Genomic DNA, 72,089 nt, shown 5'->3' with positions numbered 1-72,089 from the left:
TTCCCCAACCTAGCAAGGCAGGCCAACATTCAAATTCAGAAAATACAGAGAACACCACAAAGATATTCCTTGAGAAGAGCAATCCCAAGACACATAATTGTCAGATTCACCAAGGTTGAAATGAAGGAAAAAATGGTAAGGGCAGCCAGAGAGAAAGGTTGGGTTACCCACAAAAGGAAGCCCATCAGACTAACAACAGATTTCTCAGCAGAAACTCTACAAGTCAGAAGAGAGTAGGGGGCAATATTGAACATTCTTAAAGATAAGAATTTTCAACCCAGAATTTCATATCCAGCGAAACTAAGCACCATAAGTGAAGGAGAAATAAAATCCTTTACAGACAAGCAAATGCTGTGAGATTTTGTCACCACCAGGCTGGCCTTACAAGAGCTCCTGAAGGAATCACTAAGCATGGAAAGGAACAACTGGTACCAGCTACTGCAAAAACATGCCAAATTCTAAAGACCATCGATGCTATGAAGAAACTGCATCAATTAATGAGCAAAATAACCAGCTAATATAATAATGACAGGATCAAATTCACACATAATAATATTAACCTTAAATGTAAATGGGCTAAATGTCCCATTTAAAAGACACAGACTGGCAAAATGGATAGAGTCAAGACACATCAGTGTGCTGTATTCAAGAGACCCATCTCACATGCAGAGACACACATAGGCTCAAAATAAAGGGATAGAAGAAGATCTACCAAGGAAATGAAAAGCCAAAAAAAAAAAAAAAAAAAAAAAAGCAGGGGTTGCAATCCTAGACTCTGATACAACAAACTTTAAACCAACAAAGATCAAAGGAGACAAAGAAGGCCATTACATAATGGTGAAGGGATCAATTCAACAAGAAGAGCTAACTATCCTAAAGATGTATGTACCCAATACAGGAGCACCCAGATTTATAAAGCAAGTCCTGAGAGACCTACAAAGAGACTTAGACTCCCATAAAGTAATAATGGGAGACTTTAACACTTCACTGTCAATATTACACAGATTAATGAGACAGAAGGTTAACAAAGATATCCAGGACTTGAACACACCACTGAACCAAGCAGACCTAATAGATATCTACAGAACTCTCCATCCAAAATCAACAGAATATACCTTTTTCTCAGCACCACATCACACTTATTCTAAAATGGACCACATAATAGGAGGTAAAGCACTCCTCAGCAAATGTAAAAGAACAGAAATCACAACAAACTGTCTCTCAGATCACAGTGCAATCAAATTAGAATTCAGGATTAAGAAACTCCCTCAAAACTGCACAAATATGGAAACTGAACAACCTGCTCCTGAATGACTACTGGGTAAAAAATAAAATGAAGGCAGAAATAAAGATGTTATTTGAAACCAATGAGAACAAAGACATGACATATCAGAATCTCTGGGACACATTTAGAGCAGTGTGTACAGGGAAATTTATAGCACTAGATACCCACAAAAGAAAGCAGAAAAGATCTGAAATCAACACCCTAACATCACAATTAAAAGAACTGGAGAAGAAAGAGCAAACAAATTCAAAAGCTAGCAGAAGGCAAGAAATAACTAAGATCAGAGCAGAACTGAAGGAGATAGAGACACAAAAATCCCTTCAAAAAATCCATGAATCCAGGAGCTGGTTTTATGAAAAGATCAACAGAATTGAAAGACCACTAGCAAGACTAATAAAGAAAAAGAGAGAGAAGAATCAAATAGACATAATACAAAATGATAAAGGGGATATCACCGCCGATTCCACAGAAATACAAACTAACATCCATGCAAATAAGCTAGAACACCGCTGTGCAAATAAACTAGAAAATCTAGATGAAAAGGATAAATTCCTGGACACATACACCCTCCCAAGACTAAACCAGGAAGAAGTTGAATCGCTGAATACACCAATAACAGACTCTGAAATTGAGGCAATAATTAATAGTCTACCAACCAAAAAAAGTCCAGGACCAGATGGATTCACAGCCGAATTCTACCACAGGTACAAAGAGGAGCTGTTTCCATTCCTTCTGAAACCATTCCAATCAATAGAAAAAGAGGGAATCCTCCCTAACTCATTTTATGAGGCCAGCATCATCCTGATACCAAAGCCTGGCAGAGACAAAGCATTAGAGCAATATCCCTGATGAACATTGATGTGAAAATCCTCAACAAATACTGGCAAACCAAATCCAGCAGCAGCACATCAGAAAACTTATCTGCCACGATCAAGATGACTTCATCCCTGGGATGCAAGGCTGGTTCAACATGTGCAAATTAATAAACATAATTCATCACATAAACAGAACCAATGACAAAACCACAGGATTATCTCAATAGATGCAGAAAAGGCCTTTGACAAAATTCAACAGACTTCATGCTAAAAACTCTCAAAAAACTAAGTATTGTTGGAACATATCTCAAAATAGTAAGAGCTATTTATGACAAATTCACAGCCAATATCGTACTGAATGGGCAAAAAGTGGAAGCATTCTATTTGAAAACCAGCACAAGACATGGATGTCCTCTCTCACCATCCCTATTTAACAAAGTGTTCGAAGTTCTGTCCAGGGAAATCAGGCAAGAGGAATACATAAATGGTATTCAATTAGGAAAAGAGGAAGTCAAACTGTCCCTGTTTGCAGATGACATGATTGTATATTTAGAAAACCTAATCATCTCAGCCCAAAATCTCCTTAAGCTGATAAGCAACTTCAGCAAAGTTGCAGGATTCAAAATCGATGTGCAAAAATAAAAAACATTCTTATAAACCAATAACAGACAAACAGAGAACCAAATCATGAGTGAGCTCCCATTCACAACTGCTATAACTGCTACAAAGAGAGTAAAATACCTAGGAATCCAACTTGCAAGGGATGTAAAGGACCTCTTCAAGGAGAACTACAAACCACCGCTCAGTGAATTAAAAGAGGACACAAACAAATGGAAGAACATACCATGCTCATGGATAGGAAGAATCAATATCATGAAAATGGTCATATTGTCAAAGGTAATTTACAGATTCAATGCCATCCCCATCAAGCTACCAATGACTTTCTTCACAGAATAGGAAATATCTACTTTAAAGTTTATATGGAACCAAAAAAGACCCGCATTGCCAAGACAATCCTAAGCCAAAAGAACAAAGCTGGAGGCATCATGCTACCTGACTTCAAGCTATACCACAAGGCTACAGTAACCAAAACAGCATGGTACTGGTACCAAAACAGAAATATAGACCAATGGAACAGAACAGAGCCCTCAGAAACAATACCACACATCTACAGCCATCTGATCTTTGACAAACCTGACAAAAACAAGAAATGGGGAAAGGATTCCCTATTTAATAAATGGTACTGGGAAAATTGGCTAGCCATAAGTAGAAAGTTGAAACTGGATCCTTTCCTTAATCCTTAAACGAAAATTAATTCAAGATGGATTAGAGACTTAAATGTTAGACCTAAAACCATAAAAACCCTAGACGAAAACCTAGGCAGTACTATTCAGGATATAGGCAAGGGCAAGTACTTCATGACTAAAACACCAAAATCAATGGCAACAAAAGCCAAAATAGACAAGTGGGATCTAATTAAACTAAAGAGCTTCTGCATGTCAAAAGAAACTACCATCAGAGTGAACAGGAAACCTACAGATTGGGAGAAAATCTTTGCAATCTACCCATCTGGCAAAGGGCTAATATCTACAATCTACAAAGAACTTAAACAAATTTACAAGAAAAAAAACAAACAACCCCATCAAAACGTGGGCAAAGGATATGAACAGACACTTCTCAAAAGAAGACATTTATGCAGTCAACAGATAAATGAAAAACAGCTCTTTATCACTGGCCATCAGACAAATGCAAATCAAAACCACAGTGAGATATACCATCTCACACCGGTTAGAATGGTGATCATTAAAAAGTCAGGAAACAACAGATGCTGGAGAGGATGTGGATAAATAGGAATGCTCTAACACTGTTGGTAGGAGTGTAAATTAGTTCAACCATTGTGGAAGACAGTGTGGCAATTCCTCAAGGACCTAGACCTAGAAATACCATTTGACCCAGCCATCCCATTACTGGGTATATAACCAAAGAATTGCAAATCATGCTACTATAAAGACACATGCACACATATGTTTGTTGTGGCACTATTCACAATAGCAAAGACTAGGAACCAACCCAAATATCCATCAATGATAGACTGGATAAAGAAAATGTGGCTCATATACACTATGGAATACTATACAGCCATAAAAAAGATGAGTTCTTGTCCTTTTCAGGGACATGGATGAAACTGGTAGCCATCATTCTCAGCAAACTATCACAAGGACAGAAAACCAAACACTACATTTTCTCACTCATGGGTGGGAATTGAACAATGAGAACACTTGGACACAGGGCAGGGAACATCACACACTGGGGCCTGTTAGGGGGAGGGACAGCATTAGGAGAATGCCTAGTGTAAATGATGAGTTGATGGGTGCAGCAAACCAACACAGCACATGTATACCTATGTAATAAACCTGCATGTTGTGCACATGTATCCAAGAACTTAAAGTATAGCTAAAAAAAAAAAAAAAAGAGAGAAAAAAAAAGGGAAAGAAAGAAAGAGAAAGAAAGAAAGAAAAAGAGAAAGAAAGAGCAAAGACCTGCTTACTCTCGAAGTGAACAATAATAAATTATGTTAAGATGGGGCTTAATACCTGATTATGTGTTAATATGTTTACTTGGGCATGTTAGTTGACTCTTTAATATGCAAATAGGAGAGCTTATTGAAAAGATAGAGTGAAGAGCTTCTAAAAGAGTCATGGAGTAAATTCTACCGGGAAACTCAAAAAGTCTCAGTAACAGGAATTGTTCTTCAATCTCTTGCAGGCATTGATACCAGAGTTTACACACTCTATAAATTCTATTCTTGCCTTGTTCAATTTAATATCAGAGTCCTGGAAGAGAAGATTCAACCAATAAAACTAAGGTTGTTGCCCAACCTCTTGAAAGCACTGACTAAAGAAAACACCTGTGGGGTAGAAGATACCTCCATGATATCTGTTGACTTTTGTAATGGTAACATGAAGCATCTTGATTCACTAAAAAGTAAAGATAAAATTTTCTTAAAATTAAACTGATTTCAGCATATAAAATTAAATGTAGGCCAACCAAAATTCACAAATGCTCATTAAATGTATTGTTACTAGTTATTTGATATTTAAATTAAAATAATAGTTGTAGAAATATAATGCTTTGTCATAATATATTACTCTAAAAGTGTGACAGTAGAAATTACATAAGTCAGTCATTTCCTGATAACTTCATTGTAGGGGTTTTTGACCAGGGTCTCCAAAACTTAGACAAAAAATTCATGAGATGGATATGTTATTGAATCCACAATGATAGCCAAATATTTCAGTGTGTGTTTGCATGTGAAAATTTTTTTCTCATCATAGTTCACATGATTTATTAGATGACCAAAGGAATCTGCTATAATCCAACTCTGAAAGTATAAAACTGTACATATTTTTAAAATATTCAATTAATGATGATTTCTTCCCTCAAGATGTTCATGGTTTCACAGTCTCTTCAAGGAAATAACCACATATAGAAAAACTCCCATAAAGTATAAGAAAATAGATTTTAAAACTCAATTATATAGAAGAAAAGTTTTCCACTTGTGAATGGAAAAATGTAACATATCAAACTAGTATCCTCATCTATAGCAATAAAATAATTGAATAAAATATGAAAATCATCTGTCTGAATACAGTGAACAGGCAACAACATGAACAAGAAGGACTCAGTGGAGAAGGGCCATCAGAGATAAACTTATCCCCCTGAAATTGCTTTTACCCAGGAGACATTTAATAATTTGGCCTACAGGAAGAAGGCCGAAAATACAGGAGTTAGAACTCAAAAGGCCTTTGCTGACAGGTACAGAAATGGTAGAGCTTTGGCAGATATTAGAGACCTGATTTCCATGGTTAATTATCTTCTCAGTATATTTGCTGAAGTCTAGTTTTGTTTGAAGAGTAGGGGACTGATATGATTTGGCTGTGTCCCCACCCAAATCTCAGTTTGAATTTTACTCCCATGATTCCCATGTGTTGTGGGAGGGACACAGTGGGAGATTATTTGAATCATGGAATAGGTTTCCCCCATACTCTTCTCATGGTAGTGAATAAGTGTCATGAGATCTGATGGGTTTATCAGAGGTTTCTGCTTTTGCATCTTCCTCATTTTTCTCTTGCCACTGCCTTGTAAGAAGTGCCTTTCACCTGCTGCCATGATTCTGAGGCCCTCCCTGTCCATGTGGAACTGTAAGTCCAATGAAACCTCCTTTTCTTTCCAGTGTCAGGTATGTCTTTATCAACAGCGTGAAAATGGTCAAATACAGTAAATTGGTACTGGGAGTGGGATGTTGCTGAAAAGATACCTGAAAATGTGGAAGTAACTTTGTAACTGGGTAACAGGCAGAGGTTGGAACAGTTTGGAAGGCTCAGAAGAAGACAGGAAAATGTGGGAAAGTTTGGAACCTCTTAGAGATTTGTTGAATGGATTTGACAAAAATGCTGATAGTGACAAAAACAATAAGGTTCAAGCTAAGGTGGTCTCAGATAGAGATGAGGAACTTGTTGGGAACTGGAGAAAAGGCAACTCTTACTATGTTTTAGCAAAGAGACTTGTGGCATTTTGCCCTTGCCCTGGAGATTTATGGAAATTTGAACTTGAGAGAGATAATTTAGGGTAAAGAGACTGGTGGCATTTTGCCCCTGCCCTAGAGATTTGTGGAACTTTGAACTTGAGAGAGATGATTTAGGATATCTGCAGGAAGAAATTTCTAAGCAGAAAAGCATTCAAGAGGTGATGTGGATGCTGTTAAAAGCATTCTATTTTAAAAGAGAAACAGAGCGTAAAAGTTCAGAAAATTTGCTGCCTCACCATTGAGTAGAAAAGAAAACCCCATGTTTTTGATGAGAAATTCAAGCTAGCTGGAGAAATTTGCATAAGTAATGAGGAGTTAAATGTTAATCCCCAAGACAATGGGGGAAATGTCTCTAGGGCGTGTCAGAGGTCTTCAGGGCAGCCCCTCCCATCGCAGGCCTGGAGGCCCAGGAGAAAATAATTTCATGGGCTGGGTCAAGGGTCCCTGTTCTTTGTGCAGCCTAGGGACTTGGTGCCCTGTGTCCCAGTTGCTCCAGCCGTGACTAAAAGGGACCAAGGTACAGATCAACCTGTTACTTCAGAAGGTGGAAGCCCCAAGCCTTGGCAGCTTCTATGTGGTGTTGGGCCTGAAGTTGCACAGAAGTCAATAATTGGAGTTTGGGAACCTCCACCTAGATTTCAGAAGATGTATGGAAATGCTTGGATGCCCAGGCAAAAGTTTGCTGCAGGGGTGGGGCCCTTTTGAAGAACCTCTGCTAAGGTAATGCAGAAGAGAAATGTGGGGTGGGAACAGCTACACAGAGTCCCTACTGGGGCATTGCCTAGTGGAGCTGTGAGAAGAGGGCCACCGTTCTCCAGACCCCAGAATGATAGATCCAATGACAGCTTGCACTGTGCATCTGGAAAAACTGCAGACACTCAACACCAGCCCATGAAAGCAGCCAGGACTGGGGGGCTATCTATACCTTGCCAAGCCACAGGGGTTGAGTTGATGAAGACCACGGGAACCCACCTCTTGCATCAGCATGACCTGGATATGACCTGGAGTCAAAGGAGATCATTTTGGAGCTTTAAGATTTGACTGCCGGCCAGGCGCGGTGGCTCACGCCTGTAATCCCAGCACTTTGGGAGGCCGAGGCGGGCGGATCACAAGGTCAGGAGATCGAGACCACGGTGAAACCCCGTCTCTACTAAAAATACAAAAAAAAATTAGCCGGGGGCGGTTGTGGGCGCCTGTAGTCCCAGCTACTCGGGAGGCTGAGGCAGGAGAATGGCGTGAACCCGGGAGGCGGAGCTTGCAGTGAGCCGAGATCGCGCCACTGCACTCCAGCCTGGGCGACAGAGCGAGACTCCGTCTCAAAAAAAAAAAAAAAAAAAAAAAAAAGATTTGACTGCCCTGCTGAATTTCAGACTTGCATGGACCCTATAACCCCTTTTGTTTTGGCCAATTTCTCCCACTTGGAATGGCTGTATTTACCCAATACCTGTACCCCCATTGTATCTAGGAAGTAACTAGCTTGCTTTTGATTTAACAGGCTCATAGGCAGAAGGGACTTGCCTTGTCTCAGATGGGACTTTGGACTGTGGACTTTTGGGTTGATATCAAAATGAGTTAAGACTCTGTGAGACTGTTGGGAAGGCATGATTGGTTTTGAAATGTGAGGACATGAGATTTGGAGGGGCCAGGGGTGAAATGATATGGTTTGGCTGTCCCTACCCAAATCTTATCTTGAATTGTACTCCCCTAATTCCTACATATTGTGGGAGGAACTCAGTGGGAGATAATTTATTCATGGGGGAGGTTTCTGTCATACTGTTCCTGTGGTATTGAATAAGTCTTACAAGATCTGATGGTTTTATTGGGTATTTCCACTTTTGCATCTTTCTCGTTTTTCTCTTGCTGCCACCATGTAAGAAGTGGATTTCACCTACAGCCATGATTCTGAGGCCTCCCCAACCATATGAAACTATAAGTCCAATTAAACCTCTTTTTCTTCCCAGTCTCAGGTATGTTTTTATCAGCAATGTGAAAACAGACTAATACAGGAGCCACAATTTAAACAGAACTCAGCTGAAAAGCAAAACCGAAAGATTGGCTTGCCATGTGGCAAAAGACTGGGCCCCACAGAACACAAAAGGCTCTTAGTAAAAAATTTAGAAAGAAAATAGCAAAACTAAAGAGGATTCAGTTTCACTAGGGCTTCAATCTGGCTTTGACTCAGCACCACCCACACATTGATTACTATGATCATTCTTCACCCTGTCTGCCTAGTGTAGAAATGAGTGAATCCACTTTTAAGAAAGGTAGGATCATCAAAACCTTTACAATTTTTAAACTAGTGTTTGGGATCCTATTTTTAAAAGTATGAGACAAACCAATAGACCGAAAGAAGCACAGGGCTCAAACCAGAAAGAAAAAAAAAAGGACTATAAAAGTAGACTCAGAAGATCAACATATTGGAGTTAATGGACAATAACTTTGAAATAATACGTTTAACTCAATCAAGAAAAAGATGAAGAAAACAGACAGCAATAAATAATTCCACAAGACAACTGGAGTCCTTAAAAGATAATCAAATCAAGAGTCTAGAACTGATGAATAATATCTAAAATTTGTAATTCATTGGATGCTATAATACTAGGTTAGAGTAATTAGTTCCAGGATAAGTAAATTGGAAGACATATTTATTATATAATCCAAACTTAAACTATACAATACAATAAGAATACAGAAAAAAAAAAAAATCCCTTTAGAGACTCATGAAACTCAAAGAATACCCATACTATCTATATAATTGGACTCCCAGGAGAATGGTACAGTAAAATGGGTCAGAAGCACTATTTAAAGAGATAATGGCCAATAATTTTCCAAAACTCTAACATATATCAATGTACAGGTTTAAGAATCTTTGAAAATTTCAACATGAATAACTACAAAGACAACAAACAAAACAACAAAAATGAAACAAACAAAACCATAGGCTCATCATAAGATGACCACTAAAAATCAAAGGCAAAGAGTAAATCTTAAAATCTTTCAGAAAAGAAAAAAATGTATTACCATCAAAGGAGCAAGTGTGAGACTGTGATTTGATTTTTCAGTAGAGAAGATTAAAGACTAAGAAAATACACAAAAAAACCCACCATTACACTTAATAACATGAATAAATATCAAAGGTATTTTCCTAAAAGAAGAAAAGCCAGAGGACCAAGACTATGTATTTTATGATTCCATTTATGTGAAATGCAAAATAAATAAATAAATGAATAAATAAATAAATAAATAAATAAATAAAGGCAATTTGATTGACAAAAAAGCAGATCAGTAACCACAAGGAATTCGAGGCAGGAAGAGAGGATTTATAGCAAAAAAAAAAATTAGAGGACTGATAAGAATCTTTTATAACCCAAATGTGATGGTGGTTATATGATTGCTGACACTTGTCAAAACATGTCTCATTGCAAACCTACCACTGGTAAATTTTATTGTATATAAATTATATCTCGATAAAGCTTATTAAATATTAACTAGGTAAAATATTGTGCAACAATCACGCAGAAATGGAGATGGGTTGTAGATGAAGTTAAAAGTTACTAAAATTTTAATATTATCAATAGTGTTCAATGTAATTATTTGCATTGGATTATATTAAGTCAAGATAAATCAGGGATTCATGTCATAAGCCATATGGTTAACTACTTAGATTATAGCAAATAATTTATATGTATTAAGTTGTAATCATTGAATGGAATAATAATTTTTGTAATCCAAAGTATGCAAGTATGATACAAGTATGATAAAGAACATAAAAACAGGTGGCCAAATAAAAGAGAAATAGAATGATAGTAGATAAAATAGACAGTTCAGGTTCTCTAAGAAGCAGCTGCCAAGAGAGAATTAAATGGCAAGAAATTTACCACGAGAAACACACCTGAGAAAGAAACTGGGGTAGGGGAGAGGGGTTGGAGAATTTGAGAATACCATCAGATCATGGGGCAAGTCTGATCTCAAGTGAAGAAGAGAAGAAAAGAAGTAAGAGAATCTGTGAGAAAGCATCTTAGATCGAAAATTTGTCAAGGTCATTGAGGAATGCTCAAGTCAAGTCACATGCCAGAGGAGTCCCACATCTCCCAGGAGTGAGCCCGACTTAACCACACTCTGTTGCTCCCTGGGAAAAGCTCATGAGAGATTTTCCTCTATGCATATATGTTTATTTCAGAGTGCAAAAGCTTTGCCCCTGGTCAATTACACTCCTTGTAGTAAGAGTACCTAGAGGCACATTCTCATGGCTACCATATAAATTCAACTAAAGCCAGCATTAAATTAAATGTAAATTTATTAAGTGCTCCAATTTAAGGGCTAAGGTTGTCAGACTTAATAAAAACTGGTGAGGACTGTGAAATGCAAATGACAAGGAGTCTTTAAATATAAGTACATATAAAGATTGAATGCAACAATAAGGAAAATTAGATGCTATTCATGGTATAAAGCTGATATAGCACTATTAAACAAAATAGAAATTAATGCAAGAAACATTTTGAATTCCTAAGCACTTGAATAGAATAAATAAAACTGCCATCATTTCAAGATAACATGACGAAATAAGTAGAAATGCTGAAATAATCAACAGTCATACAATTAGCATTAATTTGTGATTATAAGATCATTTGAAAATTGGTCTATTTAAAAAAATCGAATTTATCTTTTGATGTGATTTAACTGTGTCTCCACCCAATTCTCAGCTTGAATTATAGTTCCCATAATCCCCACGTGTAGTAGGAGGGACCTGGTGGGAGGTAATTGAATCATGAGGGTGACTACCCTCATGCTGTTCTTGTGATAGTGAGTAAATTCTCATGAGAGCTGATGGTTTCATGGTTTCTAGGGGGCTTTCCCCACCTTCTCTCATTATTCTCTCTCTTGCCACCTTGTGAAGAAGGACATGTTTGTTTTTCTGCCATGATTGTAAGTTTCCTGTGGCCTCCCTAGCCCTGTGGAACTGTGGGTCAATTAAACTTCTTTCCTTTCTAAATAACAAGTATTTGGTATGTCTTTATAGCAGCATGAGAATAGACTAGTATATTTTTTAAATAAGTAATATAACTGTTGAAAATAAGATTTTATTAAAATATGTTAGGTATAAGTTTTACATTAGTAAGAAAAAAGTGGAGAAAACATAGCTGAAGGCTAAATTATACACAGCCTAGAATCTAATAGGGATTTGATAAAATATTATGAATGTATTAATAATAGATAGAAAAAGTATGAAACTGTATGTTTATAAATTAGTAATACAAAAATTAAAAATGATATCTTATAAAAATGTCATTTCTATAACATAACAAAATTATCAAATGCTTAGGGATAAAACTAAAGAAGACTATATAATAATTTTATACTGAAAACTACGATAACTCCCAAGGCACATTAAAGACTATATAAATGAATTAAACATACCATGTTTATGCATTGGAAGACTCACATATGGTAAATATATCAACTTTCTTTTTTATAAATTTAATGTTAACCCATTTAAAACTCCAGAGGTTGCATGTATATGTTGGGGGGGGCCATGATTATTGATACAAGGATTCTAAAATTTATATTGAGGATCAAGAACAGCAAAGGCAATATTGACAAAGAGTAAAACTAGAGGACCTACATACTATGTAATAAGACATTCAGATCTATAGTTATGAAGACAATGTGATATTGGCATAAGCATTACAAATTATAATTTTGGAATAGAGAAGAGAACTCAGAAACAGATTCACATACAGTCACCTATTTTTAGTTTATTTATTAATATACATAACACTGTAGTGCGCTGGATGAAGGATAGTCTTGCATATTCACGATGTTGGGTCAATTGACTATCCATATGAAAAAAATAAATACATTTAGACCTTTATTTTATGTCAAACAGTAAAATCAGTTCCACTTGGATTTAAGAGCTAAATACAAAACATAAAACTACAAAGCTTTTAGAAGAAATTATAGGACAATAGTTTCATGAACTGGGGATGGGCAGGCTTCCAGAACAGGGAATAAAAAGCAGTAGCAACTGAAGAATAAGGAAGAATAAAATAGACTGCATTGAAATTAAGAACTTCTCTTAATAAAAAGATAAAATGGATAAAATTGTATTATTGCTTCATGTGCTTTATTCATCCTATGACTTTGCACGTCTTTTTGTTAATGCCAAAATATATTTTTTGGTCCCACTGATGCTGAGATTGGACTCTGACTTTCTTTGGCTTATTGAATGTTGTCAGAACTGACAGCATGTGGATTTGGATTCTAGGATTAAGGCATATCACATGTTTCTCTTACTCTATTACATTTCTGTTTGTGTCATAAGAACATGACTCAGCTGTCCCACTGGTACAGAAAACTAATAGACATGTACAAGTATGCCCAAAGCCAAGGTACACTTTGGGAGCAAGCCTAGTAAAACTCTGCTTAGACTCTTGAACTTCCAGCTGACTCACAGACATATAAGGAAGAATAAATAATTATTGTTATAGACTTCTGATATTTGGGGTGATTCATTATGCAATATAATTACATCAATATTTAGCTGATACAGAATGATGTACCTGGAAGTATAATACAGCTGTAAAAAAAAAAATGACAGTTAACTTTGGATTCAGGAAAAAGGTTTTAAGGAAACTATTGCATGAGTCTGGGAAAATGGTAAGGAAACTGTGACAGAAAGAAAGACAAAATGGAAACCCGTGTTATTTAAAGGAAAAAAACCATTTGTAGCTCTTGTCTGTGATAACTTAGAAGTTAGTTCACCTAAAGGACGTTTGGCCTTGTGTAAAGAGGATTCTCCACAGAAAGCTAAAAAAAAAAACAAATGAGCTAAATTTTGCCAGCTATGACAAAGTGCTCTGAGAAAAAGATGAGCCCAGAGAATAATTGGTTGCTTATAAATAGAATTGAGGGGGTCCATAGAGAGCCAAAACATTCTGGAACTTGCTCAGTTGAAAAATAACCTTTTTTTTTTCGTCATCTTCTGTCTCCACAGACAACAAAACTCTGTGAAATTAAGATATATCCTAGATGGAAAGATAAGGCATGCTTTCTTAGGATGCAGCATGGAAGCATAAACCAGGACAAGGCCACAGCCCTCACATCCTTTATTAAGACCTCTCAGAGAATTAAGGGAGTCACCAGTAGATTGCTTTTGCTAAAAAGATAAAGAGAAGCCTGATATGCCTAATATACCCATAAACAAATTTCAGTTGAAAGATATAATAATTATTAATTGTTTTTGCTGTGTAAATTTGCAAAGAAAACCCCCCAAAATTGAAAGGAATTGTATCAGCAAAAGCATACCTAGTTGGACTGTGAAGACTAAAACTATTCAAGTGTAACATATTTTGACTCCTACATTTCTATAGCCATGAAATAGCCTGAGAAACCACTTCAATTTCCAACAATAAAATATTTTATAATGCTTTTTTTGCAAATGAACAACAAAAACAGTGGGGGTGGGGAAAGGATCTCCCAGAGGTTGATCCAAGAGTTATAGAGACAAATGGACTAGGGAGCCACCTCAGTGAGCAGATTCAGAGTCTATTCAAGGAACGTTTCATAGCCAAAGAACAGCCAGACTCAACATTTGTCCACTGAGATTCTGGAATTTATAAAAAACAGTGATTGTTATAAATCTCCTATTCGTCTTTTTTTTTTTTTTTTTTTTTTTTTTGAAACAAAGTGTCACTCTGTTGCCCAAGGGGGAGTGCAGTGGTATGATCTCCGCTCACTGCAACCTCCAACTCTTGGGTTCAAGTGATTCTCCTGCCTCAGCCTCCTGAGTAACTGGGACTACAGGCATGCATCACCATGGCTGGCTAGTTTTTGTATTTTTAGTAGAGACAGGGTTTCACTATGTTGGCCAGGCTGGTCTTGAACTCCTGACTTCATGATCCACCCACCTCAGCCTTCCAAAGTGTGAGGATTACAGGCGTAAACCACCACGCCCAGCCTCATCTGTCTTTTAAATGTAATTGTTTATTGTGATCATTTTGTCCCTGCGCTAGGTACGTAAGAGTAAACTTTTTTCCCCAAAGATTTCAATCAGGGGGAGAAAAATACTGACCTGTTATAAAGTATAGAATTCTAGCCTTTGTGCTTAATAAAGGGATTAGATAGGAATTTGGAATGTCTTGGGGTATAAGGGCATTCTGTATGTGGAAGGAATATAAATAAGTGTTATCAAGAGAGCAAACTATTCTATAGTGCATTGTTATTCCCAATGTTTCTCTGTATTCACATTTGTTACATGACTTTGCAGCTCTTTCCACTAACGATGTGGCACTTATTGACGTTGGGATTTGACTATGTGATTTGATTTGGACAATGAAATATGAACAGAAGTGATAGTATGACCACTCTCAACCACAGCCTGAGGAGACAATGTATGGTTCCATTCATTCCTTTTGCATTTCTTCCAATGCCATAAGAAGTAAAGGCGCTAGATAGCCCAATGATCCCATAAGGATGAGAAATATGTACAACAGACCTGTATTCAACCAACCTTCAGCAAAGGAAACTCAAAACAGCTATTGTGAATGTAAATTGATTGAATCACTTTTAAGTGACAATATCCACTAAAACTCACCTTATGTATACCTAGCATTTCTATTTCATTGTCTAGACTTCAAAGAAATATGTATGTATGTATGTATTTATATATACACAAATGCATGCAGGGTATTGAACTTCATCATAATAATGCTGAGAAAAAGAAGGCAGACACAAGGCAATTAGTAGTATTTTTATTCCAAAAAGCTCAAAAGAGACAAAATTAAGCCAAGCAAATAAGAATCAGGGTAGTGGTTACTCTTGAGGAGGACTGACAATCAGAAGAAATAAGGGACTGTTGGTTTGGTGCTACTAGACTCTTCCTTGATATGGGTCCTGATTTCTGTGTGTGCTCAATTTGTGAAACTTTACAAAGCCGTAGGTTCATGATCTATGTATTTTATGTATGTATGCTATTCATAAGCAAAATGCACATTAAAAGGACTGTGGGACAATTAATAGTGGAGGACATTCTATTACTCTTTTATATGCTACCTCCCCTGTTTTTGCAACAAAATATATTACCTTATAATTTAAAAACAAAATTAATTAGTAAGACTAATACATTTTTTCTTAGGTGAAGAAAAGAAATTGATTCAAACATACATAGATTACATTATTTTGAGCTTTGCAAATAAGATATATGTCTAATGTGAAAATGATGAACAATGGAAGTGAAAGAGAACTTTTCAGAAAGAGGGACTGTGTCAGGAAAGACGGAAGGATTGCAAAATACGCATTGCATTAAAATTGAAGTGGTTTTATAGCTAGTAGCTTTGGTGATGCACGGACTAGGACATATCGGGTACTTAGAAACACTTATGAATAAGTTAATGAATAATAGAAGACACATATTAAAAAATCACTTAACTCAATTTGGACATTTTATTTTCTCAATCTGACAATGGGGTTTCCCTGCAGCTTTTAAACCTGATTACAACTTTGCTTCAGAAATCTACCTCTACTTGCCTGTGGGAAGAACTGTAGAATAGAGAGATCAGAGTCACACAAACCAGTTAGAACTATTACTGTAAATTTTCAAGGCAAGAAATGACCAAAGAGTAAATCTGGATATCAGGAGGTAACATTTTATGATAGAAATATTTTAGTAATACTCCTAAACTATGGTATGTAAGCATCTGGCTATCTCCATCTCTTTTTCACAGGAGTAAACTTTGCTAATAATTCATTAAAAAATAAAAACAAAAAATAAAGTTCCTCATTACTTATACAAAGTCAATATGGTGTTTTGCAGTGACCAGGTAGACTCAGAGCATTCCTATGGAGACATAAACAACCCTGTTCAATTTCCACCATTCCCTGTCAGTAGAATTCACTCTATTATGGAATGCATGTCCTACCATTGGGAATGCAGGCCTGTGGATATGACCCACATCAATCACATTCAACAGGACTAACAGGTTAGTCCTATTCTGCTTATAGGGTATCCCTTTGAAACACTTCGTTCTTATATACTTTCTTTAAAACTTTTTGTTTTGTTTTTGGAGACAGAGTCTCACTCTGTTGCCTAGACGAGCACAGTGGTACAATCATGGTTCACTGCAGCCTGGGCTCAAGGGATCCTCCCGCCTCAGCCTCCTAAGTAGCTGAGACTATAGGTGCATGCCATCATGTCTGGCTAATTTTTTTAAATTTTTTGTAGAGATGGGGTTTCACCATTTTGCCCAGGATGGTCTCCAACTCCTGAGCTCAGGCGATTCGCCCACCTCAACCTTCCAAGGGTGCCTGGCTGAAATATTTAATTTTTAAAAAAGGAAAACAGACTATAACATATTCCCTCAGAGAATAAAGCTTAAAGTCTTCCCTGTATTTCCCTTATATCCTTTCTGTAGTACATGAACATTCATGAAAAAATTAATATCACCTCTTTACCTCTCTTATGGTATAAGGCAGGTTGATAAATTCATTTGAATGTATAGAAGTGTTAGCTTTTTTGTCTGCCAGCATAAATATTATTTTTTTAACCTCTACTTTCTTGGAATTTGACACGACAATGTTCATAGAAAATAAAAGTGAAAGACTAGTGTTTAAAAATACTCATAAATATATGTAAACAAATATCACTCCCAGTTATATGGGGCAGGTGAGCTATATATTTAGTTAATTTAATATTTAGCTAATTAGGAATTCTGTTATTAAAACCTAAAGCTGGTGGAATAGACATAATTGCTGGGGATCTGCCAAGGGATTTTCAGGCCCCTGAAGAGCAACGTAAGCATTAGAGTTCAAATATGCTTTCTGAAATTGAAGTGCTTTTCCACTGTCCAAAAAGAGATCAAAGTAATTGTTAGGATGGTGACACATGTCAGAAATTTTCAAGATATTCAATGCATAATGAATATGTATTGGATGCCCAAAAGAGTAGTGAGACCAAGACAGAGTGTTTTATAGGAAAACATTCTGAGGGCTAGAATGGAATATGACATTCTGAGGGCTACATTTGAGGAAAACATTCTGAGGGCTAGAATGGAATATGACATGCTTACTTTCTGACTTTGTAGTGGATGCTGTGGTTGCAAGGGTACTTCATGCCAATGCATCCTAGAAAAGATGAAAGGCATATACAAAGACTTATCAACCACCAGTTTATTCAAGTAGATACATGAGCTTTAAAGACTGTGAAAGAAAGAAAGAAATCCACAAACAAGACACCTAACATGAAGATTCCAAAGGGTCAGAAGAGATTAAAAAAAAAAAAAAAAAAGGTCAGTTATTTGAGTAGTGAAGAGTGTGACAAGTGAATATGAAGATTGTGAAAGAAGAAAGGGATATCTACCTCATTCGATTTATACGTTAGGTCTACAGCATTTTCTTTCTAGAAGTAAACCACAAAGTTAGGTATAGCAGCCACCTGCAATCATCACTCATTTGCTTAAAAATGCATGTTTCCAGGGTTTGCTCAAAATTAGATACTCTGGAGTTCCACTGAGAGCCTATGTTATTAACAATGTTCTATATGATTTATTTTATATATTTTATATTAGTTTGTTAAGAAATACCAATCTCATGTTAAGACATGAGATCTACTCCCTTAAATTTTTAATTGTATGATACATTATTGTTAACTATAGATGCAGTGTTGTACAGCAGATCTCTGGAGCTTATTCATCTTGTTTTACCAAACCTTTATTCCTGCTGACGAGCAACTCCTCCTTTTCTGCTCCCCCAGCCCATGTTAACCACCATTTCACTCTTTGATTCTATGAATTTGACTACTTAGAGATTTCATATAAGTAGAATAATGTAGTGTTTCTCTTTCTGTGACTGGTGTGCTTCTTTGAGCATAATGTCCTCAAGGTTCATCTACGGTGTTATGCCTTACAGAATTTCCTTCTTTTTTAAGGCTAAATACTATTTTATTGGATGTATGTACTATATTCATCTTTGAAAGGCCATTTAGAGTATTTCCGCCTCTTGGCTATTGTGAATAGTGCTACAGTTAACATACGAGTGCTAAAATCTCTTTGAAATCTTGATATTATTTTGAATAAAATACCTAGCAGTTGTATTGCTAGATCATATGATAGCTGTAGTTTTTACTTTTTGAGAAACCTCTATACCTTCACCATGTGCCTAAGTAATTTCTAGAAAAGTATACATTTTTTTCCAGATTATTCAGTTTTTTGACATATAATTGTTCATGGTACTCTCTTGTAATCCTTTTTATTTATATGACATCAGTCGTAATGTCTCTTCTTTCATTTTAGATATTATTTATTTGTGTCTTCTACCATTTTTTCTTAGTCTAGCTAAGGGTTTTTCCATTTTGTTTATCTTTTCAAAACTCAACTTTTGGTTTCATTGATCTTTTTGTATTATTTTTCTATTTTCTATTTTATTTATTTCTGTTCTAATTTTTGTTATTTACTTCTTTCTGTTAACTATGGGCTACTTTGTTCTTCTTTTTCTATTTTCATGAGATGGAAATTTAGGTTACCTATTTGAGATGTTTTTAACATAAGTATTGTTATAATCTTCCCTTTTATTACTCTTTTTAATGCAGCACATAATTTTTGTTATGCCATGTTTTTATTTTCATTTCTTTCAAAGTAATTTTTATTTTTTTAAAATGTGGTGTTTTTTTGGCCACTTGAATGGTTGTTCAACATTGTTGTTTAATTTCCACTTATGTTTGAATTTTCCAGTTTTTCTTATGTTATTTATTACTTCTAATTTTATTCCATTGTGGTAAGAAAATATATTTGGTATGATTTCAGTCATCTTAAATTTTTAACCCTTGTTTTGTGACCTAACATGTGATCTATCCTTGAGAAAGGTGCACTTCATTAGAATGTGTCTTTTGCTGCTGTTGGTTAGAATGTTTTGTGTATGTCTGTCAGATCAATTTGATCTATAGCATTATTCAAGTCCTCTGTTTTCTTATTTATTTTCTGTGTAGACGTTCTTTCCATCATTGAAAGTGAGGGATTGAGTCTTTTACTATTACTGTATTGCTGTCCATTTCTCCATTCAGATCTGTAAATGTTTGCTTTACATATCTAGGAGATCTGTAAGGGAGTGCACATATACTTATTATATCTTCCTAATAGATTAACCTTTTTATCAATGTTTAATGTTCTTTGCCGTCTGTGACAAATTTTGACTTAAAATCCATTCTGTTGGATATAGGTATAACCACCCATGGTCCCTTTTGGTTACCAAAAGGTAACCAAAATGTTACCAATAGCCTACTAATAGGTAACCAAAATGTTAGCAATATGTAACAATATGTTACCAAAAGGTAACACATTGAATAGATATTCAATATGTCTTTTCCCATCCCTTCACATTCAGTCTATGTGTGTCCTTAAATCTAAAGTGAATTTCTTGTAGACAGCATATCGTTAGGTCTTAGTTTTTTAATCCATTCAGCCCTTTATGTAATTGGATTGGGAAATTCCATCTGTTTATGTTTAAAATAATTATTGACAGGGAAGGATTTATTATTGACATACTGTTAGTTGTTTTCTATTAGTCTTATTTTTTTTCTTTGAAATTTCTTTTACCTTATTTTCCTCTAAATTATTGAGCTTTTCTTCTTGAAGTTCTTACCTTTAGAGCTTACATAAAAAAGATTTTTTAACAGTATGTTCTAAACATATAACAAGTTATATCACATGCAAAAGCTTTTTACACTTTAACTTTTCCTCTCACACACATTTTATGTTAATATCATGTTGTATATATTAATACTGCATATCTTTTAATATCTATTTAGTTATAATTACTTTTAATGCTATAATTGAAAGTTATTAACCCATCACCATTATAGTAATATAGTATCCTGTATTTGTTTGTATATTTTCCTTTACCGATGAGTTTCATACTTTCTTAAGCTGTGAGATTGCTGGTCAGCATTCTTTCATTTCAACCTAATCCTTCAGCACTGCTTGTAAAGCAGGTTTAGTGGTAATGAACTCCCTTAGCATTTGTTTGTCTGAGAAAAAGCTTATCTCTCCTTTATTTTATATATATATACACACACACACACATATATCCAGATACAGTATTTTTAGTTAACAGTTTTTTTTTTTTCTTTCAGCACTTTAAATATATCACCTCATACCTTTCTTGCCTGAAATAAAAGTTTCTGCTGAAAAATCTGCTGATAGTTTTATGGCAGGAGGAAGGGAGCAGGGAAGTGTCCCTTATATCTGAACAGTCACTTTTTTCTTGCTGCTTTCAAAATTTTCTGCTTGTCACTGACTTTTGACATTTTAATTAAAATGTGTCTAGTGTAGATTTATTTTATTTGATGTCCTTTGGGTTTTGGGATCTGAACATCTATTTTCTTCCTCAGATTCGGGAAGTTTTCAGCCATTATTTCTTTTTTCTTTCCTTTCTCTCTCTCTCTCTCTCTTTTTTTTTTTTTTTTTTCTTGAGACAGAGTCTCTCTCTGTCACCCAAGCTTCAGTGCAGTGGTGAGATCTCGGCTCACTGCAAACTCTGCCCCTAGGTTCAGATGATTCTCCTGCCTCAACCTCGCAAGTAACTGGGATTATAGGCAACCACCACCACACCAAGCTAGTTTTCATATTTTTAGGAGAGACAGAGTTTCACCATGTTGGCCAGGCTGGTCTTGAACTTGTGCCTCAAGTGATCCGCCCACCTCAGTCTCCCCAAGTGCTGGGATTACAGGCGTAAGCCACCACTCCTGGCCTCAGCCATTATTTCTTTGAATATGCTTTTAGGTTTTTTCTCTCTTCTTCTGGGCCTTTCATAATAAATATAAGGGTCTGCTTGATGATGTCTCATAATTTTATTGAGATTTCTTTACTCTTATTCATTCTTTTTTTCTTTATTCTCCTCTGGCTAAATTATTTCTAGTTATCTGTTTTCGAATTCACTAACTCTTTCTTGTGTTTGATGTAGTCTGCTGAACACCTCTACTAATTTTTCTTAGTTGAATTATTTTGTTCTTCATCTTCATAATTTCCTTTTGGTACTTTTTAATATTTTTTGTATATTTCTTGAAACTATCACTTTGTCCATGCATTGTTCTCTTGACATCCTTATGACAATTATTTCTGTGAACATTTTTATGATAATTATTTCTGATTTTCTGTTAGGTACACTATACAATTCCATTTTAATAGAGTCCATTTTGGAAATTTTTATTGATCTCTTTATTTGGAAAATATGTGGCTCATTATTCTTCTTTCTTTTTTCTTTCTCTTTTTTTCAGTCCCTGTGTTGGTGTCTGTAGATTAGACAAAGCGAAACTTCTCCTAATCATGACAGACTGGACTTACACAGCAGAAGATCACCACCCTCAGCCTGAACAGATGTTCTGACATTCTTTACTATCTCTTTTCCTCCTCAGGGAGCTGAAGGCAGCTGTGGTTTTTGTTAATTCACTCTGCGCTGAGCCAGGGTGGGAGTCATATAGCATTTACTGATGCAAGTCATTATCTCCATTCTTTCCTGGGCAGATGGTGCTAGATCTATGTGATTTTTAAGACTAGTGAGACACATGTTAGTTTTGGGAGAAGCCCTAGGGAAAGTGGGGTGCTGGACTCACGGATCAACTCTTTCCAATCCCAGGAGGAAGTTAAAATCTAGGATTTGTTTTTTATCCTTTTGCTTTCTGCTGAGCAGGGTAGAGAAATCAATGACATTTGCCAGTCCAAGCTGCTGCCTCCATTCTACCCTGAGTAGATAGACTATGCTAGATCATCAGAACTCCAAGGCTGAAAAGACAAAAGCCAGTCCTCTAAGGAACCTCCTCAGAGAGCTGGATTTGCAAATCAACCCATTCGCTTTTCTGGGTAAAGCTGGGAGCTAGGGAGTCTCCTTCTGATTATATGGCATTGCACCAGGGGCAAGGTCTCTGGTGAAAAGTTGTCCTCAATCCTTCTACTGGCTTCACTGAGTCTGCTTTTGCACCACCCCCTTCCCAATCCCCAGGAAGCAGGAGACTTTCAATTAGTTGCTGATTACTCACAAAGGCAATCTGTCCATGAATTGTTGTAAAATCATTGTGTTTGTGAAGGAAATGAAGGTCCAGTACTTCCCATTCCACTGTGCTGTTGACGAGTCTCTGCTATCTCATGTTTTTGAACAATAAATTTTAATAATCTCTATTGTAGAGAGTAGTCAAAGTCAATCAAAGAAAGGACTTGGCAGGGTGTTCCAGATCACATCTGCAATCCTAATGCTTTGGGAGGCCAAGGAAAGAGTATTGCTTCAGGCTAGGAGTTCAATCCCAGCCTGGGCAACATAGTGAGACCTCATCTCTACAAAAATAAAAAAGGCAATAAAAAGGAAAGGTCCTATGGGACTTTCATCCTTGACACTTTCTGTATAAAATATTCTGTAATAAATTAAAAACTACATAAACAATATTTCAAATGATACTACCCTTTGATGAAGAAGACTAAATCAAGATTTAACATTTTTGAACAACCTATCCAAGATAGTAAATGCAGTACGAATGCTTATAAACATCCTGGATTTTCACTGTATAAATATTTGAAAACTTCAAAATAAGGAAGAGACTATTGGTTGAGATAATACTTATCCATATTAAGACTTCCTTTTAATAGTGATGGTCCTGTATTCAACAAATCTTGTGACGAGGATTATGAAAATCAATAGGTAGAACTTGGGTGAACTTATTGGCCTCATGAAATTAATGTGCCTAATGATGGCAAAGCAATGTGACATCCACAGCTTGTCACAAAGCAGAAAAGTTTTATCGAGGACTTGTAATGGCCATAGAAATCCCTTTTACATGCAACATTTAAAAATCATCTCCAAATTTCAGCATCAATTAAGTCACTGACAGAGTGTGTGTGTGTGTGTGTGTGTGTGTGTGTTGGTGGAGTAGAGGGGTAAGGGAGGGGAACCTGTAAATTATGAGTACAAAACTAGAATTTGCTTGTAATTCTGAGATGTTTGTTCTCAGACTTTTTTTCTATTCTCTCCTTCAAGCTGCATTATTTTTCAACTCCAACATCTGCCTATATGCCTTGTGGGATTTGGTACAGCTGTTAAGGCTTGGACCCTTGCTCATATCCTGCATCAATAGACTAGACGAACAGCAAAATTGTGTAGACAGCAACTCTGGGAAAGTCAAAGTCTTTGTAAGGCAAAACTGGAGTTTGAGTCACAGATCTGCTCCTTAGATGAGGAATGACAAAGGAGTGGAACACTACTTTCACTGCACATTTCTGCTTCTGAGGAAAATCCAAAAGTAAAAAATCCAATTTGAATAGATGAGTCTCCTTTTAAAACTTCTTTAAAACTTAAGTTTATTCTGTGAAATGATTGCAAAATCAAGAAGCCTCACAGTTTACTCTGAATAAATTGAATCTCAGGAACTCTAGTGATTAGGACACAGGTATGGGGGTGCAGTAGGAAGAATCTAGATCAAAAGCAGATATTAAAATTCTATTTATGTAATTGGAAGATCACCAAGTTCCTTCTTCTGTTCAACTCATATTTCAGAAGAATGGCATCTAAAGTAATCGTTTCTGAGGTCTGAGTTCCAGGATTTTATTTAGAAAAAATAATCATCCCATGAAAAAAGACTCAAAATTAGATATGTAACAAGAAATCATACCCTGAAGCCAAAACCCTCAACATCTATTTATTTATATTATTTGTATTAACTTAATGTGTATAAGTGCAGTTTTGTCACCTAGCTATATTGCAGAGTGAAGCTTGGCCTTTTAGGGTACCTTTACTAGAATAATGTACATGTACCTATGAATTAATTTATCATCTCTCTCCCCTTTCCCACCCTCCCACTTTTCTGAGTCTCCAATGTTCGTTATTACGTACTCTATGTCCATGTGTAAACATTATTTAGCATCCACTTATAAGTTATAATGTGATATTTGACTTTGTTTTTGAGTTGTTTCACTTAAAATAATGGCCTTCAGCTCACTTCTTGTTGCTGCAAAAGATATCATTTCATTTTTTATGGCTGAATCATATACTATACTATTGTGTGTGTGTATACAAACACACACATATATTATGCCATACTGTTTTTCATAGAGGTTATACTAATTTACATGCCCACCAATAGGGTATTCGTATTGCCTTTCCTCTGCATCCTGGCCACCATCTTTTGATTTTTTTTTTTTTTTTTTTTACTTTTTAGTAATAGCCATTCTTACTGGTGTAAGATGGCATCCCATCATGGTTTTAATTTACATTTCTCTGAATGATTAGTGATGATGAGTATCTTTTAATATGTTTTTTCACCATTTGTATGTCTTCTTTTAAAACATGTCTACTCATGTCCCTTGCCCATAATGGGGTTATGTATTTTTGTTGTTGCTGTTGTTTGAGTTTCTTGTAAATTCTGGATATCAGTTCCCTGTCAGATGCATAGGTTGCAAATATTTTTTCCCATTCTGTCAGTTGTCTGTTCATTCTGTTGATTATTTATTTTACTGTGCAGAAGTTTTTAGTTTAATTAAGTCCCACTTGTCTATTTTCATTTTTCTTGTTCGTGGTTTTGAGGCCTTAGTCATGAATTATTTGCCTAAACCAATGTCCTGAAAAGATTTCCCTAGGTTTTCTTCTAGTACTTTTATAGTTTCAGGTCTTATATTTAAGTCTTTGATTATCTTGAGTTGATTTTTGTATATGGTGAGAGATAGGGGTCCAGTTTCATTCTTTTGTATATGGCAATCCAATTTTCCCAGCACCATCTATTGAAAAAAATGTGTCCTTTCCCCTGTGTATGTTTTGTCAACTTTGTCATAGATCAGTTGGTTGTAAATATTTGGCTTTATTTCTGGGCTTTCTATACTGTTCTATTGATCTATGTGTCTATATTCATACCAGTATCATGCTCTTTGGGTTAGTATAGTATTGTAGTATAATCTGGGGTTAGGTAATGTGATGTCTCCCACTTTGTTCTTTTTGCTTACGGTTTTGTTAGCTATTTGGGCTCTTTTTTTGTTCCATTTGAAATTTAGAATTGTTTATTATAATTATATAAAAAACAATTTTAATATTTTGATAGGGATTGCATTGAATCTGAAGATTGCTTTGAGCAGTATAATCATTTTAATAATATTGATTATTCTGACCCATGAGTGTGAAGTGATTTTCCACTTGTTTGTGTCATCTATATTTTATACCTTTAAAGTACAAATAGCATTTTGAAAACAGTGAGTGACAGATCATTTGACATTTGAGGAGAACCATCTACCATCAAAACAAAGATCTAAACAAACGGAATAAAAACAATTAGAGGAAACAAAAATTATGAAGCCAGAGAGGGAAACAACTTCAGAAAAATTATTTATACATCTCAGAAATATGAGATGTCATTGCTCCCATATAAACCAGAGTAGGACACAATATACCTCTGTACAACATTCAGCGAATAAAAATGAGCCACTGGAAATCTAACATTTTAAAGTTTGCCTTTAAAAATATTTTGTAGAAGGTATTGAAGATAAAGTTAAAGACATATCCCAATAAGTAAACAAAGAATAAGTGGATGAAAATATTTAAGAATATGAAATTTCAATTATTAGTCTATTATCTTAATAACAAACTTTTCAGAAGGAAAAAGCAGGTTTTAGTGTCTCTTGTTTTCTAGGACAATCATACTTTCCATGTTAAAAGAAATTATGTTGCTTTTATTTTTTTGCATGTTTTGTTTGTCCTTGTCGGCTTTTTTCACACAACTCAAGGCCTGTTACGTACATCATCATGAAATATGAGAATGTAGCTGATAAAAAGTATATTCTAAAAGCTTCTAGGAAAAAAATAATGTGACAAACAAAATAGTTAAAATCAGAATAGTACCATACTTTTGGAGAGCAACACTGAAAACCAAAAAAACAAAGGTGTTATTGAAATTCTGAAGAAAAATATTTCCAGCCTAGAACTCTATCCAGCAACATCCCATTAAAGTATCAAAGTAAAATAAAAATAGTGGTCCTTTAAAAATTGCCTCCTTTGCTTTCTTTCTCAGGAAACAACTTGAATTTTGAGAGTAAATCAAGAAAGAAGAAGACACTGATCCAAGAAGAGGCCATCTAACATAACAGGTGAATCTCAGGATCATGAAGAATGGGCCTGAAGATGACAGTTCAACAGTGCTAGGGAGTATCTATTCCACTTTCAAGCAGGAGAGTGGTAGGTTCAAAATGACAGGACTTCAAGGAAAAATATAAAACTTTCATATTACTGCTGTCAGTGGTGTGCTGAAGCCAGTTGCTATGGACTGAATTTTTGTCCCGACAAAATTCACATTGAAACTCTAATCCCCAATGTGACTGTATTTGGATATAAAGGATATAAAGAGACAATGTTAGATTAGGTCATAAGGGTGGGACCTGATCTGATAGGATTAGTGTCCTTATCAAAGGAGAAATGAGAGCGATTGCTCTTCTTTCCCCACATTCAGAGGAAAAGCCTTGTGAGGATGCATTGAGAAGCCTGCCCATCTGAGAGCTAGAAAGAGAGTCCTCACCAGAAACTAAACCCTGCCAGACTTTGATCTGAGACTTTTTAAACCTTCAGAATTGTCAGAAATAAATTTCTGTTGTTGAAGCCACTCAATCTACGGTATTTTGTTATGGAAACCTGAGCAGTATAAGATACTAGTTCATACTGATTCTTAAGAGTCCATGGTTAAATATTTAAAGCTTTCGCCATCCCCTTTTAAAATATTAATAATTTGAAATTTTCCATGGCAAGAGTATCTACACTATGTAAATTAACAAGCACTACAATCAGTGCTACCCCTTTGCCTTCAAAGAGCCAGATGATAAGCATATCACTATTTTGTGATTATATTTACTTTTCTGTCTGACAGTCTGTAGATGAATTAGTTATATATAAAATAAAAGCAAGCAAAGTAAAAATAAGGAAGCTCTGAGCTCCTAAAAAACCCAAAATATTGCATAAGAAAGATATATATTCTGAAAATAATATTCATCCTGCTATGAATAATATTTGCATGATTATAGGAAGTTAAAACTGAAACACTGATTTAAATAAAATGATGATATATATGCACTGGTATCTCTGAAGGGTCTATACAAGAAAGTATAATACTGTAGTTATCACTCTCATTTTATGATTAATATGTATACAGAAAGAAACAGGGTTGTTATAACAACATGGAAAATCACATAATCTACAAAATTATTACTCTTCTTGAACCTATTAATGAGCTGAGGATGCAGCACAATTAGCTCAAACTTTTTTTTTTTCCTTTGAGACAGAGTCTCGTTCTGTCACTCAGGCTGGAGTGCAGTGGCGAGATCTTGGCTCACTGCAACCTCAAGTTCCCAGGTTCAAGCAATTCTCTGCTTCAGCCTCCCGAGTAGCTGGGATTACAAGTGCCCACCACCATGCCTGGCTAATTTTTATATTTTTTAGTACAGATGGGGTTTCACCATCTTGGCCAGGCTGATCTTGAACTCCTGACCTCGTGATCCACCTGCTGCAGCCTCCCAAAGTGCTGGGATTACAGGTGTGAGCCACCACACCCAGCCAGCTCAAACTTTAAGAACAGATAGGACCTCAAAGGTGAGACAAAATGTGAGTGCTGGCTTTCTCTGCCAGAGCTCTGTGAATGATAGAAACTGTTTGCTTTTTTTTTTTTTTTTTTAATTGGAATAACAGAAGAAGAGACAGAGAATTGGAAAGATAAAATATCCAAAAAGTGGTCAATAATTTTCTAAAAATAATGAACTAAGTCAAACTCCAAATTTGAAAAACTCAGAACCTAAAGCAATGTAACTATTACATACATACACACATGCACACGCATGCGCGTGCATGCATACACACACACACACACACACAAGCACGGTCCTAAACACTTCATAGTCAAACTGGGTACAGTGAAAGATAAATAGAAAAATCATGAAAGAAGCTAGAAACAAAACACATTCTATGGAGAGAACAAAAATAAGTGTTACAGCAGATTTTGCCAGAAACTTTGTAAGAAAGAAGATAAAAATTGGCATTTTTAAGGTGCTGAAAGATAAAATTTGTCAAACTAAATTTTATACCCACTGAAAATGTGCTTGTAAAGTGAAAGAAGAGACTTATTCAGACTAACAAATTCTAAAATAATTTATTACCAACAGATCTGTATTTAAAAATATAAAAAATGTTTCTTCTATCTGATATCAAGCAGAAACACAATTCTACACACACATGCATACACAAAAACTATTTATAGAAATGGTTAAAATTTAGATAAATATGTGTGTTTTGGTCTCATTTTAGTTGCCCTAAAAATAATTGGTTTTCTAAAGATAAAAAAAATTAACAATGTATTTGAATTTATAGACTATGCAAAGTTATATACATGAGAAGAGTAACATATTGGATGAGAGGAAGAACTTCGGAATATATTGTTATAAAGCTCTTGTATAGCACATGAAGCAGTTTAAAATTATTTGAAGGCAGCTATTTTTAACACCAATATAATTTTTAGTAACTTCAAAAATGAAATACTTAAATATACATCTAACAGAACATGTACTGAATGTGATGACGAAAATGACAAAACGCTGAAAAAGAATTCAAAGATCTAAATAAATTGAAAGCAATACGAAGATTAATTGGAAGACTCACTGTAGCATAGATTTCTATTCCCCACGAATCTGTCTACAGATTTTTTGGAATTCCAAGCAAAATATCCACAGATATTTTTTCATTGAAGTCAATAAGCTGGCTCTAAAATTCATATGGAAAGGAAAGGATGTTAAATAGTCAAACAAAGTGGAAAAGAAAAACAAAGCTTGACAACTAACATTATCTGATCTCAAAATTTGCTATAAAGCTGCAGTAATCAAGACAGTATGGTACTGGTAAAATATCACTACCATAGGTCAGTGGAACAGAATAGAATGTCCAGAAACAGATCCAAACATATGTAGTCCACTGATTTAAAACAAAATTATAAAAGCAAATAATTGGTGGAAAGAGAGTTTTTTCAAAAAATAGTGCTGGAAAAATGGGACAACCCTACATACAAAAATAAATCTTAACCAGATCTCAATCCATCTCATGAACCTAAGGATAATATCTAAAACTGCACACTAATAACATAGACCTATAATCTGAAACTAAAAGCTATAAACCTAAAACAACAGCAACAACAGAAAACTTAAACACAAAGGAAATCTTTGTGATTTTGGAATAAGTAAGGCATTCTTATATATAACGCCAAGGTCATGATCTATAATAAAAACGATAGATTTCATAAACATTTAAAACTTTTCTTCTAAAGGTGCATTGAGAAAATGAAAAAGCAGGCCACAGAATTGAACAGAAACTTCATCAACAAAAATATATGGATATGAAATAAGCTCAATGTCACTAGCCATTACTGAAATACAAGTTAAAACTTTATGGAGATACCACTACACACCTATTAGAAGAGAGTGAAGGGAAACTAATAATACTAAGTGCCAGGAAAATTAGAAGCTTTGAGGAGAGTGTAGGGTTAAGGAATCTGCTGTGTTATCTCACCAGGAGGTCCCTCATGTGTGCTTCTGAAATTTCAGTTCTCTGTGTTCCCTGCCTCCCTGTAGGAAGTTCCATTATATTCCTAACAGTGTAACTTGCTTCTAAGTCTGTTATTTTTCTTTGCTACCACGTGCACGGTTAGTTGAGGTTTTGCAGTCATTGAGCGCCTGCTTTCCCTTCCCTCTCCCTTTGCTTCCTGGCCCAGATGTTTGTTTTGCTGACATCTTCCTCTGGAATTTTTTAGCACATTCCTTCATTATAAAAAATAGGTGCATTCTGTATCTGCCAGAATCAGTCATTGTTCAATTTTGTCTACTTGCACTTCCCTGAGAGAACAATCCTACCCCAGAAACACTTTGTTATTTGACTAATATCTAACCCAAACCTGGACTCAATCTATCATGGTCCTTTCTGGGTTCTCTAAAGTATGCCTCATCTTGGCTACGCCTTTCATTAACATCCCACTTCTTTAAATTTCTGGAGCACTTTCCTCAGGGCACAATCAGGCAATTCTACTATCTTCACCTGAAAAAAAAAATGGTAGCTGAGTGACTCAGAAATTAGTTGAGTACTTTTGCCCATCGTAGTAGCCATCCTGTATCCTATTTTTAGCATAGTTTTCCTATGCACGTTTTCACATTGCTATGAATCTATGAGAGGTGTTTTCCCAGTGATCCTTACTACAGGACCTCTAAATACGACTTTAAAAGGACAACTTGCAATAATTTTTTGACTCTTGTCTGTCTCTGGGAGAATCATCACAGAGTCCTGTCTTCTAGTGCTGCTTCTTTTCCCTGTTATTTTGTTTTCACCTGTTTCAGATCTATTATCAGATGAGATCTAGCAGTGCATTTTTCTCATCTCTTTTTGAAAAAGAGTTAAAACTGGAGGTTTCTTTATCTATTTAAATCTGTCAATCTAGAATCTTAAGATAGAATTATCCTCTCTTTTTATATGTCTAATCTTGCCACTAAATTTCTCACCCATAGCCTAAAGAAAATTATCTCTTCAGTTTAATCAGCTGTCTTTATTATTTTTTTTTTGCAGTCTTTTTAACTTTTCCAGCTCTAATGATAAAACAAATGATGAAAACAGTTTTTTAAACATTATAATATCTGCCTGACATTGTGAGTGAACTCAGTTTCTAGAGACAGTGATACAGATAGGACACTTTAGGAGTCTTCTTAGCCTTTAGGCTTACAGTATTTCATAGTTTTTGTTTCTTCAGACTCAATCCAAGAAAATGCCATATCATCTTAATAACATTTGCAAAAAGTACTCTAAATCTTTTCTTTGTTTATCAATAAAATTTACCTACCTTCTATGGGTGAAACCAAAATTTAAGTGTGAGGATTCTAAAGTTATTATCAGAGCATTTATGTTCAAGTTGACCTTGTGAATGGCTTGAGCCCACGGCAAGCCACATGAATTCAAGGTTAATTATTCCAAAGTTTACTTCCAAGGCACTGGTGACAACTCAAAATAACAATAACTCTGAACAGAATTTTGGACAGACTATGTCTGAAAGAAACAATTTTCTGCAGAACTTCTTATGGCTGACAAACACCATAAGAAGAACCAAAGGTATATAAATGAGAAGAATTTCCTATAAATTCATGCCCTAACAATTGCTGCTCAGAAGAGGCTGTGTGTTTTTAATAAGATACAGTAGTAGCTTTCCGGTTGCTGCCGTGACTGTGAAAGGCCCTTCCGTCCTGTTCATTTGCTGAATCTGTAGAGCTGGTTTGTGTTTATTAAATCTCCTCCTACTACCGCCTAGACCAAAGCACCTCCTCCCTTTTGCTGAGACGACCAATGGGACTTTTGCCATAGCCTGAGCAACTTCATACAAGGCCTAACCTCCTTTGTTTAAGTTTCTTTCTCTGTAAAAGCAGCTGAAGTAGTCTCCCCTATATCTGTGGTTTCACTTTCCAAGGTTTTAGTGACCTGAGTCAAATCACAGTTCAAAAATATTAAATGAAAATGATCTAGAAATAAACAACTCATAAGTTTCAAATTGGTCACTCTTCTGAGTAGCGTGATGAAATTGCGCACTGTCTCACTTTGTCCCACCTGAGACATGAATCATCCTTTTGTGCAGTGTATTTACACTGCCTAAGCTATCCGTCCATTAGTGATTTAGTAGCCATCTGAGTTATTAGATCTCTGTCATAGTATTGAGGTACTTGAGTTCAAGTAAGTCTTATTTTACTTAATAATGGCCCCAAAGTGCAAGAGTAGCAATGCTGGCGTATTGTTATAATTGTTCTATTTTACCATAGTTATTGTTATTAATCCCTCACTATGCCTAATTCATAAACTTTATCATAGGTGTGCAAGTATAGGAAAAATCATAGTGTACATAGGGTTCAGCACTACCTGTCATTTCAGACATCTACCAGGCATCTTGGAATGTATCCTCCATGAGTAAAGGGGTCTACTGTATTTACTTTTGGAAGAAATCACTGAACATTAAATTTATAACGTTCAAACACATAGTGAACTTAATCCTTAAAACCTGTCATTCCCCAGATAAAAAGTTTGCCTTTGAGTACCTTTACCAATCTCAAAAGTTACAACCCTCTTCATGCAGTAAAGTCCATGGAGGGTGGCTAGTAAGAGTTAAGCCAACCTTAGTGGAAGTCTGAAAGTCATGTGAAAAGGTTGGATTTGAGATAAAATTTGAACACAGTCAACAAGGTTTGATAATAGATAGAAGATAAGATATGATATAAAGAAGAGTTATGAAAATATCTCCAAGATTTGGGCTTGAGCGAATAGGTAAACACTGCTTATTGAGGGAAGATCAGGTTTGATCAGACTAAGGGTAATGGAGAGTTCAATAGTAAGTAGGAACCTCAAAGGGAATTGTGATGACGTATGTCTATTAGTCATTAGCATTATCAGTGAGATTACTGCGACACGTTAAGACATATAAATAAATAAGTTCATATAGGTTAGGCAGGAAATGTAGCTACAGACAAGGCCTACTACCCAGTTGGGAGCAAGCCCCCCAAAATCTGGCCATAAACTGCCCCCAAGACTGGCCATAAACAAAATCTCTGCAGCACTGTGACATGTTCATTATGGCCCTAATGCCCAAGCTGGAAGGTTATGGGTTTACGGGAATGAGGGCAAGGAACACCTGGCCCACCCAGGGCGGGAAACTGCTTAAAGGCATTCTTAAGCCACAAACAATAGCATGAGCAATTTATGCCTTAAGGGCATGTTCCTGCTGCAGTTAGCTAGCCCAACCTATTCATTTAATTCGGCCCATCCCTTTGTTTCCCATAAGGGATACTTTTAGTTAATTTAATATCTATAGAAACGATGTTAATGACTGGTTTTCTGTTACTAAATATGTGGGTAAATCTGTTTGGTGCTCTCAGCTCTGAATGCTGTGAGACCCCTTATTTCCCACTTCACACCTCTATATTTTTGTGTGTGTGTCTTTAATTCCTTTGGTGCTGCTGGGTTAGGGTCTCCCCGACCGAGCTGGTGCCTCTCACGAAGGCACAAATACGTCAAGTTTCTACAAATGGTCTTACTTGGCAAACCCAGTTAGCTGACTTTGTGGGTATTGATAATTATTTTCCTAAAACGAAGCTGTTTCAATTTTTGAAATTAACTATTTGGATTCTCCCTAAAATAACGAAATTTAAACCAATTGAAGTTGCTGAGAATGTTTTTACAGATGGATCTAGTAATGGTAAAGCTTCTTATTCTGGCTTGAAAAGTAAAGTTTTCCCTATGCCCTATACTTCAGCTCAAAAAGAAGAGCTTGTAGCTGTAATTCAGGTATTGACTGCTTTTGATATGCCTATTCATGCGATTTCTGATTCTTCATACATGGTTCATTCCACACAGTTAATTGAAAATGCTCAGTTATGATTTCATACCGATGAACAACTGATGACTTTATTTACCCAGTTGCAAACAGCAGTTAGGAGTAGAATGCACCCTTTTTACATCACTAACATTAGAGCTCATACACCTCTTCCAGGACCTTTGACTAAAGAGAATCAAATGGCAGATCGTCTAGTTGCTAATGCAATATCTAATGCTAGACACTTTCACAATTTAACCCATGTTAATGCCTCTGGTCTCAAATGCAGATACAGCATTACCTGGAAAGAAGCTAAAGCTATTATCCAGTGATGCCCAACTTGCCAAATGGTACATTCCTCATCTTTTGCAGAAGTTAATCCTCGAGGACTGGAACCTAACTCTATTTGGCAAATGGATGCCACACATGTTCCCTCATTTGGGAGACTAACTTAGGTACATGTATGTGTGGACACCTTTTCTCACTTTGTCTGGGCTACATGCCAAACAGGAGAGTCTTCTGCCTGTGTTAAACATCACATTTTGCAGTGTTTTGTGGTGACGGGCATTCCAGCTTCCATTAAAACAGATAATGCCCCAGGCTATACTAGGCAAGCTCTAGCTACATTTTTCTCCATGTGTAATATTAAACACATTACTGGTATCCCATACAATTCTCAAGGACAAGCCATAGTGGAAAAAATTAGTCTCTCCCTAAAACAGCAGTTGCAAAAGCAGAAAAGGGGAGATAGACTATATAGAACCCCAGAGACATAACTGAACCTAGCATTATTAACTTTAAATTTTTTGAGCCTGCCCAAAGGAGAAATGTTATCAGCAGCTGAACAGCATCTACAGAAACCAGCTGCAAAGACAGAAACAGAACAACTGATTTGGTGGGGAGATCCGATTAACAAATAGTTGGGAAATAGGTAAAATAATAACTTGGGGTAGAGGTTATGTTCATATTTCTCCAGGCCAAAATCAACAGCCAATTTGGATACCATCAAGACACCTGAAAGCTTATCATGAGCCAAATGCCAAGGAAGAGACTCCAGGAGGATCTAGAGGATCCCCCGGTGGCAGCTATGTCGAGACTGATGCTGAGGAGGACCCTAACTGTCACGAGCAACACCCGTCGAACACAGCGACCCACCTGGGGACAAATCAAGGTGTCACAGATGGCGGAAGAAAACCTGAGGAAAGCGGGACAATCAGTCACAATAAATAATGTAATGGTAGCTATGATAGCGGTTATCACCACTGCTGTGAGTATTCCTTCAATAAGGGCTGGTAATAATGCCTGGATGCAATCACTCTGTGACACAGTTACATATGCTTTCTGAGCTCAGTATTTACCATAATAAATCTGCTCCTATAATTGAGGCATACTGCTCTCAAAAAACTATTTGTAAACAGGATTGGACCCTGTTAGAAAAAATGAACGTATTTGTTTAGGAAGATTGCTTTGCAGAACAGGCAGAGGTGCTGTACAACGATTCCCTTGGAATCATTATTAATTGGTCCCCTAAGGGGATGTTTAGCTTGAATTGCACCTCTCAGTCTGCCTGCCATGCCCATACTATGTTCGGAGGATCTGAACAAAACGGTCGGACGGTAGAAATGATAAGAAGTATGGCAAAAGTTCCTATTATCTGGAACCATGGAGGCGTAGTGGCACCTCAACCTCAAATGATATTGCCTGCTCTAGGAGCTTAACATAAGAATTTGTGGAAACTATTAAATGCTCTTAATAAGATAAAAATTTGAGAAAGAATAAAAAAGCATCCAAAAGGACACTCTACACACTTGTTTTTGAATATAGCAAAATTTAAAAAGCAAATATTTAAAGCATCCCAGGCACGCCTGACCTTAATGCCAGGAACTGGAGTGCTTAAAGGAGCTGCAGAGAAATTAGCAGCTAGTAACCGATTAAAATGGATAAAAACACTTGGAAGCTCTGTGATTTCAATGATGATGGTGCTTTTAATCTACGTCGTTTATCTCTGTATAGTCTGCAGATGCAGATCCCGACTCCTGCGAGAAGTAGCTCACTGTGACGAAGCTGCCCTTGCTTTTATCTCTTTGCAAATCAAAAAAGGGAGACATGTTGGGAGGAAGCCCCCAAAATCTGGCCATAAACTGGCCTCAAGACTGACCATAAACAAAATCTCTGCAGCACTGTAACATGTTCATAATGGCCCTAACATCCAAGCTGGAAGGTTGTAGGTTTACGGGAATGAGGGCAAGGAACACCTGGCCGACCCAGTGCGGAAAACTGCTTAAAGGCATTCATAAGCCACAAAAATAGCATAAGCAATTTATCCCTTAAAGACATGTTACTGCTGCAGTTAACTAGCCCAACCTATTCATTTAATTCGGCCCATCCCTTCGTTTCCCATAAGGGATACTTTTAGTTAATTTAATATCTATAGAAACAATGCTAATAACTGGTTAGATATTAATAAATATGTGGGTAAATCTCTGTTTGGGGCTCTCAGCTCTGAAGGCTGTGAGACCCCTGATTTCCCACTTCACACCTCTATATTTCTGTCTGTGTGTCTTTAATTCCTCTAGCGCCACTGGGTTAGGGTCTCCCCAACTGAGCTGGTCTTGATCCATCCCTAGGTCAGCGGTCGTCAGTTGTTGATGTCTATACCAGTCAATTGGACAGCTTGTTAAAATGGAGAGTCTGATTCTGTAGGTCCAGTGGTGAGCCTGAGATTCTGGCATTTCTATCAAGTTTCCTGGTGATACTGATCCACAAACCACACTTTGAATTCAATTATCTTTGGCATTCAAATATTCATAGGTAGGGCAGAAGAGAAACAACCAATAAAGCAAACTGAGATGGAAAGGTAATGAGATTAGAGGAAAACCTTTAAGTGTCCATATAATGAGTTATCTTAATAGATCTAAATATTGAACCACTCTTTAATTCCTAGGGTAAATTCAGCTTTATCATACCATATATAATTATTTTATTGATTCTACTTGCTAAATTTTTAAAGAATAATTTTGGCATTTGAATTCACAAGGTAGAAAAATCAATAATTTCTTTTTGTTTCTTTCATCTTTGTCAGTTTTGACATTAATTTTATATTGAATTTTTAAAATTAATTTTTATTGATATTAAATTTATAAAGCATTATTCCTTAATCTTTTCATATATTCTAGAAGTGTTTAAGCTACCTTAAATTCTTCTCTGTCTTTTAAAATTATGTACAATTTAGCTGAACCCACCTGTTTCCAGGGACTTTTTAATAGTAGAATCTTTTAAAGGTAAATTTTGGTAATTTTTTTTTTGAAAAACACAAATTCCTGTACATGGTTTTCAAGAATATTGCCATAAACTTTCTTACAGTATTATCTTATAATCCTGCTACTATCTCCTCTGTGTGCGTGTGAGAGAAAGATTCCTTTTCTTTATCATTCCTGACCTTATATATTTTTGCTCTCAATAACGCCTTGTATTGGCATTCGGGGGTAAAAATCAGTTTCTACAAAAAAAAATTAATTTTAGCTGTATAATTCCTACTTTTCATATCTGTTGGCTGAACTTTATTATTCATCAAGATTGGTAGTAAGTTTCTTTTCAATTTCTGAAAAATCTTCCATCATCAGTAGGCTTATACACTTTCCACTCAGTACAATTTTTTGGTGAGATCTATAAGTTCTGCCGTGTAGTATTTATGTTTTGCTTCCCTTCTATTGAAATATTTTGAAATTTCTCTTTGTAAATATTCTTTAATTAAAGGAATTTCTAGGGACATAATTTTCATTTACAAACAGTTGAGTGAATTTTTAAAAACTCTATTTACACTAATCATTTTCATTACTTTTTTTTTTTTTTTTGAGAGGGAGTTTTGTTCTTGTTGACCAGGCTGGAGTGCAATGGTGCAATCTCAGCTCACTGCAACCTCCGCCTCCTGGGTTCATGCAATTCTACTGCCTCAGCCTCCCAGGTAGCTGGGATTACAGGCACGCACCGCCATGCCCAGCTAATTTTGTTTTTGTAGTAGAGACCATATTGGTCAGGCTGGTCTTGAACTCCTGACCTCAGGTGATCCACTGGCCTCAGCCTCCCAAAGTGCTGAGATTACAGGTGTGAGCCACCTCATGCAGTTATTTTAATTTCTGTTAGGTCATAATTAGAGAACAGGTCTATAAAGACTCTACTGCTTTAGTGTTTTAAGCTTTACCCGGTGGCCTATAATGTATACAAGTTTTGTGAACATGAGAGAAAAATGTTACATATCTGAGGGATGCATATTTAGGTAGACTGATTGAGTTATTCAGTTACCTGACTTGATGTTTTTCTGTATGCATCTTTCTAATTCTTCAAGGAATATATTGAAAGCTCCCTTTTTTTTCTATCAAGTTCTTCTTGCATTGTAATAGGTTTTGCTTCATATATTTAGCTACAATTTGATACCACTACTTATCTATAACTGTAACACAGAGCTGTCTGGTAGGACTTCCTGTGATGGAAGTATTCTGCGTCTGTGCTGTCCCATATGGTTACCACAATCACATGTGGCTATTGAATACTTGAAATGTGGTTGGTGCAACAAAATTTTAAATTTTATTTAAATTTATTTCAATTTAAATTTATATAGCCATACATGACTAGTGAATACCTTATGAGACAGCATAGTTGTAATATCTTCTATTTAAACTTTTATTATTAAAAATTATTTGTTTGTCTTGTTCAAGGTTTGTATTAGTTTCCTTTGATTGCTATGGCACATTGTCATGAAATGGGTGGCTAAACACCGCAAAGGTGTCTTTCTCACTGTTCTGGAGGCTAGAAGTCTAAAATCAAGGCATTGGCAGGGCCATGCTTCCCATGGAGGCTCTAGGGAAACAATTTTCCCTGAGTCTTCCAGCTTCCGGTGGTTGCCCACCACCTTTGCATTCCTAGGATTGTAGCTGAATCACTCCCATTTCTGCGTCTGTGTTCACATGGTCCTCTTCCCTGTGTCTCTTTGCCCAAATCTCCTGCTCTCTTCTAAGAACACCAATCCATAGGTTTAGAGTCCACCTTAATCCAGTATGACCCCACCTTAATTTGATTACATTTGCAAAATGCCTACTTCCAAATAATGCCACTTTCATAGGTACTGGGATTAGGACTTAAATTCACCTTTTTAAAGGGACACAGCACCATCCACTACAGGGTTTTAAAATAAAAAATACTTCTTTTCCTGAATGTTGCCAATCCCAATTTCCTTTAGTTTTCATTTGACTGGTATTTGCTAGCCCATTTTTTTATTTTCAGTCATACTTATTTTTAAAATTGGTATACCATAAATATAATACAACCTAAAAAATCTGATGGTCTTTGTCTTTTTCAAAGAAGAACTCAGTCTGCTCACGTTCAGTGTTATTAATGAAATACTCATTTATTCATTCTAATCTTCCACATATTATTTTACCTTGATGTTCACTATTCATTTTTTAGATTTATTGGTTTAATAAAGTTTCTATTCATTTCATATTGTCTATGTTTTTAAAGAACAGATGTTCTATTTTATTTTTCAATTCATTGTTACCATCCCTTTTCAAACTTATATTTCTCTATTATTTATTTTAAATAAGATTCTAAGTACTTCTTCCATGAAGAAATATTTTTTTCTATCCTACTCACATATGCACACATGTTGGCCACAAGAATGCACCTTGCAGATGTCTAACTACAGGTAGTAGAATTGATGTAAGTCTCACCTTGTTGTGTTCAGAAGTATATCAATGTGTTTTGTTGAGACAATGCTCATTGCAGATTGCTCCCAGTAAATGGCTTAGCTTAGCAGAGGTACTATAGCCTGTTTCTGGAAAACAGTAGACTCCTCTGATGTCTGACTTTGGTTTAAAGACTCCTCAGAGGACTTGCCACACCTTCCTTGGATTGTACGGCAGGTTAAATCGCCCCCAAACCAACTCCTTTCCTTTTCTCCCTCACTTAGGAATCACATGTGCATGAAGGTCTGATGTCTCTCCTCATCTTCCCTGATTTCTCTTCATTTTCCTTCACAAGTGTTTTTGGGGTTTTTTTGGTTTTTTTTGTTTGTTTGTTTGTTTTTTTAAATAAAATCGTTGCATGTTCAATCTTATCTTGGCATCTCTTTCTTGGAGGACCCTCACTAACACACCACAACAGTAAAATAACCTGAAAATTTTTAAATTATTTCAACTCTCCCCAGTTGCCTGAGTTTTTTTGAGACAGTCTAATACTTGTAGTAGTAGACTGTTACAGATTATCTCTTGCCTGATAGTCATGAGTTCTGATATGGATTTGTATTATACACTCTCAGACAATGTATAAGTATTCCTTAACATTTAACTATTAACTGTGCACCAAACTTACTCATTTTTATCTTCTCTCACCTATCTTTTTTTTGAGTCTCACTCTTTAGCCCAGGGAGTGCAGTGGCGCAATCTCAGCTCACTGCTGCAACCTCTACCTCCCAGGTTCAAGTTGTTCTCCTGCCTCAGCCTCCCAAGTAGCTGGGACTTCAGGTGCCTGCCCCTCACCTATCTTGAAGTCTCTGTTCTGATTTGTTTCAAGCCTGGTAAGAGTCTCTATAAGTCAGGATCCTTAAATGTAAATACTAAAGCACATTCTTAATTAAAACAAACAAAAAATAAGGATATTAACTCATTTATGGCTGAGGTGGCATTTTTTTTTTTTTTTTGGAATTTTTGCAAAGAGACCTTGGCGATGATCTTGAGCGGTAGGATATAAATAACTCCCACATGCTTAGCGTTCCAATAATGGAACACTAGGCATAATTCAGTAGCCACTGTGCCCAGCTATTTTCATTTCTTTTGGATTGTAATTGGAGAACGGGCCTATAAAGACTCTACTGCTTTAATGTTTTAAGCTTTACCCTGTGGCCTATAATGTACACAAGTTTTGTGGACATAAGAGAAAAAATGTTACATATTGGAGGGATGTCCAGAAAATCAGACTTGAGGGACACATACCAGATTCCATGCTTATATGAACCCATGAGACTGCTCCAGCCAAGCCTCTCATGTTGCCACAGCAGAGCACAGGAACCATAGATCAGGTACCTGTCACAGTCACCTCTGAAAGTGGCTACCTCTTCATCTTCCCTGCCATGCAAACTCCATGCAACACCTCCTTTTTACACATCATTCTCTACAGAATCCAACTGCTCCGGAACACATGGTTGGTGAAACATAGTTTATTTGCTTTGCTTGGGCTGCAAAAGATTCTGATAAATCAAATAACATTTTCCAAACAGAAATAATGTTCACAAACCGATGGACAACTACAACATATGGACATCAACACTTCAGAGTTCTTTCTCGATATTTTTACCACACAGGGAACATTGATGGTAACTAGGGATTTCTGTGCAACCATAATGTGTTTGTTTTTTTTTCTTCTTCTTGACAGTTGAATTATTCATCAGCAGGACAAAGTATTATTGGGTAGATGTCTCTTTCTCTCAAAAGGACATGGATATTATGTTACAACTTTTAGCGTCCAGATGAGAAGAATGACATTTACTTGATTGCTTCCACCTTTAGGGATAAGGTATTCTTTGTGCCTAAAAGCTTGAAAGAGTTTCTCTTTATCCCTATAGTTCAGAAATGTATGAAGCTCTGATCAGATGTCTTTAAAAAAAAAAAAAAATCACCAACTCAAATTGCAATGTGAACTCTTTTATTGTAATGAATCAGATTTAATTTTCTTTTAACTTAGGGTAATTTTGACAATTTGATAATAATTCAAGCTTAGAGTAATTTTTATGTATTTCAAAACTGCCTCTTTTCATCTCCCTTTCTGGGACCCCCACCCTTTTGAGTGTCCTTGAATTTGCAAGCTTGGTCTGCTGGGTCTCCTAGAGCTCTCCTGCCAGCCTCTTACATTTTCATTCATTATTTATATGTCTTTATACAATAATTTTGCTTTGTATGTAAGATATTTCTCTTATTTTATCTTCCAGACCATGAATGTATCATTAGAAATCATGGCTTTTGCACAGCATATAAACATCACTATACCTTTTGTTGATCTGCTTATCTCTCTTTCTTGTTCAGTGTTCTATTTAACTTTCTATTTATTTAACTCATCTGCTTTGGCAGAAATATCATCATGGCTCATCAGTAGTAGGTCTGCTTATTGTCATATCTTATGAGGTAGTGGTTTCCCAGTGATTGGATGGCTGGTGTTGTGGGAACAAACTGTTAAATCTCCCATTTTGAGTGGCATAGAAGGCAGCTCCCAAGGAGAAGGCTCCCCAATTCCTACTCTTTTGGAACCTTATGCATAGGAAAGACTTGGCTCATCCACGTAACATGAGTCTTGAGGGCCAGGGAAGATCTTGTAAAGTTACTCTAAAGTAGTATCAAAATTAGCTTTCTCACTGGTTGTCTGCTGATGTCTATGACAATAATTTTCTGAAAAATTCTCACCTTATTATTTCTGTCCTAGGTTTCTCTGGTTTTTGCCTCTCATAAGCGAGGAAGCACTCCAGTGGATCATAATTGGGGATTTTCATGGATACCGCAACTTCTATGATTTCTCTGTGTCCCCACCCAAATATCATCTTGAATTGTAGTTCCCCAAATTCCCACATGTTGTGGGAGGAACTAGTTGGAGATAATTGACTCATGTGGGCAGCTTTCCTCATCCTGTTCTAGTGATAGTGAATTATTTTTCATGTGATCTGATGGTTTTATAAGGTGTTTCCCCCTTCACTGGGCACTCAATCTTCTCTCTCCTGCCTCCACGTGAAGACAGACATGTTTGCTTCCCCTTCCACCACGACTGTAAGTTTCCTGAAGCCTCCCCAGCCATGCTGAACTGTGAGTCAATTAAACCTTTTTCCTTCGTAAATGAGCCAGTCTTGCATATGTCTTTATTAGCATCATGAGGACAGACTAATACAGTCACCAATTTCACAAGCCAATAGTTGATGCTATGTTAAAACAAAATTTCTCAAAAGGCACTAGGAGAATTAGTTTGGAAAAATTCGGGTTTTATGGGACTCTACTGTACAGTACAGGACAGTTAGCCTCACAGGACTTTGGGCATTACATGTCAATGGCACTCACCACTCACTGTAAAGTATAAAATGCCTCCTCTATTTTCCAAATGCTTTTGGAGAGGGGTGCTGAGTAGCAACTATGGCTGAGAAACTCTAATTAAAAACAAATAAATAGGTAATTAAAAAAATCTTATCATGAGGTGCCAAAAGGTAAAACAGCTGACCAAGTTGGTATGAACCACCATAGAGAGGAAACACTGCATAAAATATTATCATTAAAAAAAAAGTAGGGCATCTCAAAATACATGGAAGGAAATCTTCTGCCCCCGATGAAGAAGTAAGCATGCACATCATTGTTACAGCTGCTGTAAGTGATTCCAGGCAAAAAAGGACCCCTGGATTTGTGATTGTAGTTTGGTAAATTCTTTATTGGCAGAGAAATTGTGGCTTGCATAGTTAAATCAAAACAAAATTATCCTTGAGACACAGGATGATAAGAGGGTTTCCATGTGCATGGAAAAAAAAATGTGCTGGAAAATTTCACACAATTGTCAAGAGAAGTTTTCCAAAAAGATTTTTATTTGCTGAGGTTTCTGAATCAGTAAAATAAAATTATGCAAGAGAGTAAACACCATAATTGTTACATGTCTGAGGCTGTGGAGGCTCTGCTCCAGGTTATAAGGTAGATTTAGGTATTTTCCCCATACATCTCTCATATCAGGACCCAAGCTGAAAGAGGAATGGTTGCTTGGGAAATATTCTTCTCATGGCAGAAGGCAGAAGAACAAAGAGTTCACATATATTTAAAGTTTTTGCTCAAATGTGCCCTCATGTCTCAGCATATTTCACTGACTGTGGCAAATCACAGGGTCTAGCCCAATGTATTAGGTTGGTTCAAAAGTAATCATGGTTTTGCCATCAAAAGTGATGGCAATTAAAATAATTTTGCCATTACTTTTCATGGAAAAAAATCACGATAGATGAGGCAGGAAATCCATGCTTCTCATGGCTGAGGGTAAGCGGGAGGGAATATTTGTTGCTCAGTAATACATGCTACCATACCCAACAATGCTCACAAACAACTTAAATGCCACAGAAGACAGAGCTTTACAGGCTTCAAGAGATAAAGCTGGCCGGGCATGGTGGATCACGCCTGTAATCCCAGCACTTCGGGAGGCTGAGGTGGGCGGATAACCTGAGGTCTGTAGTTCAAGACCAGCCTGACCAACGTGGCAAAACCCCATCTCTACTAAAAGTACAAAATTAGCCTGACGTGATGATGCATGCCTGTAAGCCCAGCCACTCGGGAGGCTGAGGCAGGAGAATCGCTTGAACCTTGGAGGCGGAGGTTGCCGTGAGCCGAGATGGTGCCACTGCACTCCAGCCTGGGCAATAAGAGCAAAACTCTGTCTGAAAAAAAAAAAAAAAAAAAAAAAAAGGAAAGAAAGAATAAAGCAATTAACCTAGAGCAGCCCGGATTCTTATGTCTTATGATCTAATGATGTGGCTTGACTACTCACCTGTAACCCCACGTTGAACCTCATGTTCCCTGCCCAACAAGCTTCTAGAGACAATTAAGTCCTTCTAATCTGCACTTAGGGTAAAGGGGATCATGCTTCTTGTTCTGGAATTTCCCCTAATCCATATGAGTCTGTTCGTATTCACCCTGAGTTTTGATGGAGTGGGATGATAAATAATTTGTGGAAGGTTTACATTCTGACCTCTGCTATGGACTAGAAAATACTGATTCAAACTCAGAGCTCAAGAACAATCCTTTCATTTTACCATTATCATAGCTCCTCCTGAAACAATGAACACAATTTCTTCAATAGGTGGATAACAGAGAGAAAACCAAGAGCAAGAAAATATTAAGAGAAAAACTCATTGACTTAAGAGTTCACAAATAATTTGTGTATATATTTAATATGTATATCTCTTTGTAACAAAGAAGCATCCAACTTTCTTTTAACCTAGAAATGCACTAGTTTCTAACTGCTACTGCAACAAAGTACCACAATCTTAACTAAGGTGGCTTACACAACAGAAATGTGTTCTTTCACAGCTCTGGAGGCTGGAAGTCCAAAACCAAGGTGTTGGTAAAGTTGATTCTTTCTTGAGGATATGAGAAAAATCTGTTTTATACCATTTTCTCCTAGATTCTGCTGGTTTGCTGGCAATCTTTCGTTTTCTGTGACTTATGGTGCATTACCCTGAACCCTGCCTCTATCTTCACATGGCCTTCTCCTTGTGTGTTTGCTTCTGTTTCCAAAATTCTCATTTTTTAAAAAACAAAGTTGTATTGGGTTAGTGCCCACTATAATGATTAACTTGATCACCTGTAAGCCTCTATTTCCAAATCATGTCACATTTACAGTTTGTGGGTGTTAGGACCTCGACAACTTTTGCGGGGACAGAAAACAATACATAATTTTTTTTTTCAGATGGCATTTTACTCATATTAAAGAGATGAAATAGAGCAGATTTGGTTAAGTGAAGGTAATGGGGCAAAGCTCAGAGGATCTTGACTTTGTCTCACCTCTTAAAAAACTCACTGAAATGTTCCTGAGATATTTGCATCCTCTTCAGAGCATAGTTTTAAAATGACTATTCATACTTTATTCCATAATAGGGTGAATACAGCTAATAATATATTGTATATTTCAAAATAGCTGGTAGAATTTTGAATGTTTTCACCACAACATGATACATGTTTAAAGTATGCTAATTACCCTGATTTAATTGTTATATAATTTATACATGCATGGAAACATCACTGTATTCCATAAATACGTATAACTGTTATGTGTGAATTATAAATAAAATACAACTAACACTTAATAAAATAAAGTGACTATTCCATAGCTTCATTTTTCAATACCTATGTAGTATATCCTCATATGGGAAAAACATAATTTATTTAATAATCTGATATTCTTAGATATTTCCATTTTTAAATCTTTTCCCTATTGCAAACAATATGGTGCTTAACACCCATGTAGTTAAGTTTTTGTGTACATATTTCGTAATTCCTTTAGCAATATTTTCCAAAAACGAAAATGTTTTTAAATACTTACATGTTAGCATATTATGCTAAATTGCTTCCCCTCCAAAAACAGTTGTCACAGTTTATTTTCTTTTCAGCTTTATATCATATACTTTTAGGTTTAGCTGAACCTTATCACAGATCATTGAGTTTCAAGGGAAGGTTGCTACTATAGACTGAATGTGTCATACCAAAATTAATACGCTGAAATTCTAACCTGCAGTGTGATGATATTAGAATGTAGGACCTTCTGGATGTTATGAGAGTGGAGCCTTCAGGAATGGGATTAGTGTCCTTGAAACTAGGCCGCATAAAACTTAGAAACTAGGCCTCATAAAAAGAACTTAAAAAAAATTAACACCAGGTGGCTCTGGATAGGGTCCCACCCTGCCTCGATAAGGTCCCACCCTGATAGGGTCCCACCCTGCCAATTCCGGGAAACAACCTCATGAGGTCCCACCCTGCCAATTCCGGGGGTCCCACCCTGCCTCGAAGTTCCCGGAATCAACAACGCCAGGAAAAAAACCTCATAAGGTCCTGCTCTAACCAATTAGAACAAGACACCTTGCTCAGGCCATAGACAGACCCAATTACCACGTGCCTAAAGCTTTGTTTGAATTTCGCGCCCTAAGCTGTGTTTGAACTTGTGTTTGCCTATATAAACAGCCTGTAACAAGCAGTCGGGGTCCCAGGGCCAACTTAGAGCTTGGGACCCTAGCGCGCTAGTAATAAATAACTCTCTGCTGTGAATCTCGTTTCGGTGATCCTTCGCGGCGACCCCTGCCCAGGAGGGAATCGACAGTTCGGTTCCAACATTTGGTGCATTGGCTGGGAAGTGGGGTCGTCCGAGGACCCCCGACCCATCCAGCGGAGACCCATCTGGCCCGGGCCACGGACTGCTGACTGAACGGACCTACCAGGTACTTTTGTTTTGTTCTGTCTGTCTTGCCGGCTAACTCTGAACTCTGGGGAGTACTCCTTCTGAATTAAGTGGGGAAGGGGGACAGACGTGTCCAGCACCTTCCCACTTACGCCCCGGGGGACGCCCTGGCGGTAGTCTGGGAGAAGGCTGACGACTCAGTCAGCCTCCTTAAATCTGTAGGCAGGTCGCCCCTGCCGTCTGAGTATTTTATGATCTTGTGGCGCCACTCTCTGGCCGCGCGGCTTCTCCTTACTTGTCTGGTCTTTGTTTTTGTTACTTTCGTTTTGTCCTTGTTATACGTGGACGAAATAAGACAGACGTTGACGACTCCTTTGTCTCTGACCCTGACTCACTTCCCTGACATTCGGGCTCGAGCCCACAACCTCGCCATAGAAGTCCGTAAGGGACAATGGCAAAAATTCTGCTCGTCCGAGTGGCCTACCCTCCATGTTGGGTGGCCCCGGGACGGAACATTTGACCTCCCAATTATCTTACAGGTTAAAGCAACAGTGATGGATCCTGGGCCACACGGACACCCAGACCAGGTGGCCTACATAATTACTTGGGAGGATCTGGTCCGAAACCCTCCCTCTTGGGTGAAACCCTTCCTCCATTCCCCTTCCCCACCCCAGTCTACCCTTCTTGCCTTAGAAGCCCCCCCCAAAAAAAAAAAATCGGAAACCGGACCCACATAAGCCAGTCCTCCCAGATGAACCCCAGAGGGATCTCCTCCTTCTTGACCCCCTGCCTCCTCCACCTCAAAACCCCCTTCTAAGACCTCCACCTTACACTTCACCCTTGCCCCCTGTCTTGTCCCCAGCTCTTTCCTCTACCGCCTCGGCCCCTACCCTTTCTCCAACTTCTCCCTCGGCCCCTCCCTCCACCCCGTCTCCTTCGCCAGCCCCGCCCAAACTCACCCCTCGGACGCCGCCACCGACACCTCCTCGTCTCCGCTTGTGGCGGACTGAGGACCCAGATGGCCCTTCCACTTGGCAATCCTCCCTTTTTCCCCTCCGTACTGTCAATCGCACGGTCCAGTACTGGCCCTTCTCTGCCTCTGACCTCTACAACTGGAAAACCCATAACCCTTCCTTTTCCCAAGACCCCCAGGCCCTAACCTCGTTAATAGAATCCATTCTCCTCACTCACCAGCCCACTTGGGATGATTGCCAGCAACTCTTGCAGGTCCTCCTAACCACTGAAGAAAGGCAGCAAGTCCTCCTGGAGGCCCGGAAAAATGTGCCAGGACCAGGAGGCCTCCCAACCCAACTTCCCAATAAAATAGATGAGGGATTTCCCCTCACCTGCCCAGACTGGGACTATGAAACGGCACCAGGTAAGGAGAGTCTCCAAATCTATCGCCAGGCTCTGTTGGCAGGTCTCAAAGGGGCAGGAAAGCGCCCCACAAATTTGACCAAGGTAAGGACCATAACTCAGGAAAGGGATGAAAGCCCGGCAGCCTTCATGGAAAGGCTTCTGGAAGGGTTCCAAATGTATACCCCATTAGACCCAGAGGCCCTAGAACATAAGGCTACCGTAGCTATGGCATTCATAGACCAAGCTGCATTAGGTATCAAAGGAAAACTCCAAAGACTAGATGGAATCCAAACCTATGGATTACAGGAATTGGTTAAGGAGGCAGAAAAAGTGTATAATAAGAGAGAAACCCCTGAGGAAAGGGAAGCCAGGTTAGCGAAGGAACAGATGGAGCGAGAGGATCGTAAGGACCAAGTGAGGGATAAGCATTTAACAAAAATCCTGGTGGCAGTTGTGAGAGAAAAAGGACCAGGGAGAGAGGGAGAGAAGTGGAGGCGGCCAGCTGGCCCCCGTGTCTTCGCATCATGGCAGCCACTGCTATGCTGGTCAAGGACTCTGCTAAGTTAACCCTTGGGCAGCCACTAACTATTATTACCCCACATGCTCTAGAGGCCATAGTGCGGCAGCCCCCGGACCGGTGGATAACCAACGCACGCCTAACCCACTACCAGGCCCTCCTACTGGACATGGACCGTGTCCAGTTTGGCCCTCCGGTCACCCTAAACCCTGCTACGCTGCTGCCGGTACCAGAAGACCAACCAAGCCCACACGATTGTCGGCAAGTACTGGCTGAGACCCATGGAACACGGGAAGACCTTAAAGACCAAGAACTCCCAGACGCGGATCACACCTGGTACACAGACGGCAGCAGTTACCTTGACTCAGGTACCCGGAGGGCGGGAGCGGTGGTAGTAGATAGCCACAACACCATTTAAGCACAATCACTACCCCCTGGCACGTCTGCACAGAAGGCTGAGTTAATAGCACTAACCAAGGCCCTAGAGCTGTCCAAGGGAAAGAAAGCTAACATTTATACTGATAGCCGGTATGCCTTTGCAACGGCTCATACTCATAGAAGTATCTATGAAAGAAGAGGTCTCCTAACCTCAGAAGGAAAGGAAATCAAGAACAAAGTTGAAATAATTGCCTTATTAAAAGCCCTTTTTCTTCCTCAAGAAGTGGCTATAATTCACTGCCCCGGGCATCAAAAAGGACAAGATCCAGTCGCAGTAAGAAACAGACAGGCCGACCAAGTGGCCAGGCAAGCCGCCATGGCGGAAGTACTAACCCTAGCCACAGAACCTGACGAAACCAGCCACATAACTATTAAACATACTTAAACCCCGGGAGACCAGGAAGAAGCAAAAGCCACAGGGGCTATAGAGAACAAAGACACTAAAAACTGAGAAAAAGGAGGAAAAATAGTCCTTCCCCAAAAGGAGGCCTTGGCAATGATCCAGCAGATGCATGCCTGGACACACTTGAGTAGTCGAAAAGCTAAAATTACTGATTGAAAAAACTGACTTTCTAATCCCAAAGGCAAGTACCCTCGTAGAACAAGTGACATCTGCCTGTAAGGTCTGTCAGCAGGTAAACGCTGGGGCTACCCGAGTGCCAGAAAGGAAACGAACTCGTGGTAATCGCCCAGGAGTCTATTGGGAAATAGACTTCACTGAAGTAAAACCTCACTATGCTGGATATAAGTACTTACTAGTGTTTATAGATATCTTTTCAGGATGGGTAGAAGCCTACCCCACCCGGCAAGAAACGGCACACATGGTAGCCAAGAAAATTCTGGAAGAAATCTTTCCTAGATTCAGACTTCCCAAGGTAATTAGGTCAGATAACGGGCCGGCCTCCGTTTCTCAGGTAAGTCAGGGGCTCGCCAGGATATTGGGGATTAATTGGAAATTACATTGTGCCTATAGACCCCAGAGCTCAGGACAGGTAGAAAGAATGAATAGAACAATAAAAGAGACCCTTACTAAATTGACCTTAGAGACTGGTTTAAAAGATTGGAGACGCCTCCTATCCTTAGCTCTGTTAAGGGCCCGAAATACGCCTAACCATTTTAGGCTCACTCCATATGAAATCCTCTACGGAGGACCTCCCCCTTTGTCAACCTTGCTTAACTCCTTCTCCCCCTCCGATCCTAAAACTGACCTACAGGCTCGGCTAAAAGGACTCCAAGCAGTACAGGTCCAAATCTGGGCCCCCTTGGCAGAACTGTACCAACCAGGACATCCACAGACCAGTCACCCCTTCCAGGTGGGAGACTCTGTCTACGTTAGAAGGCACCGCACTCAAGGACTAGAGCCTCGGTGGAAAGGACCCTACATTGTTCTCCTGACCACGCCCACAGCCATAAAGGTTGACGGAATCTCCACTTGGATCCACGCATCCCACGCCAAGGCTGCTCCAGAGACGTCCGGACCAACACCACTTGAGACATGGAAACTCCGACGCTCCGCGGACCCGCTCAAGATAAGACTCTCTCGTATCTAACTCCTTGCTTATTGTTTGCCCTTCTTCCCTGCGCCGTCTCTAGTGTAGTTTTTGATGCTAACCCCCACCGGCCATTTAGCCTGACCTGACAGATAATTAATTTTAATAATCAAGAGGTCTTAAATAAGACCTCCGAGAATGCTCCTATAAAGACTTGGTTTCCAGACCTCTATTTCAACCTAAAAAAAAAAAAAAAAAAAAAAAGCAGGAAAGATAAAAAACACAGGCCCCCGGTTTACTGGTCCCACAGGAGTCCTATTAAGGACTCCTCAGGATGGACAAGAATGGAAAGGACAGGCTAGAAAGGTGTCCATCAGCCGGAACAGGTTTTATGCCTGTCCCAGATTCAGGACAGGACAAATAAGAAAAACTTGTGAAAATCTGACTCACTTGTATTGCAAAAGCTGGTCCTGTGTGACTACTAATAATGGAAAGTAAAAATAAGCCACAAAACCTTGGTATATAACCATGTCCTTTGTCCAGCCCTGTACCACAACCCGATATTCGGAAAATTGCAACCTGGTTCGCATCAAGTTTGAAGATGCGGCAAAATCTGATAACAGATAGATAACAACAAGGTTAATATAGGGTCTCTATTTATACCAGCACAACCCGCCTAAAATTCCCCTCCAAATCAGACTATTAGTCAATCCAGACACTGCCCCTGTTGCAGTAAGGCCAAACCAGGTTTTATTAGAAGCTAGGAAGCCCCCGGTTTCCATATCGGAGAAGCCCCAACTAAAAGCTCCTCAAAGCACCTCCCCGCCCTTAATCTCCCTCACCCTCGCCGACATGTTAGGAATTAAGGTAGCGGCTAGAGTTGAGACCGGGACAGCAGCCCTAGTGCATGGTAACCATCATCTGCAACAACTTAGAGTAGCCATAGATGAAGACCTTAGAGCCATAGAACAATCTATCACAAAACTTGAAGAGTCCTTGACTTCTCTGTCTGAAGTTGTATTACAAAACCGACAAGGACTAGAAATTGTCTTTCTGAAAGAGGGCGGGCTCTGTGCAGCCCTGAAAGAGCAATGTTGTTTTTATGCAGATCATTCAGGAATAGTTAAAGATTCTATGGCAAAACTAAGAAAAAGATTAGACAAGAGAAAAAAAGAGAGAAAATCTCAACAAAGTTAGTTTAAAAATTGGTACAACCAATCCCCTTGGCTTAGCACCCTAATCTCCACCATCTTAGGACCCCTCATCCTGCTCACGCTCATCCTGACTTTCGGGCCATGCATACTCAACCACTTACTCACCCTTATTAAAAATAGATTAAACATAGTACATGCTATGGTTCTGACCCAACAATACCAGACCCTCAGGACTGAAGAAGAGGCTCAAGATTGAGCCTCTGACACAAAAAGAGGAGGGAATGAAACTAGGCCACATAAAACTTAGAAACTAGGCCTCATAGAAAAAAGAACTTAAAAAAAATTAACACCAGGTGGCTCTGGATAGGGTCCCACCCTGCCTCGATAAGGTCCCACCCTGATAGGGTCCCACCCTGCCAATTCCGGGAAACAACCTCATGAGGTCCCACCCTGCCAATTCCGGGGGTCCCACCCTGCCTCGAAGTTCCCGGAATCAACAACTCCAGGAAAAAAACCTCATAAGGTCCTGCTCTAACCAATTAGAACAAGACACCTTGCTCAGGCCATAGACAGACCCAATTACCACGCGCCTAAAGCTTTGTTTGAATTTCGCGCCCTAAGCTGTGTTTGAACTTGTGTTTGCCTATATAAACAGCCTGTAACAAGCAGTTGGGGTCCCAGGGCCAACTTAGAGCTTGGGACCCTAGCGCGCTAGTAATAAATAACTCTCTGCTGTGAATCTCGTTTCGGTGATCCTTCGCGGCGACCCCTGCCCAGGAGGGAATCGACAGTTCGGTTCCAACAGTCCTTATGAAAAAGAGGCACCAGAAAGGTACCCTCACTCCTAAGAACACAGGGAGAAGACAGTCATCTATGAAGCAGGCCTTCCAGGGACAATCCATCTGTCTGCATCTTGACTTTGGACGTCCCAGCCTCCAGAACTGTAAGAAAGAAATGTTTGTTTTTTCAGTCACGCAGTCTATGGTATCTTTGTCACACAGCCTGAATGAACAAAAAGGGTTAGTTTAGCTTAAACAATTTTAACTGGAAGAAAATTACTGGCTCTGAAAGGAAGCTTAGAATATTCCTTCCCTAAGTCAGAGCTCATGCTCCCTGAAAGAAAGTAGAAATGAGGCACTGAGGTGAGAGAGATTAGTCAAGGAAACTTCTAACTACAGGGCCTATGTTTTCCACCTGAGGCATCATATAAATGTCCTAGTGCTGCCATATCAAGTTACCACAAACTACACAGCCTTAAGAAAAATTAATTGCCTCATAACTCTGGAGGCCAGATGTCCAAAATCAAGGCATCTACAGAGATATGTTCCCTCTGAGGATTGTGGGAAAATATGTTTCCTTGTGTCTTCCTAGCTTTTGCTTGTTGCCAGTAATCCTTGGCTTTTTTTTTTTTTTTTTTTAAGATGGAGTCTCGCTCTCTCTCCCAGTCTGGAGTGCCATGATGCCATCTCAGCTCACTGCAAGCTCCGCCTCCCAGGTTCATGCCAGTCTCCCGAATAGCTGGGACTACAGGTGCCCACCACCATGCCCAGATAATTTTTGTATTTTTAGTAGAGACGGGGTTTCACCATGTTAGCCAGGGTGGTCTCGATCTCCTGATCTCACAATCCACCTGCCTCGGACTCCCAAAGTGCTGGGATTACAGGCGTGAGCCACCATGCCTGGCCAATCCTTGGCATTTTTTGGCTTGCAGTTGAATCATTGCAATCTCCGCCTTGGTCATCAAGTGCCCTATTTCCCTCTGCCCTCTGGGTTTTCAAATCTCAGCCTGTTTATAAGGACACCATTAACTAGATGTAGGATGACTCATTTTAACTTGATTACATCTGCAAATATCCTACTTCCAAAGAAGGTCATAGTCACAGGTACCAGGGTTAGCACTTCAACATATCTTTCTGGGCAGGGGACACAAATTATTCCACATCAGACACCAGCTGAATTCTGAGGCAAAGGTGGGTGCCTAGGATTTAAGCTGTTCCAAAGAGAAGTGCAAGGAAACTCCTATGATCAACTTCACCTTCTTCAGCTTCACACAAGACTTAACTTCTCTGTGGCAACTGATATCTCTCCAAATGACATCTTGGATTGGAACCATATTCTAGGAAATGGAGCCACCTGCCACTGCCACTCTGTGCATCATGAAGATAAACACATACCTTTTTGTTTAAATCCACCTAATCACAGAGACTAATTGTATCATGGGATATGACAGAACTCTGCAGTATGCTCTGTGCAATTGCTGGGCTATTTCAGTTGTGTTAAGAGGCTCTGCCTAGAGAGAAGGATGGCATGTGCTCATTAAGATAAGGGCCACATTTAATTACAGACTCAGAAACACAGGTTTCAGTACATTCTGTACAGAAGTAAATCATATTTCCTGCACCTTTCAATGCAAATATAGATCCTAAATGAGAGTCTAGATAATACTGTTAGAGTAAACCACCCCCAAATTCTTCATTAATCCTGTATCTTTTTTTCCTGCATACAGGTTAGTGTTGCCTACAGTTGATAAAGAGAAGTCAAATAATTCCAGCATTTTTAATTTATCAACAAGCATTTATTGAACAATAGCTATGTGCCGGTCCTCATTCCAGATGCTTGGGATACATAAGAGAACGGACAAAAACAAACAGAAAAGAGCAAAGTTTCCAGCCTATGTGATGCTTATACTCTACTTGTCTTTGCTGAGTGGTCTTTTATTTTTCTGTTTCTGCTCTTAATTTTGGATGTTGCCCATCAGTGGTTAATTGAATTTTTACCTGCAATCAAAATGCATAACGGTTAAAATGTTTTATAGTGTGAAAACCATTTAATATCTTTGTGTTTCTGTGTGTGAATCTCAAAAGTTACATGGCTTCTAACAAAAAACAAAAAAAAAATGGCCAATAGAAATAAAGAACACCATTGTCTTTTTCTACTATTCTCCAAGACACAATGAAATGCTCTCTTTCTCAAGTGTAGCTTTAAAACCATCTCTCCCAACTATTTCAGCAACTCCCTATTTAAGTATCAACAGTAGTGGAAAATATTTATAATGTTGGAGTTTCATTTCTACACATTTCTTGCTTTTCCAGTCAGAAAGAAAAAGACTGAGGCAGATCACTGTGTATCTATTACAGTGTGACATTTGATTTAATGTTTTATTTTACCCTATTTTGCCATTATTTTGAATCCCATTTCTCTAGCATCAATTGTAAACTCTATAAAGTCAAGAAGATATGTCATCAGCTATTTCTGTATCGTTCAGTGAAAGAACAGCCTCAAACATTCAGTAGATACTCAATAAATACTGAACAGGAGATAAATACTGAAACAGGAGAGTTCCCTGGCCTCCCTCTCAGGGTGTGTGACAGAGATGTGGCTCTCTGTTCAGCTGCAGTGAGTTCAAACCCCTTATGGGAGGGGGAGCATGCAGACGAGCAGGTGCAGAAGCTGGGTGAGTGCTTTGGGTTCTGGCTCCATGGTAGTGCCTAAAGGTGAGTGCCTGTGACCCCAGTGTTACAAAGCCCTTTTAGCCTGGCTGAAGTGTTAACCAGCTCAATGACTCCTCTGCCTTTCTGCAAGGGCAGTGGGCCAATGTGACAGCTTTCTGTATCCCAAGCTCTTGTCCAGTGTCCTAGAAGAATCAGGTCACATATTGACTTGAAGGATGCAGGGGTTTTACTGAGTGGTGGAGGTGGCTCCCAGTGGGATGGATAAGGAGCTGGAAGGGGGATGGAGTGGGAAGGTTATCTTTCCCTGGAGTTCATCTGTCCAGCGGCCAAACTCCTCTCCAACTGCCCCCCAGCTGAACTCTTCTCTGTGTTCAGATGTTCCTTCTCTTCTTTATCTGCCATGCTGTTCTGCTGTTTGTCTGGTTCTCTCCTCATCTCTTCATTTCCTCATCTCCTTGTCTGCTCATCTGCCTCTGGATCCTGGGTTTTGAGGTTTATGTGGGTACAAACCCCAAATGGGGAGCCAAAAAACAACTGTTGGGGCATGAAAACAGGAATGTCTGTCTTCATTTAGGGCCAGCCAAGGTATCCAGGCTTGAAGGTGGGGCCTTTGCGGAAGAACCTCCATCTTCTACCCAGTATTTCCCTGTCTCCTGTCCATATCAATACTTTTGGGAAATATTTTCTATTTGGATATTCTTACAATTCTATAATTATAATTATGCATATTTTATCAAATGAAATTATGCAGTTTTTATAGTGAACCCAAAAACTATGAATTTGAAATATCTACTGCTATGGTTTGAATGTTTGTGCCCTCTTCAAAAATCATGTTGAAACTTAAACCCCAATGTAATAATATTAAAAGGTTGGACGTTTATGTGGTGATTAAGTCACAAAGGTGCAGCCCTCCTGGATAAGATAAGCAATGTTATAAAATGGCTGGAGGAAACTAGCTAGGCCATTTTTGCTGTTTTACTTTCTGCCTTGTGAGGACACAGTGTTCATCCCCTCTGCAGGAAACAGTGACAAGATTCCATTCTGGAAGCAGAAGACAGCCATCAGCAGACACCAAATCTACTGGCATCTTGATCCTGAATTGCCCAGCCTGCAGAATTGTGAGAAAGAAATTTCTATTCTTTGTAAGTTACCCATTCTCAGGTACTTTGTTACAGAAGCACAAATGGACTAAGGCACTTATCAAACATTCTCTTCTCTTTTCATGTAAAACACACAATATTATGACTTTTTATAATACAATGAAGTAGCACAGAATTTTAGGCCTTTAAGGAAATTTCCAGTAGCCAAATTTTAGCCCCATTCCATTGTATTAAATGTTTCCATCTCCTGCTACAAACTTCTATTTGAACTATCCCTGCCATCATACTTACATCACAAGTTGCTCTAATTGTTAAATGTATTTTTCTTAAGCAAAATCAAAATTCTCCTCTCTGTAACTAATACTGATGAGCCTTTGTCAGGGATGGTAAATAGTTTCACCTCATGTGGTCAATAGACTTTAAGGTGGTTCCTATAATCCCTCCTTTCTGATATTTACTCCCTTGTAATCCCCTTCCTTTAGGCATGTTGTGACCTATGACTTGCTTCTAACCAATAGAATATGGCAAAAGTGACAGAATATATGTTATTATGTGTATGTTATCTTATTATATAAGATGGGTACCACATATTGCATGGAGAGTCTCTTTCCTTTGCTGCCTTTGAATAAAGAAGCTGCCAATGAAACAGGAAATTTCCCTGACACTCCACTCAGGATGTGTGACAGGGCTGTGGCTCATCTGTTTGGCTGCCATGCCTATTCAAACTTCTTATGAGGGGACACATGCAGACAGGCAGGTGCAGGAGCTGGGGCAAGAGCCCCTGAGCTCTGATCCCGTGGCAGCGTCCAGGGCTGGGAAGCTGCAACTCCCAAAGTCCAAGTGGGCATGTGTCACAGTTTGTAATTTTAGCCTTGCTGTCCACAGATGGCTTAAGTGTTAACCAGCCCAGTGCCTTCTTGGTACCCAGGTCCTTGTCTGACATCCAGGAAGAATAAGGTTCCACATAGACTTGAGGATGATGAATGCATGGGTTTTATTTTGTGGTAGAAGTAGCTCTCAGCAGGATAGATGGGGAGCTGGGAAGGGGAGGGAGTGGGAAGATGATCTTCCCCTGGAGTTTGGCCATCCAGTGGCCAATCTCCTCTCTAAATATCCCCAGCCAAATTCCTCTTGGCATTCAAATGCCCCTTCTCTTCTTTCCTTCTCTGCCATACTGTTTTGCCTTTCTTCTGTTCTTCTCTTAGTCTCCTTGTCTGCTTCTGGAACCTGGGGTCTGGTGTTTATATGGGTACAGAATAGAGGGGCACAGTGGACCAAAAGGCAACTTTTGGGCATGAACACAGGAATGCCTGTTTCCATTTAGTGCAGCAGGTTTCCAGGCTTGAGGGTGGGGCCTTTGCCAGGGAACCTCCCTCTTCTACCCAATATTTTCCTGTATCCTGTTCATATCAGCACATTGGAGGTCCCACATGGCAGAGAACTGAGAACTGGCCTTCAACAGTCATCAAGAAGTTGACGACCTCAGTCCAACAATCCATAAGAAACAGATTGAGAATCCAGCCCCAGCCAACATCTGGATTGAAGTCTTGTGAGAGCCTGAAGAAGATACAGCTGAGTTGTGTTCAGGCTCCTGAGCCACAGAAACTGTGTGATAATACATGTGTTGCTATAAGTCACTAAGTTTGTGGTATTAATAATATGGTTATACACCAATAAATAACTAATACACCTCATATGCCAACTCTGAGCATTTACTTAGATGTCCTGGATTACTAAGATTAAGAAAGATTCTGCAGCCACATTTGAACTTTAAGAATAAGTGCCATAAGTAGTGATGTTTGCAGTGAGACTGGTTATGAGAAGCAGTACACTTGACATTAATAATTTATCCTGGCCGGGCGCGGTGGCTCAAGACTGTAATCCCAGCACTTTGGGAGGCCGAGGCGGGCGGATCACAAGGTCACGAGATCGAGACCACAGTGAAACCCCGTCTCTACTAAAAATACAAAAAAAAAAAAAAATTAGCCGGGCGCGGTGGCGGGCGCCTGTAGTCCCAGCCACTCAGGAGGCTGAGGCAGGAGAATGGCGGGAACCCGGGAGGCGGAGCTTGCAGTGAGCCGAGATCGCGCCACTGCACTCCAGCCTGGGCAACAGCGTGAGACTCCGTCTCAAAAAAAATAAAAAAATAAAAAAATAATTTATCCTACCCACATATACACTTTGAGACCAGAAAGAACAAGTGAAATTTGTTTCCATATGTCATCTCGTGTACTGAAGATCAATGCTGTAGGAAAAAAGCTGTAAAGTGACTGAGGAGGAAAGGTACCTGGGTGATACAGGCTATGTGTAAGTGTTTATCCATATATTGTATGAGGGGTTGTGACTAGAGCAAACTGTTCCAGTCTGAAGGATACAAATCTTAGTCTAAAGTACTCAGATGTTCCTAGGCTAAAGAAAATGGTGTCCCTGTAAGATACACATCCAGTGTTACCAGGTATAATAATTTTTCAATAGAAGCTGAATATTTCAATTTTATGTGAAATTTTCCACATTTTAAACATTGGATCATTTGCAAAGGTACAACTACTGTATTTTTTTTTTGAGATGGAGTCTTGCTCTGTTGCCCAGGCTGGAGTGCAGTGGTGCCATCTCAGCTCACTACAATCTCTGCCTCCCCAGTTCAAGCGATTCTTATACCTCACCCTCCTAAGTAGCTGAGATTACAGGTGTGCACCACCAGGCTTGGCTAATGTTTTTGTTTGTTTGTTTGTTTGTTTTTGTATTTTTAGTATAGATGAGGTTTCACCATGATGGCTAGGCTGGTCACAAACTCCTGGGCTCAAACAATCTGCCCGCCTCAGCCTCCCAAAGTGCTAGGATTACAGACATGAGCCACCGCACCTAGTCTACATTGACCCTTTTTTTTTTTTTTTTTTTTTTTTTTTTTTTTTTACTATGTTAGTTGTACTACTGTGAAGCCACAAGCTTTCAGATATGCCCTTCTCTGCAGAGTTCAGTTTGTCTCATTATGTCAATTTACTTCTAACTATCTGAAAGGTAATTATGATATAATCACCCATCAATTTAATTTTTCTCCAAGCTTACATAATTAGATGATAGAATGAATATCTAAGGATGGAATGCATGGAATACATAATATTGAGTTAATGACCTTGAAGGCAACACTCTGCCCTCAGTCTTGTGCACATACTTGCAAATTACTGGGAGTTGTTTGTGAGTGTATACAGGTGGTGCAAAGAGTTGCTGAAACAGAAATTATGATATGTACATGGTAGTATATAATCCATATCAAAGTCCCCCTTTTTCATCAGTGGTCATCAAAATCATTGAGTTTAATGACGTTGTCTGAACAACTCTAAGTAATTGCAACTTCAATCTACCAACAATATTGGTGGATCACAAACTCTGGCATAACCGTAAGGACCCATAAGAAAAGAAGGCATGTTCTTGCACCCAGAAAACTCACAATATAGTGCAGAAAATCCAAACATATACACTAATATGTTACTGATTTCTCACGCAGGCTAACTCCAAAGGAATCTTAGCAGAAAACAATTTCATTCTTTCTCTCATTGTTCCTACACATTGGTACTGTAGGCTAGTTTTTTTGCTGTTGTTTTTTTTGTTTTTTTTATTGAGGCGGAGTCTCGCTCTGTCGCCCAGGCTGGAGTGCAGTGGCGAGATCTTGGCTCACCACAAACTCCGCCTCCCGGGTTCACGCCATTCTAGCCTAGTTATTTTTGTCCTCACCATTGAAATATCTGAGTGGTCCCAAATCTTTTCTGGTGTTTAGCTAATAAGTAAATTGCACCCTTCGTTGTCATATACACCTGAAATGTATAAACGCCTAATACTGGCAGATCTACTTTTGACCCATCTCCTTTACAAGTTCTTAATGGATGTTATATCGCGTCACTGTAGAATGTGGAGGGACTTGGTACTTATTGTTTTATTGACCTTGTGTCTGCTAAAATCACAGGAAAGGTTGGATTTGGCATCCTACTACTAATGCAACTGAGGCAAATATAAAGACATACAAAGTTTTGAGGTGAAAAAGTATTTTAACTTAGAAGGCAGAATCAATCTCAAATCAGCTAGAAAAGTAATGGAAGTACACTGTAGAGGGCACTTAGAGTGTACATTATGTCTTCTAATTTTCACAATAATCCTATGAAAATTTAAAACAGATTTTAAAATATCTGAGTAAGATTGGCTATGTTCAAATCCCTGTGTATCACAACCAACCACTGTCTTATTTTGGGAGAGCGTTGGTACAGTTTCCTCATCTGTAAAACAGATCCCAACAATAATAGTACTTGAGTGATTAATCTATGCTAGACACCATCCTGTATTTACGGGAATTATTTTGTGTAACCTTCTAAGGCAAATACTACCATTTTTGTTAGTAAGAAAACTTTGCTAAGGAGGAAAATGAAGAGCGAGGTGGATAAGTAGTTGCCAAGATCTCCCAGATATTTGAACCTCAGAAGTTTGTTTCTAAAGCTTAAGATGTTCAATATTTTAACATGTTTCTGACCTACTCTGGTTGTGATTAAAATGTAACAATGGTTATAAAGTGACAAGAACATGAAAGGTTCTCCATTAATAGCTGTATTTATAGAAAAACACAGAAAGGATGAAGAATTATTGTAAAGGAAAGGTGACTTCTGATTTATTTCCCATATTATCTTAATCCAAATTGTTTTTTCATTCTAGTACACTGTTGTCTTGTCATTAAGATCTCTGTTTTGAGCATTGCATTTTTAGGGCCCCCCATGAGTTGGATATTAACAGCCTAAGAAAAAAGCGATTCTTCCAGTTCCATCCACTGTCCCTCTTGGAATTAGAGAATAGCTCTTGGGATTAGAAGAGGCAATATCATGTGGTTGTTCTTAACAGCCATGCTATTTACACTCGATTTCTTTTGGTTTTAATGAGAGGAAACTCCTTTCCAATTTGAACAGCAATTCTCCATGGATTCTGCCTGCAGAGCATGACAGCTAGACCTCTCTCCAATTACAAATGGAAAGCTAGTTGTCAGTGAAATTTCAGAGAGCTCGCAAGGTTATACTGACATTGATATTTAAGTTGCTCCTTGGTCTTCTCCCAGACACATGGTCCTTGAGGGAATGCAGAGGTGATGGGTAAGAGGGTATTCTTTTCTGTATGGTGTGTTATCTGTGATACCAGCACCAGTATATGCTGGTCAGACCACAGCCAATGCCTGTGTTCTTTCTTGATAAACTGTAAAATCCTACTTTTCTAAACAAAATGCTGGTATTTCTTATACAGGCTACATAGCTTGACTAGAAAAAGAAAAATGTAGAAGGAAAATTGTATACATATTATCGTGTGACATGTTCCACAGGTAAAATAAGAGATTTCTTATGTATATACTATATGACAAATAAGTTATAAGTAGAAATTTAAAATGGCAAGATGATTCAAGATGTTCAAACGTAAAATTATTTGGAATTATGATTGCAAAAAGAGGTATGAAGATATTACCAACATAAATTCAAAACATAAAACAATTTTATGGTTGTAGAAATTTTAATTGAGGCAATTTAAATACTGGCTGCCTTAAAAATTGGAACAATAGGGATACAATTCCAAAATATGGTCTCTTTAAATTACACACATACATCCACACACACTCATGTTTAATGCACAGAAGCTGAGGCAGCTGTGGTGTTGTGGGATAAATCACTGAACTCAGAATTAAAATACCTTAGTTTGAGAATTATATTTATCCCTTATTATTAGCAATTAGACAAATCATAGAACTATATGTTCTTTGTTTTACAACAAATAGAGACGATAATGTCTATTTTGTTCTCCTTAGAAGTATTTGAGAGGCACCTGGTTAATTGCAATGGCAGTTTCTATATCTTTACTTCAGAAAATGAGATTATGTGATCTCTGATGTTCTAAAAGACAGAAGAGGTCAGATACTCATTATAAATTAGGATATTCACTTTTATGAAAAATGTTGAAAAGAGAACATTGTATCACATTGCCTTTAAAATGTTATGTAGTCAGAGCAGGTATCCATTAAAATTTCAATAATGGCTGACATTTATGTAGCCCTCATTACCTCACAGCGTTCCCAGATTATTTAATCCGCACCAAAACCCTAGAATGTAGTTTAGCATTATTATATTCCTTTTTCAGGTTAAGGAAATCAAGTCATGAAAAGATAAAATACTTTGCCCAATGTCTTACATAAGACCAGTCATTATATCTTCTTTAGAGTCTCACTTTTTTTTTTTTTCATGAACTGTGTATAATAATAGTCCTACATTTTAAGGACTACTTAGTGGCACCTAAATTGTGTGGCATATGGTAAAAATTTAATCAGTATTAATTCTTAAGCTGATAAAATTAACCTGAGGCTAGATGAGAGTATCTATCAAGGGTTTGAGTTTAGCTGCAACAAACTGTTATCTATAATAACAATGGCTTTTAGAAAGTTTTTTTCTTTCATATAATAAGGAAACTAGAGACAATCAGTTCAGAGTTGATATAAAGTGAGCAACCCAGGATTTTGGTATCCTTTTAAAGGGTCCCGGTCATCTTATGGTCACGAGATGTCTGCTAGGATTCCAGCAATCTAGTTCACATTCCAGGCTGGAGGAAGGGAAAGGGCAAAACTCTACAGTAAGGTAGTTTAGATGAAGCACTTTTAAGATCTCCCAGAAGTCCAGACCACTGACTATACTTCATTAGTCAAAATTTTGCTGTATGGCCAACATGTATGGTACTATGAATAAAGAGATATAGAATGGTTATTGGAGAAGCAATGAGCAGATCTTGCCACTGAAGTTTAAAGAAACCAGTTTCAAAGCAAATTGTTAGTCAATACCTTTCTTTAGTGTCAGTGGTGTGAATGTTACTCCGAATTTACAAGTTTCCTTAAAAATTGAAAGCAAAATTTATCAATGACTTAGTTATGCATCTTTACAAAATGAAAACCATATCATTTAAAATGCATCAATTATAATAAAATTACTAGACATGTTTTCAATGATCATATATTAAATGAAAAGTCCCAGTTGCTTCTAAGATGGCTGAATAGGAACATCTCCAGTCTGCAGCTCCCAGCAAGACGCACACAGAAGACAGGTAATTTCTGCATTTCCAATTGAGCCTCCACTGGTGATACCCAGGAAAACAGGGTCTAGAGTGGACCTCCAGTAAACTCCAATAGACCTACAGCTGAGGGTCCTGTTAGAAGGAAAACTAACAAACAGAATAGAATAGCATCAATATCAACAAAAAGGACATCCACACCAAAACCCCATCTGTAGGTCACCAACATCAAAGACCAAAGGTATATAAAACCACAAAGATAGGGAGAAACCAGAGCAGAAAAGCTGAAAATTCCAAAAACCAGAGCACCCTTTCTCCTCCAAAGGATTGAAGCTCCTCGCCAGCAACAGAGAAAAACTGTATAGAGAGAGACTTTGATGAGTTGACAGAAGGAGGCTTCAGAGGATCGGTAATTACAAACTTTTCCAAGCTAAAGGAGAACGTTCTAACCCATCATGAGGAGGCTAAAAACCTTGAAAAAAGGTTAGATGAATGGCTAACTATAATAAACAGTGTAGAGAAGATCTTAAATGACCTGATGGAGCTGAGAACCATAGTACAAGAACTTCGTGACACATACACAAGCTTCAATAGCCGATTTGATCAAGTGGAAGAAATGTTATCACTAATTGAAGATAAAATTAATGAAATAAAGCAAGAAGACAAGATTAGAGAAAAAAGTAAAAAGAAACGAACAAAGCCTCCAAGAAATATGGGACTAGGTGAAAAGACCAAATCTACATTAGATTGGTGTACCTGAAAGGAATCAGGAGAATGGAACCAAGTTAGAAAACACTCCTCAGGATAATATCCAGCAGAACTTCCCCAACCTAGCAAGGCAGGCCAACATTCAAATTCAGAAAATACAGAGAACGCCACAAAGATACTCATCGAGAAGAGCAAATCCAAGACACGTAATTGTCAGATTCATCAAGGTTAGAATGAAGAAAAAAATGTTAAGGGCACCAGAGAGAAAGGTCGGGCTACACACAAAGGGAAGACCATCAGACTAACAGCAGATCTCTCGACAGAAACCCTACAAGTCAGAAGAGAGTAGAGGCCAATATTCAACATTCCTAAAGGAAAGAATTTTCAACCCAGAATTTCATATCCAGCCAAACTAAGCTTCATAAGTGAAGCAGAAATACAACCCTTTACAAACAAGCAAATGCTGAGAAATTCTGTCACCAAGATGCCTGCCTTACAAGAGCTCCTGAAGGAAGCACTAAACATGGAAAGGAACAAGCAGTAACAGCCATTGCAAAAACATGCCAAATTAGAAAGACCATCGATGCTATGAAGAAACTGCATCAATTAACGGGCAAAATAACCAGCTAACATCATAATGACAGGATCAAATTCACATATAATATTAACCTTAAATGTAAATGAGCTAAATGCCCCAAGTAAAAGACACAGGCTGGAAAACTGGATAAAGAGTCAAGACCCATCAGTGTGCTGTATTCAGGAAACCCATCTCATGTGCAGAGACACATACAGGCTTAAAATAAAGGGACAGAGGAAGATCTACCAAGCAAATGGAAAGAAAAAAACAAAAAGCAGGGGTTACAATCCTAGTCTCTGATAAAACAGATTTTAAACCAACAAAGATCCAAAGAGACAAAGAAGGCTATTACATAAGGGTAAAGGGATTAATTCAACAAGAAGAGCTAACTATCCTAAAGACATATGCACCCAGTACAGGAGCACCCAGATTCATAAAGTAAGTCCTTAGAGACCTACAAAGAGATGTAGACTCCCAAACAATAAAAATGGGAGATTTTAACAACCCACTGTCAATATTAGACAGATCAATGAGACAGAAGGTTAACAAGGACATGCAGGACTTGAACTCAGCTCTGCACCAAGAGTATCTAATAGACATCTGCAGAACTCTTCACCCCAAATCAACAGAATATACATTCTTCTCAGCACCACATCATACTTATTCTAAAATGGACCACATAATTGAAAGTAAACCACTCCTCAGCAAACGTGAAAAACCAGAAACCACAATAAACTGTCTCTCAGATCACAGTACAAACAAATTAGAACTCAGGATTAAGAAAGTCACTCAAAACTGCATAACTACATGGAAACTGAACAACCTGCTCCTGAATGACTACTGGGTAAATAACAAAATGGAGGCAGAAATAAAGATGTTCTTTGAAACCAATAAGAACAAAGACACAACATACCAGAATCTCTGGGACACATTTAAAGCAGTGTGTAGAGGGACATTCATAGCATGAAATGCCCACAAGAGAAAGCAGAAAACATCTAAAATTGACACCCTAACATAACAACTAAAAGAACTAGACAAGCAAGAGCAAGCTAATTCAAAAGTTAGCAGAAGGCAAGAAATAACTAAGATCGGGGCAGAACTGAAGGAGATAAGAGACACAAAAACCCTTCAAAAAAATCAAGGAATCCAGAAGCTAGCTTTTTGAATAGATCAACAAAATAGATAGACTGCTAGCAAGACTAATAAAGAAGAAAAGAGAGAAGAATCAAATAGACACAATAAAAAATGATAAATGGGATATCACATTTATTGTATTTCTGATTCCACAGAAATACAAACTACCATAAGAGAATACTATAAACACCTCTACACAAATAAACTAGAAAATCTAGAAGAAATGGATAAATTCCTGGAAACATACACCCTCCCAGGACTAAAGCAGGAAGAAGTTGAATCTTTGAATAGACAAATAACAGGTTCTGAGATTGAGGAAATAATTTATAGCCTACCAACCAAAAAAAGGCCAGGACCAGATGGATTCACAGCTGAATTCTACCAGAGGTACAAAGAGGAGCTGGTACCATTCTTTCTGAAACTATTCCAATCAATAGAAAAAGAGGGAATCTTCCCTAACTCTTTTTATGAGGCCAGCATCATCCTGATACCAAAGCCTGGCAGAAACACAACAAAAAAAGAGAATTTTTGGCCAACATCCCTGATGAACATCAGTGCAAAAATCCTCTATATAATACTAACAAACCAAATCCAGTAGCACATCAAAAAGCTTATCCAACATGATCAAGTCAGTTTCATCCCTGGAATACAAGGCTGGTTCAACATATGCAAAGCAATAAATGTAATCTATAACATAAACACAACCAATGACAAAAACCACATAATTATCTCAATAGATGCAGAAAAGGCCTTTGACAAAATTCAACAGCCCCTCATTGCAGAAACTCTCAAGAAACTAGGTATTCATAGAACATATCTCAAAATAATAAGAGCTATTTATGACAAATCCACAACCAAAATTATACTTAATGGGCAAAAACTGGAAACATTCCTTTGAAAACCAGCACAAGACAAGGATGCCCTCTCTCACCACTCCTATTCAACATAGTGTTGGAAGTTCTGGCTAGGGCAATCAGGCAAGAGAAAGAAATCAAGGGTATTCAGTTAGGAAAAGAAGAAGTCAAATTGTCCCTCTTTGCAGATGACATGATTGTATATTTAGAAAACCCCATTGCCTCAGCCCCAAATCCGCTTAAGCTGATAAGCAACTTCAGCAAAGTCTCAGGATACAAAATCAATGTGCAAAAATCACAAGCGTTCTTATACACCAATAACAGACAAACAAAGAGCCAAATCATGAGTGAACTCCCATTCATAATTGCTACAAAGAGAATAAAATACCTAGGAATCCAACTTACAAGGGATGTGAAGGACCTCTTCAAGGAGAACTACAAACCACTGCTCAACAAAATAAAAGAGGACACAAACAAATGGAAGAACATACCATGCTCATGGATAGGAAGAATCAATATCGTGAAAATGGCCATACTGCCCAAGGTAACTTATAAATTCAATGCTATCCCCATCAAGCTACCAACGACTTTCTTCACAGAATTGGAAAAAACTACTTTAAAGTTCATATGGAACCAAAAAAGAGCCCACATTGCCAAGACGATCCTAAGCCAAAAGGACAAAGCTGGAGGCATCACACTACATGCCTTCAAACTATACTACAAGGCTACAGTAACCAAAACAGCATGGTACTGGTACCAAATCAGATATATATATACCAATGGAACAGAAAAGAGGCCTTGGAAATAGCACCACATATCTACAACCATCTGATCTTTGACAAACCTGACAAAAACAAGAAATGGGGAAAGGATTCCCTATTTAATAAATGGTGCTGGGAAAACTGGCTAGCCATATGTAGAAAGCTGAAAGTGGATCCCTTCCTTACATCTTATACAAAAATTAACTTAGGATGGATTAAAGACTTAAATGTTATACCTAAAACCAGAAAAACCCTAGAAGAAAACCTAGGCAATACCATTCAGGACATAGGCATGGGCAAAGACTTCATGACTAAAACACCAAAAGCAATGGCAACAAAAGCCAAAATAGACAAATGGGATCTAACTAAACTAAAGAGCTTCTGCACAGCAATAGAAACTATCATCAGAGTGAACAGTCAACCTACAGAATGGGAGAAAATTTTTACAATCTACTCATCTGACAAAGGGCTAATACCCAGAATCTACAAAGAATTTAAACAAATTTACAAGAAAAAAAAACATCAAAAAGTGGGCAAAGGATATGAACAGACACTTCCCCAAAGAAGACATTTATGTAGCCAACAGACACATGAAAACTTTTCATCATCACTGGTCATCAGAGAAATGCAAATCAAAACCACAATGAGATACCATCTCACACCAGTTAAAATGGCAATCATTAAAAAGTCAGGAAACAACAGATGCTGGAGAGGATGTGGAGAAATAGGAATGCTTTTACACTGTTGGTGGGAGTGTAAATTAGTTCAATCATTGTGGAAGACAGTGTGGCAATTCCTCAAGGATCTAGAACTTGAAATACCATTTGACCCAGAGATCCTATTACTGGGTATATACCCAAAGGATTATAAATCATGCTACTATAAAGACACATGCACACATATGTTTATTGCGGCACTATTCACAATAGCAAAGACTTGGAACCCAAATATCCATCAGTGATAGACTGGATTAAGAAAATGTGGCACATATACACCATGGAATACTATGCAGCCATAAAAAAGGATGAGTTCGGCTGGGCACGGTGGCTCACGCTTGTAATCCCAGCACTTTGGGAGGCTGTGGCAGGCGGATCATGAGGTCAGGAGATCAGACCATCCTGGATAACACAGTGAAACCCCATCTCTACTAAAAATACAAAACTTAGCCAGGCGTGGTCGCGGGTGCCTGTAGTCCCAGCTACTCGGGAGACTGAGCCCGGGAGACAGAGCTTGTAGTGAGCCGAGATTGTACCACTGCACTCCAGCCTAGGCGACAGAGCTGGCTGTGTATAGATTACATTTATATAGATTACGTTTATTTTTTTTCTGTCTCGAAAAAAAAAAAAAAAAAAAAAGCTGAGTTCACGTCCTTTGCATGGACATGGATGAAGCTGGAAACCATCATTCTGAGCAAACTATCACCAGGACAGAAAATCAAACACTGCATGTTCTCACTCATAGGTGGGAACTGAACAATGAGAACACATGCAGACAGGGCCGGAAACATCACACACTGGGGCCTCTCAGAGGGTGGGAGGGGGTGGAGGTTGGGGGAAGGATAGCATTGGGAGAAATGCCTAGTGCAAATGACCAGTTGATGGGTCCAGCAAATCAACATGCCACATGTATACCTATGTAACAAAACTGCACATTCTGCACATGCACCCTATAACTTCAAGTATAATAATAATAATAATAATACTAAAGACAAGTACAGACTTTTCAAGTACACAATTTTTTGGACATGGTTTCAAAGGTAAGCAGCCTAGTGTACCAAGTGTGAAGACAGATATGTAAACAGATTAACATAAGATTGAAAGCTATTAGAATAGGAGTCAGTGTATTTTGTATCTGTCTAGCCTTTGAGTTTAGAAAAGATTTTATGACTGCATCAGGTTCCTAGGGGTATTGTAACAACGTACTACATAAAACTGTGTGGATTAAATCAATAGAAATTTATTCTCTCATATTTCTGGAGGCTAGAAATATGAAATCAAGGTATCTTAAGGGAAATGCAGGTTCTGGGTGGCCAGATCTCAATATTTTTCTAAAAGTAGCCCAAAATATTGTTGTTTTTAAAATATATATGTATAATTTTGAATTCTAGAACTGTGGCAGTTAATTAGAAATTCCTTCTCTTTTAATAATTGTTGGGTAGATTAATCCTGTATAGCCCTATTAAAGATCATGTGGGCTCGATTCAGTTTATAATTTTTAAATATACATTTACATGTACACACAAACATATATTTCTGGAAAAAACATCACAACTTTAAATTATAAACCCAGGCACATGCATGCCAAAGGCAATGACATTCTGTCTTTAAGGAATCCTGCAGTATTTGTATTTTTCTGAATACTGCATAACATTGCTTCTTGATGAAGGAATATTTTTATTATCTATCTTGCATGTTGACTTGCTTGTAAGTGCCTTGTTGTTAGATGTTTGCTTAAGACTTTCCTTTTATGACTATAGCTTGACATTAAAATGCATTACATGGATCAGCTTGGGTGTTGTTAAAGTCACTTTGAGAGGCTTTTTTCAGACTTTATATATTTGGTTGATAAAACACTGCTATTACTAAAGCCTCTGGGATTGAGTATAAGACCAAAGTCTTAACAACTGTTTCGTTCATATTCAACCAAGTTCTATATTCCATGCAGGGTCTCATTGATGAAATATGTTTCTTTGAACATTAGTAAACATGAATTTTTGTGGTAACAAATTGTCATTAAGGTCTTGTAATAAAACTCTCTAGATTTCTTGGCAAAATATTTGGTCCTGTTTTCATTTCCTTGAGGGAAAAACACATGAAACTTTATAAACTATGGTACCCTCCTTATACTAGTGCCAGGCATTAAAAAGATACAACATTCAACTCAGTAATTCACCAACAATTTTTTTTTGAATGATTAATCTGTGCTCAGCTTTGTGCTACAATCTATTACATCATTCATGTCGTCAACTCTGAAGCCTTGAACCCTCGAGAAAGAAAAGGTTGAAAAAGTTCCTTAAGTGGATAAATGTATACCAGAAGGGTCTCTTCCTCACTCCTATCACAAACATCATGCTGAACACACTAATACTGATACTATAACTCAAGATATCTGAACTTATAAATCCTGGAATTTCTACCCATACACCAATGAATAGCAATAGTCTCCATTAACCATACTGGCCTAAAGGTGTCTATGTCAATTCAAACTTTCCATAGTGTCTAAATATATATATTCAAGTAGATGCCATAAAAGCATTTTAAAGAAGAAACAAGTATAATAGAAGTTTATTGTAACACATTGAAGGGATGAAATAATTATCCAGATTTCAGAAGCAATGTTGGGATTGGGATACTAGTAGAGATATTATGGTGAGGAAGCTAGGAAACCTCGATTCTTGCCTCAGGATATGTTGCTTCTCTGCCTCACAAAGTTCTCAAAGAACATAAAACATAAGAAATTACAGCAAATAAATGTCAATTCATAAGTTGTCTTTAAGCTTGACAAATCAATGAAAATCTCCAGTGAGCCAGATTAGACCAAGTTAATGAGTACAGTAGCTAAATGCAGCTTAGAATCTAGGTACACATCACATGCCAGATCCAGCAGGAAAAGAGACAGAAACAGGAATCCACTGCCATGTGCTGAACCTTTGCAGCCCAGTGATCTCACTCTCTTATAAACACTGCCCAGCAAATGTTCTGGAATCTCTCCCATCAAAATCATGGTTCTTCCTCTAGAGGACAAGAGAAGACGGGAGCATATAAAGGAGGTCTTGAAGGCACACCTTTCTTTAGCTATGAATGCCACTTCACGGACTCTCTAAAATACAAGGCAAATGTACTACATATATATTTACATATGCATACATATAAATATATATGTAAATATATTTATTTTATAATTATACATCAATGGCCACATATTTTGTGAGACAGTCCTAATATTATGTAAGCATATTTTTTAACAAGAATGAACCATAAAATGTATAATTTAATGTGATTTTATATTTATAGCCTTTTTTAAAAAATCAAATGTATACATTGAAAATTATGTCTCTTATTAGAATACAGGAACAGATTTAATAAAATGTGTTCCCAAGGTATATAAACAATGATTTCAACACTATTCCGCCATTGTAGGAACAGGAGTATATACAAAAAGGAACAGCCCAGATGAAGGAGGGATTAATTCTATGGGAGACACAAAGAAGCAAATCCCAGAAAGTTCACTGAAAAGGCACTGTCTATTTGGAAGGATACATTGTAATTCAGAAGACAGATGGCAAGACAAAGGGATTCCTGTTAGAGGAAACAAAACGCTCAAAGGCTTAAAATGGTTAAAGAGTGAGGTATGTTTGGATGAGAGCAAATAGTTGATATCTGTATATTATGTCTCGATAAATGTGGAGAGAGGGAAAAGTGATTTATATAGTCCTGTAAGAGAATAAGCATAAAGCTCTCTAGCACCT

The 72,089-nt window shown here is 38.0% G+C and overlaps 1 protein-coding gene and 1 long non-coding RNA gene across 2 annotated transcripts; both read left to right on the top strand.

Moving 5' to 3' along the window:
- Positions 1-35,085: 35,085 nt before the first annotated feature.
- LOC135967253 (uncharacterized) lies at positions 35,086-49,297 on the top strand. The gene is made up of 4 exons (XM_065529704.1): positions 35,086-35,325; positions 46,912-47,043; positions 48,198-48,815; positions 48,941-49,297. Exons 1-4 carry the CDS (start codon positions 35,086-35,088, stop codon positions 49,295-49,297), a joined length of 1,347 nt encoding a protein of 448 aa, XP_065385776.1.
- A 7,135-nt stretch (positions 49,298-56,432) lies between these two features.
- Positions 56,433-58,207, top strand: LOC135967239 (uncharacterized). Its single transcript, XR_010581239.2, has 2 exons — positions 56,433-56,555; positions 57,927-58,207. It is a non-coding gene; the product is annotated as an uncharacterized lncRNA (long non-coding RNA).
- Positions 58,208-72,089: the final 13,882 nt, after the last annotated feature.

The sequence above is a fragment of the Macaca fascicularis genome, chromosome 14, assembly GCF_037993035.2.
Source record: "Macaca fascicularis isolate 582-1 chromosome 14, T2T-MFA8v1.1".
Lineage (NCBI taxonomy): Eukaryota > Metazoa > Chordata > Mammalia > Primates > Cercopithecidae > Macaca > Macaca fascicularis.
The sequence above is the reverse complement of the archived record's forward strand: the minus strand, read 5'-3'. Positions and strand labels throughout refer to the sequence as shown.

Excerpts from the sequence above, each read along its gene's own strand:
- LOC135967253 (XM_065529704.1), top strand. The coding sequence starts at position 35,086 with ATGAGCCAAATGCCAAGGAAGAGACTCCAGGAGGATCTAGAGGATCCC. Across the intron at positions 35,326-46,911 it reads TAGCGGTTATCACCACTGCT|GAGGGAATCGACAGTTCGGT; the intron begins GTGAGTATTCCT and ends ACCCCTGCCCAG. Across the intron at positions 47,044-48,197 it reads TGACTGAACGGACCTACCAG|CCCACTTGGGATGATTGCCA; the intron begins GTACTTTTGTTT and ends CTCACTCACCAG.